This window comes from Zea mays, chromosome 3 (genome assembly GCF_902167145.1).
Source record: "Zea mays cultivar B73 chromosome 3, Zm-B73-REFERENCE-NAM-5.0, whole genome shotgun sequence".
NCBI lineage: Eukaryota > Viridiplantae > Streptophyta > Magnoliopsida > Poales > Poaceae > Zea > Zea mays.
Genome location: NC_050098.1, coordinates 1,554,433 through 1,625,276, shown reverse-complemented (window position 1 = coordinate 1,625,276; position 70,844 = coordinate 1,554,433). Strand labels below are relative to the sequence as shown.

The window sequence follows — 70,844 nt, the reverse complement described above, 5'->3', positions numbered from 1 at the left end:
CTAGCCACTTCATTATTTAACTTTGCAATAGAAGCTATGTGTTCACTACAAACATCAATATCAAAGTCTTTACATCTATTGCAAATAACAACATTTTCTACACAAGTTGTTGATTTACTAGCTATTTCTATCTTAACATTCAACTCATCGTTAATGCTTTTTAATTTAGAAATTGTTTCATGGCATGAAGATAATTCACAAGTAAGCATCTCATTTCTTTTAACTTCTAGAGCATGAGATTTTTGAGCTTCTAAAAATTTATCATGCTCTTCATACAATAAATCCTCTTGTTTCTCTAAGAGTTTATCCTTCTCATTCAATGCATCAATTAATTCATTAATTTTGCCAATTGTAATTCTATCTAGACCTTTAAATAAACTAGAATAGTCTATTTCATCATCGTCACTAGAATCATTATCACTAGAAGAAGCATAAGTAGAGTTTCGAGTACTTACTTTCTTCTCCTTAGCCATGAGACACGTGTGACGCTCGTTGGGGAAGAGGGCCGATTTGTTGAAGGCGGTGGCGGCGAGTCCCTCATTGTCGGAGTCGGAGGAGGAGCAATCCGAATCCCACTCCTTTCCTAGATGCGCCTCGCCCTTGGCTTTCTTGTAGTGCTTCTTCTTCTCCCTTTTGTTCCCCTTTTCCTGGTCACTTTCATTATCAGGACAGTTAGCAATAAAATGACCAAGCTTACCGCATTTGAAGCATGATCGCTTCCCCTTGGTCTTAGTCTTGCTCGGCTGTCCATTGCGACCCTTTAGCACCGTCTTGAATCTCTTGATGATGAGGGCCATTTCTTCATCATTAAGACCGGCTGCCTCAATTTGCGCCACCTTGCTGGGTAGCGTCTCCTTGCTCCTTGTGGCTTTGAGAGCAAAAGGTTGCGGCTTGTTGATCGGTCCATTCAAGGCGTCGTCCACATACCTTGCCTCCTTGATCATCATTCGCCCGCTGACGAATTTTCCTAGGACTTCTTCGGGCGACATTTTGGTGTACCTGGGATTCTCACGAATATTATTCACCAAATGAGGATCAAGAACGGTAAAGGACCTGAGCATTAGTCGGACGACGTCGTGGTCCGTCCATCGCGTGCTTCCGTAGCTCCTTATTTTGTTGATAAGGGTCTTGAGCCGGTTGTATGTCTGAGTTGGCTCCTCGCCCCTTATCATCGCGAATCGTCCAAGCTCGCCTTCCACCAACTCCATTTTGGTGAGCAAGGTAACGTCATTCCCCTCATGAGAAATCTTGAGGGTGTCCCAGATCTGCTTGGCGTTATCCAAGCCGCTCACTTTGTTATATTCATCCCTGCACAATGAAGCTAGAAGAACAGTGGTAGCTTGTGCATTCTTATGTATTTGCTCATTAATGAATGAAGGGCTATCCGAGCTATCAAATTTCATTCCACTTTCCACAATCTCCCAAATGCTTGGATGGAGAGAAAATAGGTGAGTACGCATTTTGTGACTCCAAAATCCGTAGTCCTCTCCATCAAAGTGAGGAGGCTTGCCAAGTGGAATGGGGAGCAAATGAGCATTTGAGCTATATGGAATGCGCGAATAATCAAAAGAAAAGTTTGAGTTAACCGTCTTTTGTTTGTCGTGGTCGTCGTCCTTTTGGGAAGAAGAGGACTCATCGCTGCCGTAGTAGACGATCTCCTTGATGCGTCTTGTCTTCTTCTTCTTCCCATCTTTTCGCTTGTGGCCCGAGCCCGAGTCATTGGACTTGTCATCCCTTGGCTCGTTGACGAAGGACTCCTTCTCCTTGTCGTTGATCACAATTCCCTTCCCCTTAGGATCCATCTCTTCGGGCGGTTAGTCCCTTTCTTGAAGAGAACGGCTCCGATACCAATTGAGAGCACCTAGAGGGGGGGGGGTGAATAGGTGATCCTGTAAAAACTTAACTTATAGCCACAAAAACTTGTTAAGAGTTAGCACAATAATTGCCAAGTGGCTAAGAAGGAGATCTTGCACAATATGACAATCACAGAGAAGACACAGAGATTTATCCCGTGGTTCGGCCAAGTACAAAACTTGCCTACTTCCACGTTGTGGCGTCCCAACGGACGAGAGTTGCACTCAACTCCTCTCAAGTGATCCAATGATCAACTTGAATACCACGGTGTTCTTGCTTTTCTTTTCTCAATCCCGTTTGCGAGGAATCTCCACAACTTGGAGCCTCTCGCCCTTACAAAAGATGTTCACAGAGAATCACGGAGCAAGGGAGGAAATGAGCAACGCACACAAGACTTCAAAAGATCAGAGCAACATGCACACAAGCAGCAATAAGAGCTCGCAACACAAATCAAAGAGTACACAACTCCACAAGAGCTCTATATGCTATCACAATGAATCGAATGCGCTAGATCAATGTCTTGGTGCTTAGAAAGGTTGTAGGAATGCTTGGTGTATTCCTCCATGCGCCTAGGGGTCCCTTTTATAGCCCCAAGGCAGCTAGGAGCCGTTGAGAACAAATCCAGAAGGCTATCCTTGCCTTCTGTCGTCGGGCGCACCGGACAGTCCGGTGCACACCGGACACTGTCCGGTGTCCGATTTCTTTCCTTAACAGGCGCAGCCGACCGTTGCCGACCGTTGCAGATCTGGCGCACCGGACAGTCCGGTGCACACCGGACAGTCCGGTGCTTCCTTCCGACCGTTGGCCCGGCCACGTGTCGCGCGCCGATCGCGCGGCCGACCGTTGGCCCGGCCGACCGTTGGCTCACCGGACAGTCCGGTGCACACCGGACAGTCCGGTGAATTTTAGCCGAAGTCGCTGGAGAAAAACCCGAGAGCAGCCTCTTCGGCCGAGGCAGCCTGGCGCACCGGACACTGTCCGGTGCACCACCGGACACTGTCCGGTGCACCACCGGACAGTCCGGTGCCCCAGACCGAAACAGCCCCTTGGCTGTACACAGCCAAGTCTTCTCTTCTCTTCTTCTTTCTCCTGTTTCTACCACTCAGACAAGATGTTAGTACACAAAACTACTGTACTAAGGCTTAGAAACATACCTTTACTTGTGATTTGCACTTTGTACATCCATAGGCATATTTTCACATTTAAGCACTTGTGTTTGCACTCAATCACCAAAATACTTAGAAATGGCCCAAGGGCACATTTCCCTTTCAGGGCTCAAGTTGGATACTCGATAGCGGGTGCACAAACCACATGACAGGGGAGAAGAAGATGTTCTCCTCCTACGAGAAAAACCAAGATCCCCAACGAGCTATCACATTCGGGGATGGAAATCAAGGTTTGGTTAAAGGTCTTGGTAAAATAGCTATATCTCCTGACCATTCTATTTCCAATGTTTTTCTTGTAGATTCATTAGACTACAATTTGCTTTCTGTATCGCAATTATGCAAAATGGGCTACAACTGTCTTTTCACTGATGTAGGTGTCACTGTCTTTAGAAGAAGTGATGATTCAATAGCATTTAAGGGTGTGTTAGAGGGTCAGCTATACTTAGTAGATTTTGATAGAGCTGAACTCGACACATGCTTAATTGCTAAGACTAACATGGGTTGGCTCTGGCACCGCCGACTAGCCCATGTTGGGATGAAGAATCTTCATAAGCTTCTAAAGGGAGAGCACATTTTAGGATTAACAAATGTTCATTTTGAGAAAGACAGGATTTGTAGCGCATGTCAAGCAGGAAAGCAAGTTGGTGCCCATCATCCACACAAGAACATCATGACGACCGACAGGCCGCTTGAGCTACTCCACATGGATCTATTCGGTCCGATTGCTTACATAAGCATCGGCGGGAGTAAGTATTGTCTTGTAATAGTGGATGATTATTCTCGCTTCACTTAGGTATTTTTTTTAGGAAAAATCTCAAACCCAAGAGACCTTAAAGGGATTCTTGAGATGAGCTCAAAATGAGTTCGGCTTAAGGATCAAGAAAATTAGAAGCGACAACGGGACGGAGTTCAAAAACTCTCAAATTGAAGGCTTCCTTGAGAAGGAGGGCATCAAGCATGAGTTCTCTTCTCCCTACACCCCTCAACAAAATGGTGTAGTGGAGAGGAAGAATCGAACTCTATTGGACATGGCAAGGACCATGCTTGATGAGTACAAGACTTCGGATCGGTTTTGGGCGGAGGCGGTCAACACCGCTTGCTACGCCATCAACCGGTTATATCTTCACCGAATCCTCAAGAAGACATCGTATGAACTCCTAACCGGTAAAAAGCCTAACATTTCATATTTTAGAGTCTTTGGTAGCAAATGCTTTATTCTTGTTAAAAGAGGTAGAAAATCAAAATTTGCTCCTAAGACTGTAGAAGGCTTTTTACTAGAATATGATTCAAACACAAGGGCATATAGAGTCTTTAACAAGTCCTCCGGACAAGTTGAAGTTTCTTGTGACGTTGTGTTTGATGAGACTAACGGCTCTCAAGTAGAGCAAGTTGATCTTGATGAGATAGGTATTGAAGAGGCTCCATGCATCGCACTAAGGAACATGTCCATTGGGGATGTGTGCCCTAAGGAATCCGAAGAGCCTCCAAATGCACAAGATCAACCATCCTCCTCCACGCAAGCATCTCCACCAACTCAAAATGAGGATGAGGCTCAAGTTGATGAAGTAGAAGATCAAGCAAATGAGCCACCTCAAGATGACGACAATGATCAAGGGGGAGATGCAAATGATCAAGACAAGGAGGATGAGGAACAAAGGCCGCCACACCCAAGAGTCCACCAAGCAATCCAACGAGATCACCCCGTCAACACCATCCTCGGCGACATTCGTAAGGGGGTAACTACTAGATCTCGTGTTGCACATTTTTGTGAGCATTACTCTTTTGTTTCCTCTATTGAGCCACACAGGGTAGAGGAAGCACTTCAAGATTCGGATTGGGTGGTGGCGATGCAAGAGGAGCTCAATAACTTCGCTAGAAATGAGGTATGGCATTTAGTTCCACGTCCTAATCAAAATGTTGTAGGAACCAAATGGGTCTTCCGCAACAAGCAAGACGAGCATGGTGTGGTGACAAGGAACAAAGCTCGACTTGTGGCCAAGGGATACTCCCAAGTCGAAGGTTTGGATTTCGGTGAAACCTATGCACCCGTAGCTAGGCTTGAGTCAATTCGAATATTATTGGCCTATGCTACTTACCATGGCTTTAAGCTTTATCAAATGGACGTGAAAAGTGCCTTCCTCAATGGACCAATCAAGGAAGAGGTCTATGTTGAGCAACCTCCCGGCTTTGAAGATAGTGAGTACCCTAACCATGTTTACAAACTCTCTAAGGCGCTTTATGGGCTCAAGCAAGCCCCAAGAGCATGGTATGAATGCCTTAGGGATTTTCTCATCACTAATGAATTCAAAGTCGGAAAGGCCGATCCTACTCTATTCACTAAAACTATTGAAAATGACTTGTTTGTATGCCAAATTTATGTTGATGATATTATATTTGGGTCTACTAACGAGTCTACATGTGAAGAATTTAGTAGGATCATGACACAAAAATTCAAGATGTCTATGATGGGGGAGTTGAAGTATTTCTTAGGATTTCAAGTAAAACAACTCCAAGAAGGCACCTTCCTTAGCCAAACGAAGTACACTCAAGACATTCTCAACAAGTTTGGGATGAAGGATGCCAAGCCCATCAAGACACCCATGGGAACTAATGGGCACCTCGACCTCGACACGGGAGGTAAGTCCGTGGATCAAAAGGTATACCATTCGATGATTGGTTCTTTACTCTATTTATGTGCATCTCGACCAGATATTATGCTTTCCGTTTGCATGTGTGCAAGATTCCAAGCCGACCCTAAGGAAGCTCACCTTACGGCCGTAAAACGAATCTTAAGATATTTGGCTTATACTCCTAAGTTTGGGCTTTGGTATCCTAGGGGATCCACTTTTGATTTGATTGGTTATTCGGATGTCGATTGGGCAGGGTGCAAAATCAATAGGAAGAGCACATCGGGGACTTGCCAGTTCTTGGGAAGATCCTTGGTGTCTTGGGCTTCAAAGAAGCAAAATTCAGTCGCTCTTTCCACCGCCGAAGCCGAGTACATTGCCGCAGGCCATTGTTGCGCGCAATTGCTTTGGATGAGGCAAACCCTGCGGGACTACGGTTACAAATTAACCAAAGTCCCTTTGCTATGTGACAATGAGAGTGCAATCAAGATGGCGGATAATCCCGTCGAGCATAGCCGCACTAAACACATAGCCATTCGGTATCATTTTCTTAGGGATCACCAACAAAAGGGAGATATCGAGATTTCTTACATTAATACTAAAGATCAATTAGTCGATATCTTTACCAAGCCACTTGATGAACAAACCTTTACCAAACTTAGGCATGAGCTCAATATTCTTGATTCTAGAAATTTCTTTTGCTAACTTGCACATATAGCTCATTTATATACCTTTGATCATATCTCTTTCATATGCTATGACTAATGTGTCTTCAAGTCTATTTCAAACCAAGTCATAGGTGCATTGAAAGGGATTTGGAGTCTTCGGCGAAGACAAAGGCTTCCACTCCGTAACTCATCCTTCGCCGTCACTCCGAACCACTCTCCATCTTTGGGGGAGAGAGCAAAAGGACTTCGTCTTTGGTATAATCTTAACTCATTTATTTATGACCAAAGAGGAAGAAAGGACTTAAAGGGCTCTAATGATTCCGTTTTTGGCGATTCATGCCAAAGGGGGAGAAAGTAAGAGCCCAAAGCAAAAGTACAGCACCACCACCAATTTCACAAACTTCGTGTTTCCAAGAATATTATCAATTGGTTTTCCTATTATGTTCAAAAGGGGGAGAAAGTAGTATTTCAAAAATGATATATCAAAACCCTCTTGAACACTAAGAGGAGGATCTCATTTAGGGGGAGTTTTGTTTAGTCAAAGGAGAAGCATTTGAAATAGGGGGAGAAAATTTCAAATCTTGAAAATGCTTTGCAAAATCTTATTCATTTACCTTTGACTATTCGCAAAAGAACTTTGAAAAGGATTTACAAAAGAGTTTGCAAAAACAAAACATGTGGTGCAAGTGTGGTCCAAAATATTAAGAATAAAAGAAACGATCCATGCATATCTCGTAAGAATTTATATTGGCTCAATTCCAAGCAACCTTTGCACTTACATTATGCAAACTAGTTCAATTATGCACTTCTATATTTGCTTTGGTTTGTGTTGGCATCAATCACCAAAAAGGGGGAGATTGAAAGGGAATTAGGCTTACACCTAGTTCCTAAATAGTTTTGGTGGTTGAATTGCCCAACACAAACAAATGGACTAACTAGTTTGCTCTAGTGTATAAGTTATACAGGTGTAAAAGGTTCACACTCAGCCAATAAAAAGACCAAATGTTGGGTTCAACAAAAGAACAAAGGAGCAACCGAAGGCTCCTCTGGTCTGGCACACCGGACTGTCCGGTGTGCCACCGGACAGTGTCCGGTGCACCACCGCCACCGGACAGTGTCCGGTGCACCAGAGGACCCCAACTCGAACTCGCCACCTTCGGGAATCTCCAGAGGCACTCGCGCTATAATTCACCGGACTGTCCGGTGTACACCGAACAGTGTCCGGTGCTCCAAGGGAGAGCCGCCTCCGGAACTCGCCAGCCTCGGGAATTCACTTCAGCCGCTCCGCTAGAATTCACCGGACTGTCCGGTGTACACCGGACTGTCCGGTGTAACAGCGGAGCAACGGCTATTTCGGCGCCAACGGCTACCTGCGATGCATTTAATGCGCGCGCAGCGCGCGCAGAAGTCAGGCGCGCCCATACTGGCGCACCGGACAATGAACAGGAGATGTCCGGTGTGCACCAGACACCCAGGCGGGCCCAGAAGTCAGAAGCTCCAACGGTCAGAATCCAACGGCACTGGTGACGTGGCTGGGGCACCGGACATGTCCGGTGTGCACCGGACTGTCCGGTGCGCCATCGAACAGACAGCCTCCACCAACGGTCAAGTTTGGTGGTTGGGGCTATAAATACCCCAACCACCCCCACATTCATAGTATCCAAGTTTTCCACTTCTCAACCACTTACAAGAGCTAGGCATTCAATTCTAGACACACCAAAGAGATCAAATCCTCTCCAATTCCACTCAAGGCTTTAGTGACTAGAGAGAGAGATTTGCCGTGTTCTTTTGAGCTCTTGCGCTTGGATTGCTTCTTTTCTTTCTCACTTGTTCTTGTGATCAAAACTCCATTGTAATCAAGGCAAGAGGCACCAATTGTGTGGTGGCCCTTGCGGGGAAGTTTTGTTCCCGGCTTTGATTTGAGAAAAGAAGCTCACTCGGTCCGAGGGACCGTTTGAGAGAGGGAAGGGTTGAAAGAGACCCGGCCTTTGTGGCCTCCTCAACGGGGAGTAGGTTTGCAAGAACCGAACCTCGGTAAAACAAATCCACGTGTCACACTCTTCATTTGCTTGCGATTTGTTTTTCACCCTCTCTCGCGGACTCGCTTATATTTCTAACGCTAACCCGGCTTGTAGTTGTGTTTATATTTGTAAATTTCAGTTTCGCCCTATTCACCCCCCCTCTAGGCGACTATCAGTAGACACCCCTCAATTAAGGATGGACTTGGCTTTAAGAGGGAAGCCAAGAACTTAACAAGTCATAAGGCTCCCATCTCCGCCAAGGATAAAGGGAAGGCCCCTATGGCTAATAGCGCTCAAAAGAACCATGCTTTCATGTACCATGATAGGAGATATTCTAGGAATGTTCATAGAAGTTATGATGCTTTTGATTCTCATGCCATGATTGCTTCAAGTTCTTCTATTATGCATGATAGAAGTTTTGCTAGGAAAAATGTTGTTCATCATATGCCTAGAAGAAATGTTGTTCATGTACCTAGGAAAGTTAGTAATGAACATTCTACAATTTACCATGCTTGCAATGCTTCCTTTGCTATTTGTAGAAAGGATAAGAAAGTGGTTGCTAGGAAATTAGGGGCAAAATGCAAGGGAGACAAAACTTGCATTTGGGTTCCTAAGACTATTGTCACTAACCTTGTAGGACCCAACAAGAGTTGGGTACCTAAGACCCAAGCCTAATTTGCCTTGCAGGTTTATGCATCCGGGGGATCAAGCTGGATTATCGACAGCGGATGCACAAACCACATGACGGGGGAGAAGAAGATGTTCACCTCCTATGTCAAGAATAAAGATTCCCAAGATTCAATCATATTCGGTGACGGGAATCAAGGCAAGGTTAAAAGCTTAGGCAAGATTGCCATCTCAAATGAGCACTCTATCTCTAATGTATTTTTAGTAGAGTCGCTAGGTTATAATCTTTTGTCGGTTAGTCAATTATGTAATATGGGATATAATTGCTTATTCACAAATGTAGATGTGTCTGTCTTTAGAAGGAGTGACAGTTCATTAGCTTTTAAGGGTGTAATAGACGACAAACTCTATTTAGTTGATTTTGCAAAGGAGGAGGCCAGTCTAGATGCATGGTTAATTGCTAAGACTAGCATGGGCTGGCTGTGGCATCGCCATCTAGCACATGTAGGGATGAAGAACCTTCACAAACTTCTAAAGGGAGAACATGTGTTAGGTCTAACAAATGTGCATTTCGAAAAAGATAGACCTTGTGCAGCTTGTCAAGCAGGTAAACAAGTGGGAAGTGCGCATCACAGCAAGAATGTGATGACCACATCAAGACCCCTGGAGCTGCTGCATATGGACTTCTTCGGACCCATCGCCTACCTCAGCATCGGGGGAAGTAAGTATGGTTTAGTAATTGTTGATGATTTTTCCCGCTTCACTTGGGTATTCTTTTTGCAGGACAAATCTGAAACCCAAGGGACCCTCAAGCGCTTCCTAAGGAGAACTCAAAATGAGTTTGAGCTCAAGGTGAAGAAGATAAGGAGCGACAACGGGTCCAAGTTCAAGAACCTTCAAGTGGAGGAGTACCTTGAGGAGGAAGGAATCAAGCACGAGTTCTCCGCTCCCTACACACCACAGCAGAATGGTGTGGTAGAGAGGAAGAACAGGACACTCATTGACATGGCAAGGACGATGCTCGGAGAGTTCAAGACCCCCGAGCGATTTTGGTCGGAAGCCGTGAACACGGCTTGTCACGCCATAAACCGGGTCTACCTTCATCGCCTCCTCAAGAAGATGTCATATGAGCTTCTAACCGGTAACAAACCCAACGTTTCGTACTTTCATGTATTTGGGAGTAAATGCTACATTCTAGTGAAGAAAGGTAGGAATTCTAAGTTAGCTCCCAAAGTTGTAGAAGGGTTTTTGTTAGGCTATGACTCAAATACAAAGGCGTATAGTGTCTTCAACAAATCATTGGGTTTGGTTGAAGTCTCTAGCGACGTTGTATTTGATGAGACTAATGGCTCTCCAAGAGAGCAAGTTGTTGATCTTGATGATGCAGATGAAGAAGACGTTCCAACGGCCGCAATACGCACCATGGCGATTGGAGATGTAAGGCCATAGGAACAAAAGGAGCAAGATCAACCTTCTTCCTCAACAACGGTGCATCCCCCAACTCAAGACGATGAACAGGTTCATCAAGAGGAGGCATGTGATCAAGGGGGAGCACAAGATGATCATGTAATGGAGGAAGAAGCATAACCGGCACCTCCAACTCAAGTTCGAGCGACGATTCAAAGGAATCATCCCGTCGATCAGATATTGGGTGATATAAGCAAGGGAGTAACTACTTGCTCTAGATTAGTTAATTTTTGTGAGCATTACTCTTTTGTCTCTTCTAGTGAGCCTTTCAGGGTAGAAGAGGCCTTGCTCGATCCGGACTAGGTGTTGGCCATGCAAGAAGAGCTCAACAACTTCAAGCGTAATGAAGTTTGGACACTGGTGCCACATCCCAAGCAAAATGTTGTGGGAACCAAGTGGGTGTTCCACAACAAACAGTACGATCACGGAGTGGTGACGAGGAACAAGGCTCGACTTGTGGCAAAAGGTTATGCCCAAATCGCAGGTTTGGACTTTGAGGAGACTTTTGCTCCTGTGGCTAGGCTAGAGTCGATTCGTATTTTGTTAGCTTATGCCGCTCACCATTCTTTCAGGTTATACCAAATGGATGTTAAGAGCGCTTTCCTCAACAGGCAAATTAAGGAGGAGGTGTACGTGGAGCAACCCCCTGGCTTTGAGGATGAACGGTACCCCGACCATGTCTGTAAGCTCTCTAAGGCGCTCTATGGACTTAAGCAAGCCCCAAGAGCATGGTATGAATGCCTTAGATACTTTTTAATTGCTAATGCTTTCAAGGTTGGGAAAGTCGATCCAACTCTTTTCACTAAGACATGTGATGGTGACTTATTCGTGTGCCAAATTTATGTCGATGACATAATATTTGGTTCTACTAACCAACAGTCTTGTGAAGAGTTTAGCAGGGTGATGACTCAAAAGTTTGAGATGTCGATGATGGGCGAGTTGAACTACTTCCTTGGGTTCCAAGTGAAGCAACTCAAGGACGACACTTTCATCTCCCAAACGAAGTATACACAAGACTTGCTCAAGCGGTTTGGGATGAAGGACGCCAAGCCCGCAAAGACTCCAATGGGAACTGACGGACACGTCGACCTCAACAAAGGAGGTAAGTCCGTTGATCAAAAAGCATACCGGTCCATGATAGGTTCCTTGCTCTATTTATATGCTTGTCGACCAGATATTATGCTTAGTGTATGCATGTGTGCTAGATTTCAATCCGATCCAAGGGAGTGTCACTTAGTGGCTGTGAAGCGAATTCTTAGATATTTAGTCGCTACGCCTTGCTTTGGGATCTGGTATCCAAAAGGGTCTACCTTTGACTTAATTGGATATTCGGACTCCGATTATGCTGGATGTAAGGTCGATAGGAAGAGTACATCAGGGACGTGCCAATTTCTAGGAAGGTCCCTGGTGTCGTGGAGTTCTAAGAAACAAACCTCCGTTTCCCTATCCACCGCTGAGGCTGAGTACATTGCCGCAGGACAGTGTTGCGCGCAACTACTTTGGATGAGGCAAACCCTCAGGGACTTTGGCTACAATCTGGGCAAAGTCCCACTCCTATGTGACAATGAGAGTGCTATCCGCATGGCGGACAATCCTGTTGAGCACAGCCGCACAAAGCACATAGACATCCGCATCACTTTTTGAGAGATCACCAGCAAAAGGGAGATATCATAGTGTTTTATGTTAGCACTGAGAACTAGCTAGCCGATATCTTTACCAAGCCTCTAGATGAGAAGACCTTTTGCAGGCTGCATAGTGAGCTAAATGTCTTAGATTCGCGGAACTTGGATTGATTTGTAGCATACATGTGTTTATGCCTTTTATCATATTCCTTATGCATTTTGTTGTTTATTTATGGTGCTCAAGTTGTACAAGCACTCCCCGGACCTCACAAGTCCATTTGCAAGTGATGCACATATTTAGGGGGAGATGTGCTACAACTTGACCCTTTGAGACTAACTATGTGCTTGATTTAGTCTCAAAGGTATATTGAAAGGGAAAGGTGAACTTGGACCATGAAAGACTTCCACTGTACTCCGATGAAAGGGTAACTTCAAGTTCATCTTCGTACTCTTATTGCCTTTTTACTCTTAATTGAAGATTTTGGTGAGGCAATGGGGTTAAAGGGCCAAGATTGCTCCCGTTTTGGTGCTTGATGCCAAAGGGGGAGAAAATAAGGCCAAAGCAAGAAATGGATTAGCTACCACTTGAGAATTTTGAAAACAGTAGAGTTTTGTTTTGTCAAAATACTCTTATTGTCTCTTAGTGCTAAAAGTTGGCCTCCTGTGGGGAGAATGGTTGATTATGGGGAAAAGGGGGAGTTTTTATGGGAAAAGGGGGAGTTTTTGAAATCTTTGATCAATTTCTCTTGGAACAACTCTTTTTATGTCTCAACAAGTGTGTTTGACTTAGAGATAGGAAATTGAGGTTGATTTGCAAAAACAAAACCAAGTGGTGGCCAAGAATGATCCAAATATGCCAAATTTGATTCAAAACAAATCTATGTTCTTATTTGCATTGATGTTGCACATCTTTGTATTGCTTTTGTTGTGTTGGCATAAATCACCAAAAAGGGGGAGATTGAAAGAGAAATGTGCCCTTGGGCCATTTCTAAGTATTTTGGTGATTGAGTGCCAACACAAGTGGTCAGGTGTTAATCTATGCCAAATGATGAACAAAGTGAAAATCAACATAAAGGTATGTTTCTAAGACTTAGTACATTGTTTTAAGGACTAATGTATTGTGTCTAAGTACTGGAAACAGGAGAAATCAATTTGGAAAAGAGATGGCTTTGTCCAGCCAAAGACAGTTCAGTCTGGGAGCACCGGACTGTCCGGTGCGCCAGGCTGGCTCTGGCGAACTGGCTGCTCTCGGGTTTCGTCGGTGGCGTACGGCTATAAATCATCGGACTGTCCGGTGAGCCAACGGTCGGCCAAGCCAACGGTCGGCTGCGCAATCCGCGCGTGACGCATGGCCAGCCCAACGGTCTGAAGGGGGCACCAGACAGTGTCCGGTGCGCCAACGGCTCCAAATCGCCAACGGTCGGCTGCGCCAAAACAAGAAAGAAATCCGCACCGGACAGTGTCCGGTGGTGCACCGGACTGTCCGGTGCGCCAGTCGACAGAAGGCAAGAATTGCCTTCCTGGAATGCTCTCAACGGCTCCTAGCTGCCTTGGGACTATAAAAGGTACCCCTAGGCGCATGGAGGAAGACACCAAGCATCCCTTGAGCATTCCTAAGCACCAAGACCTCATTTCCGCATTCGATTCTTTGTGATAGCAACTAGAGCTCCATTTGAGTAGAGAACTCTTTGAGTTGTGTTGAGAGCTCAAGTTGTGACTTGTGTGCGTATTGTTGCTCTGATTTTGTGTCTTGTGTGTGTTGCTCATCCCATCCTTACTTCCGTGATTCTTTGTGTTAATCAAATTGTAAGGGCGAGAGGCTCCAAGTTGTGGAGATTCCTCGCAAGCGGGATATAGTGAAACAAAGCAAAACACCGTGGTATTCAAGTGGGTCTTTGGACCGCTTGAGAGGGGTTGAGTGCAACCCTCGTCCGTTGGAACGCCACAACGTGGAGTAGGCAAGTGTTGGACTTGGCCGAACCACGGGATAAACCACTGTGCCTCTCTGTGTTGATCTCCTTGTGGTTATTGTGTTTTGCAAGAACTCCTCTCTAGCCACTTGGCTTTATTGTGCTAACTCCTAATCAAGTTTTGTGGCATTAAGTTTCAAGTTTTTACAGGATCACCTATTCACCCCCCCTCTAGGTGCTCTCAGGTTTCTCTTTGAAAACCAAGTCCATCCTTAATTGAAGGATGTCTACCAACAGTGTAGGCATCCCTAGCAAATTTTAATTTATTAAAATCATCCTTGCAAGTCTTAAGTTGAGCATTAAGACTTGCCAACTCATTATTTAATTTAGTAATAGAAACACGATGTTCATCACAAGCATCAACATCAAAATCCTTACATCTATTACAAATAACAACATGCTCTACAAATGAACTAGATTTATTAACTTTCTCTAGTTTAGTATTTAATTCATCATTTTAAACTTCTTAAACTAGAGACAGATTCATGGCAAGCAGACAACTCAGAGGATATCATTTCATTTCTTTAATTTCTAGAGCAAGAGATTTTTGAACACTAATAAATTTGTCATGCTCTTCATACAAAATATCTTCTTGCTTCTCTAGCAATCTATCCTTTTCATTTAGAGCATCAATCAATTCATTAATTTTCTCTACTTTGGCTCTATCTAAACCTTTAAATAAACTAGAGTAATCTACTTCATCATCGGAGGATTCTTCATCACTAGATGAAGTGTACTTGGGTGTATCCCGAACACGTACCTTTTTCTCCTTGGCCATAAGACATGTATGGCGTTCGTTGGGGAAGAGTGAGGATTTGTTGAAGGCCGAAGCAGGAAGTCCTTCGTCGTCAGAGTCGAAAGAGGAGCAGTCCGAGTCCCATTCCTTTTTAAGGTGTGCCTCGCCCTTTGCCTTCCTGTAGTTCTTCTTTTTCTCCTTCTTCCCGCTCTTTTCTTGTCCCTGGTCACTATCATTATCGGGACGATTTGCAATAAAGTGACCAGTCTTACCGCATTTGAAGCAGGAGCGTTTCCCCTTTGTTTTATTTCTGTTGGGGTACTCCTTGCGTCCTTTGAGTGCGGTCTTGAAGCGCTTGATGATAAGCGCCATCTCATCTTCATTGAGTCTGGTAGCCTCCACTTGAGCTACCTTGCTTGGTAGCGCTTCCTTGCTGCTTGTTGCTTTGAGAGCAACGAGCAGTGGCTCATAGACGGGTAGTGGACCGTTGAGTGCATCGTCCACGTATCGAGCCTCCTTTACCATCATGCGCCCGCTCACGAATTTTCCGAGGATCTCTTCGAGCGTCATTTTGGTGTACCTAGGATTTTCACGAATAAAATTTACATGATGGGGGTCAATTACAGTAAATGACCTTAGCATGAGTCGGACGACGTCATGGTCCGTCCATCTTGTGCTTCCATAGATTTGAATCTTGTTGACCAGGGTCTTGAGCCTGTTGTAGGTTTGTGTTGGCTCCTCTCCCCTGATCATCGCGAATCTTCCCAGCTCGCCTTCCACCAACTCCATTTTGGTGATCATGGTGGCGTCGTTTCCCTCATGAGATATCTTGAGGGTGTCCCGGATTTGCTTGGCATTGTCCAAGCCACTCACCTTATTATATTCATCCCTGCAAAGTGAAGCTAGCAAGACAGTAGTAGCTTGTGCATTTTTATGAATTTGCTCATTTATGAAAACGGGATTGTCGGTACTATCAAAATGCATTCCGTTTTCAACAATCTCCCAAATACTAGGATGAAGAGAAAATAAATGACTACGCATTTTATGACTCCAGAAAGAGTAGTCTTCTCCATCAAAGTGTGGAGGTTTCCCAAGTGGAATTGATAGCAAATGAGCATTTGAATTAAATGAAATACGGGAATAATCAAATGAATAGTTTTGATTAACTGTTTTCTTCTTTGAAGAGTCGTCGTCGTCGTGTGGTGAAGAAGACGAGGCATCACTGTCGTAGTAGATGATCTTCTTGATGCGCCTCTTCTTCTTCCCATCTCTCTTCTTTTGACTCGAGCCTGAGTCAGTAGGCTTGTCGTCTCTTGGCTCGTTGAAGACGAACTCCTTTTCCTTATCGTTGACCACCATCCCCTTTCCCTTAGGATCCATCTCTTCGGACGGTTAGTCCCTTAGATGAAGAGTACGACTCTGATACCAATTGAGAGCACCTAAAGGGGGGTGAATAGGTGATCCTGTAAAGTCAAACACTAAATAGCCACAAAACTTAGTTATTAAAGTGTTAGCGCGACTAAGTAGTTTCGAAGCGAGTTCTTGTGGATAAAACAATCACAGAGAAGGCAACACAAGATACACGCGATTTTTATCCCGTGGTTCGACCAAGTAACACTTGCTTACTTCCATGTTGTGGCGTCCCAATGGACGAGGGTTGCACTCAACCCCTTTCAAGCGATCCAATGATCAACTTGAATACCATGGTTTTCTTCCTTATAGCCTTTTTCCCGTTTGCGAGGAATCTCCACAATTTGGAGTCTCTCGCCCTTACAATTGAGATCACAAAGAAGGCACAGAGTAAGGTTGGGAAGAGCAACACACACAAGACTCAAATCCGCAGCACAACCACGCACACAAGTCACAACTTGAGCTCGAAACACAACACATGGAGTTCGCAACTCAATTGGAGCTCAAATCACTAACACAGAGAATCAAAATGCATGGAGTTGGAGTATTGGAGTCTTAGGATGCTTAGTGAATGCTTAGGTGACTCCTCCATACGTCTAGGGGTCCCTTTTATAGCCCCAAGGCAGCTAGGAGCCGTTGGAGGCCAACTTGGAAGGCCAAACTTGCCTTCTGTCAGGTGGTGCACCGAACAGTCCGATGCGCCACCAGACAGCCACTGTTGCCTATCCGGTGGACAATTTCCTTCCAAATCGGGCACAGTCGACCATTGCAGCTCCGGACCCGTTGGTGCACCAGACATTGTCCGGTGCACACCGGATAGTCCGGTGCCCCCTTCCGACCGTTGGAGCTGCCACGCGTCGCCCGCAGATTTCGTGGCCGACCGTTGGCTCACCGGACAGTCTAGTGAATTATAGCCACGCCGCCTTTTCCGTTTCCCGAGAGCGATGAGTTCGTCGCGGATGACTCACTGGACAGTCCGGTGCACCACCGGACAGTCCGGTGAATTATAGCCGTACACCGTCATCAACTCCCGAGAGCGACCTTTTCACCGGAGACTAGCCTGGCGCACCGGACACTATCCGGTGCACCACCGGATAGTCCGGTGTGCCAGTCCGAGCTGAAGTTTGGCTGCTCACAGCCAAGTCTTTTGCAATCCGATTCCTCTCTTTTCAGCACTGTTTCTAGCACTTATACAAACAATGTTAGTTCGCAAAAACAATGTACTAAGTCTAGAAACGTACCTTTTACTTTGATTTGCACCTTTCACACATTTAGCACATTAGTACTCAAATAATCTCTAGAAACGTACCTTTTACTTTGATTTGCACCTTTCACACATTTAGCACATTAGTACTCAAATAATGTGTTGGGCATCTAATCACCAAAATACTTATAGAAATTGACCAAAGGCACATTTCTCTTTCAGTAAGGGCGGTATGGGAGTTGTCGGTATAGGGAGGTTCTCGGGTTGATCTTGCTGAGATGGTTTTTCAGATGGTATATTGCTATATCGCTCTCCTCGGAAACCGTAGCGGGTTTTTTGAAGCTAGTGGAACTTTGTAAAGGCCTTGTAGTGTTACCCTGCCTCGCCTCCTCGGTAGAGGTGTATGGGGCCCGTACAATCCCGTGGCAGATGGGTAACATGACTTGTGGGTAAAGATGTGCAACCTCTGCAGAGTGTAAAACTGGTATATCGGACGTGCTCACGGTCATGAGCGGCTGGGACCCTTGCATGAGTAACTTATGCAATTAAACTTAATTGGTCATTTGCATTGCATTGTGGTTTTATATTTAATTATGATCCCTCATTTATTTTGGTTGATATTTACTTATACTTAGTAACTGCTAATAAAACTTGACCAACTTATTAAAAGCATTGATTTGCCTTAACTATTATTTGTTGATCAGCCTCACACTATACATGAGCCCCCCCCGCTTTTGGTGAGCTCATACACATTATTCCCCACACTTTCTGAGCGATGAACTTTTGTGAGCTCATTCTTGCTATAAAACTTTCCCCCCACATAGGTGAAGAGCAGGTAGCCCAGGAGGAGGACTATTACGAGGATTTGACGAGGTCTAGGAGTCGTCTCCCAATCGAGTTAATGGCACCAAGAAAATAATATTAGTTCACTTTATTTGTTATCATTTATTTTTGTAAGACACTTCCGCCTTGTAATAAAGTTTGTGATATTTATCTCTATACACTTGGTCATTATATGTGTTCTTCTTTGGTGCACGTATAAGACGCACCAGGGTTTACCCCTTAAATCCGAGTGTGATATCCTGTCATACAAAGGCACTCGTCAAATAAGTCTTTGTCGTATAACACTTGGTAAAGCCGTTGCCGAGTGTTATTGATTCACCAACGATCGTTCACCGAGTCCTCTTTGTCGAGTGCTATACTCGACAAAGCCATTGCCGAAGGTTAAGAACTCTATTCCGATGGTGAATGTGGATATCTAGATCCTATGAGAAAGAAGTCGAGCATGGCTTTAAAAGCACATACCTTAGGGTCGAGTTAGATCACACTGAGATCTGCAACTCAATGTTAAGTAAGTTGAAGCCAAGCTTTGTGAAGCCCAACACAACTCACCTGCTTGCACCCGTCGTCGTAGATGATGTGGCGGTAGATTAACACGACGTCGAGCTTTATACCTCGGTGTTAAGTCCTTTGACATCGAGCTTCGTGTCAATTCTTAAAAAATTATCGGAGTATTTTTTTTGAAAAAAACAAGTTTTCAAGGCTAAGTGCGTGTTTGGTATAGGCAAAATTTCAAAGAGAAGTTGACTAGAGCCTGCCAAACATCCCAACTTAAAAGTATAAATTTTTAGAATACATGTTTTGCTACTTCGAAAGCTCTAAAAGAACAATCTATATATATAATTTGGTGTTATTTACCCACCACTTGTTACGAGAAAGTAATCTATTATGGAGTAGGGCTGCTAAGTTATAAAATTTCCACTTGAAATGTCAAGGACAGCAGCTGTTGCAAATGCACCTCCTCAAAAAATATAAATTCTATAGATTTCACCATATAAGTATCTCTAGAAAAAATTAGTATGTATCCATTAGACCAATTACACCCTCTTTAATTTTGCTTTAGCTTCACCACTACACATACGTACGTACATATGTATACAAAGTAGCTTTCAGATCCTAATCATGCAGCATGAGAAGAGAGAGAAAAGAAAATCCGAAAGAAACGACGGTGAGGAGTGATGAGTGTAGTGTAGGAAGGCACCAAGGGAAAAGAGCGGTGGCCTGCTTCTTTTGTCGTTTGGGGCGTCGTCATTCCCATCTCACGCTATCACACCCGGCCTTCGTTGGTGCGCAAACGACGACGACGACGACGTGCCCAGTGCGCGGCCGGCCGGGGATTCATATCGAATCGGATCGGAGGGGAAGCAGGAGCCCGCAGGGGGCGGCTAGCGCTGGTGCGTGCTTCCTCCATTATATTATCATTGCGCCTCGTCCTCCCCAATCCTCATTGCCCATCACATTCCATCGACCAGTCTCAATTCAAGGAGCTGAGGACGACCTGTCCGTCCGGAGCTGATCGAGAAACGGAGGGGCGGTTCCAGTTTCAGTCCAGCTAGCTAGCTAGCTAGAAGATCCCATTCGCTGACAGATGGGTTCCTACATCCAAGGTATATTCTGCAGGCAGATAATTTCAGTTCCATTCTTCGATTCTTGTGTGTGTGTTTTTTTCCTTACATCGTCCCTTCTCCTGAATACTGCATGGCGGTATCCTCAACTGATCTTCTTCTTCTTCCGAGCATGCATGCAGGAGATGATGAGGTCCCTGTGTACGAGTCGGGCGCCGAGGTGAGTCGCCGTACTACGTCGCCCGCATCCATGACCCATCTCCTCTGCTCATCAATCTGATCGACATTTTGCAGGTGCTTGCGAAGGTGCAAGAGAAATGGGCGGCGGCGGCGGCATCGCGGCCTCCTCCCTACCCGGCCATGTACTCGAGCGTGTTCGGCGGCATCATCCTGGACCCGGCCATGATGGTTCTCCCCATCGACGACCACATGGTCCACCGGGGCCACGGCGTGTTCGACACGGCCATGATCCTGGACGGCGCCCTGTACGAGCTGGACGCGCACCTGGACCGCTTCCTCCGGTCGGCCGCGGCGGCGCGCGTGGGCACGGCCCCGTTCCCGCGCGAGGCGCTGCGGCGCATCCTGATCCAGATGACCGCCGCCTCGGGCTGCCGCATGGGCTCCATCCGCTACTGGCTCAGCTCCGGGCCCGGCGACTTCCTGCTGTCCTCCAGGGGCTGCCCGTCGCCGGCGTTCTACGGCGTGGTGATCGCGTCGGAGTACGAGCAGTGCGGGGTGGACGGCACCGGGGTGCGCGCGGTCACGGCCACGGTGCCCATGAAGCCGCCGCAGTTCGCGACCGTGAAGAACGTGAACTACCTTCCCAACGTGCTGTCCATCATGGACGCCGAGGACCGCGGCGCCTTCGCGTCCGTGTGGGTGGACGACCAAGGGTACGTGGCCGAGGGCCCCATGGTGAACGTGGCGTTCGTGACGCCCGAGCGGGAGCTCGTGCTCCCGGCCTTCGACAAGATCCTCAGCGGGTGCACGGCCAAGAGGATGCTCGCGCTGGCGCCTCGCCTCGTGGACGCCGGCCTGCTCGCGGGCGTCAGCACCAGGGACATCACAGCCGAGGACGCCAAGCGCAGCGCCGAGATGGCGTTCGTCGGCAGCGGCCTCCCCGTGCTGCCCGTCGTCGAGTGGGACGGCAAACCCATCGGAGACGGTACGTAGGGGTGGTTGATGGATGGAATTGAATTGAATCATATATATGAACAATAATTAATGGTCGTGATCTGATGCAGGGAAGGTTGGGAAGCTGATGCCGGCGCTGTCTGATCTGCTGTGGGAGGACATGAAGTCCGGTCCCGACAGGATCCCCGTTCCATACAAGCAGTAGCCTGAGCGAAGGCGAAGCCATGACATGTCTCTCTCTCTCTCTCTGTGTATGTGTTTGCAGTCGAATGGTGATTGCCTTGCCTGAATAAAAATAAACCTCTCTCTGTATATCTGAGCGAATCGTTTTGGAAATACGAGCAGATTCCATCCAACAGCATGTGACTGTTCAGGTTCAGCACAGCACAGCAGCAGTACTCCAACTGAAATTTCGGAATGAAAACAGGTCATTTCCAAAACGAAAACGAAATTGGCTGGCCCACGACATCGGGGCAATCCAGGCCCGGCCCAACTACTCATCGTCATCTTTATTCCACACTTCCACTCCCCATCCCCACATCCAAATTCCCAATCCCAACCCCAAGTCACACTCCACCTCCGCAACCAAACGCGCTAGGGTTTCCGCACCGCACCTCTAGTCCTCCACCCACCCCACCCCACTACCGGCGATGGCCACCGCGGCGGCACAGGGCGGTAGCGACAAGCCGGCGCTCCGGAAGCCCGTCTTCACCAAGGTCGACCAGCTCAAGCCGGGCACTAACGGGCACACCCTCACCGTCAAGGTCGTCAGCGCCACCCCCGTGCCGGGCCGCGCGCGCCCGGGCGCACCCGCCGCCGCCTCGTCCCGCGCGCCGCGCATCGCCGAGTGCCTCGTCGGAGACGAGACCGGCGTCATCGTATTCACCGCCCGCAACGACCAAGGTGTGTGTATGTTTGTCCTGCTCTCCCCCTCCCTCTATCTATCTCCTCTGCTGTGGATGACTAGATTTCATGATCTGCCACTGCTATCTGACGACGCTACGGAGGAAGATGAGAATATAAACAAGATTTTATTATGTTTACTTGTGATGACTATATATATAGATATATATAAGAAAAGCTGGGGAGATGACCTTGTCTTGTGAATTTATATCACGATTGTGTTTGGTTTGTGGATCCAGCTTATCCTCATCGTGAGTTCATTCCATGAATCTGGTAAAATCATCCCATTCTCATGGTTGTACTAATAATCATTAACTTGTGTGTGAGGAATTAGGGAGTGGGGAATCATTTCATTCTATTCCACACAAAAAAAAAATACTAAGCACTGCTTAGGGGGTCAAGTGACATCAATGCTTTCAAATGTGCCATTGTTACCTTGATTCCAGGTTTGCATATATTAGTAAAAGGACGAAATCATCTATTTGTGAACTGTATGACTGCACCCCAGAGTGTGTACTGTGCACGCTACATACACTATCAGCCTCTCATTCATCATTGGCTTGTTTTCATGGTTGCTATCATGTTCAACTAATTGTTCTGACTGTGATTTTTTCTTTTGGATAACTTTCAGTCCGTGTGATGTGCTATCCTCCTTTGCAGTTGATTTGCTGAAGCCCGATGCCACGGTGATCTTGCGCAATGCCAAAATCGACATGTTCAAAGGATCAATGAGGCTTGCAGTGGACAAATGGGGGCGGATTGAGGCTACAGAGCCAGCCAGCTTCACAGTGAAGGAAGACAACAACTTGTCCCTTGTAGAGTATGAATTGGTTAACGTGGCTGAATAACCGTCGAAGCGTTTCTGCCCCCCTTTCTTCTTTTTCACGCACGCCATAAGATGATAAGAAAACGAACAGCATCTCGAAGCTGAGTTTATTTGTTACGGTGGTCGATAAGGTCAAGGCTTCTGCTGTTACACCTTTGGATCCAATCCATTAAGATGAATTACCCTTGCATCTATTGTAATTGTGTGGTTATCCAAAAAGGGTGCATTTAATCATTACTATTTTTTTGACGGGGTATAACAATAAGCCAGCAAATGTTGCTGGGCCGCTGTGGCGAGCCGTCCTTCCCCATGGCGGCGAGCTTCTTCATGATCAGCTCGTGGAGCCCTTCCACCCGCCAGGCGAACGTGGTGGTGTGCAGACTCCTACCAGCTTCATGTTCGGTGCCATCACCGGCATCCTCGCCGGTCATCGTCATGCGCGACTTCAAGTCGCCCTACCTGTGTCCATATTCGCCATATATATAGACGTGCCTGCCTGGCCTCAGTCATCTTCTGTTCATAAGCAAGCAGCAAACCTGCTCTCAGTTGTGGTGGCGTCTTCAAAGTCGAGCCGCCACAACTACCTGAATGAACAGCATGCGCAAGCACCTCCTAGCGGCTGCAAAGAACTTCATTGTAGCGTTGCTACTCTTGTTTCAATGTAAATTAACATCTGATGAGAATTGTCCAATAATTAGAATGGTTGTATTAGTAATCACACTCCCATGTTTCCAGGATAAATTGGATTGAGATCAAAAGCGAATGCCTGCATGAGTCTCGATCACCAGGCTACGCTGAAGAATCACACCAAACAAAACAAGTGTCACATAGTTATCATTACATAACCGTTTTAGTCAATGAAAAAACATTAAAAAAAGGGGGGGGGGGGGGTCAGAGCATCATTCGAAGATCTAGTTTATTAAGTCGTATCTCAGTTCACATGAACAAAAAGAAAAACACATCCCATTTTTTCTTTTTCCAATCAACTCTTCCTGTTTCCTCCAGGCACAGAAGAACTCGAAGCACAATTGATGTCCTGGTTCCTAAAGGGGAGCACCCACAGGGGGCGTTATACTCCGTCAGTTTCAGCTGTAGTACAAAAAAAAAGATTAATTCATCAAAGCTTCTCTAAGATTCTAGAAAACTTATGCAGTACCACCAACTTTAGCACATTCGATTTTTCAAAGCTAACTGCACTATTCACTAATATTCTAATAAAATAACTGATAAAACATAGAAAACAATTCAAGGACTCTTACATCAAAGGAAAGTGCTACGAAGTATTAAAAACATCTATAGAAAACATTTTTCTTCAAGACTGCTTTAGCATATAGTTCAATCCTTGCAGTATTTCTCACATCAATATTCCTTCATCTTACCAGTTAATTTGGAACATCTATAAAACCATTTTATTCAATTTTGTACTAGACCCAATTTTATAAATGATGTCAATGCATTCTTCAAAATGGATTTAGCCATCTGGGAGTCTTACACACTGTATTTAACAGCACATCTTCTGGTAATGCATACGGATACCATCCTTTCTTGGGGACACAACACTCTGAAAGGTCATTGGTAGATATGTTTGTGGGGCAACGGTTATCCTCCACCTATGCCTACTTTTGAAAACCAGGTATCCCGTTGAACAATTTTATTAATTGGTTGGGCTATTTCATATTCACAAGTCAGAATAGGGTTCGTAGTCATCTAAGGTTATTTGTGGTGTAAGATTCAACTCCATAGCAAATAGCAATTAAACGAAACTGTTGGAGGTATTCTAGTGGTCACCTTTCCCCGGCTGCTCTTCATCTAGTTTCATCAGATCCTACAGAAAGAAATGAAAAAGAAATATAGGAAATGACTCTCTTCCAAATAGACAAACTAGAAACAGGACTGGCGAACGATGCAATCATGGAATTACACACAATAACCGAAATGATGGAAGCACAAACGAAGCGGCATCAGCTATGCCAACCAGGTAATTACACATTTACACTGCGGAGCTTGCCAAAAGCAGAGCAGCCTCTGAGTCTGAATTTAAAGTGTCATTGTAGTAGATCGAAGTAACTGTTTTTTTTTACCTTGGGTGAGCCAGCCGAGGCCTTGGCCAGGAGCGGCGAGCATGGACGTCATGCGTGCACCGGCGGTGGCGGTGTGCAGAGGCAGAAGCGACTCCACGCAGAAGCTCGACTCGACGGGCGACCTGGGAGAGTAACAAGCGTATCACCACCGCGCCAGTCGTCCACAACTCTGTGTCTTGCTTACTACAGTATCAGGAAGCAGGCAGGCAGCAGAGTAGCGGCGGGCGGGGCCGTACCGGAGAAGGCGAGGAGGAGCAGCCAATGCGCGCCGAAGAGACGGACGCGTGGTAGCCGAGGATCTCGCGAGGGCGGGGGCGGCGCGAAGAAGGGAGGCCGACGAGCGGAGCAGCGACCTTACGGCGGCCATCGTGCGTGGTGGGGCGGCGGGGGAGATGGGGTTTTCCGGTCTACTTTGCTGCCGATGGCAACTCTGTAATTCTGAATATGGACTGGAGCGGGGAGTCGTCGGTCTGGGCTTTAGATGGGCCTCAAGGTGGCTGTTCGGCTCGGCCCAGTGTTATTACAGTCTCACGAGCCCACGACCAGATGGCGCTTTGATTTGATTGAGCCGTTGCTCGTTGGTTCCAGTTCCAGGCACAGGCAGTCAGGCCCTTCTTCGGCGGCGGGCGGCGAGGGTTTGGAGGAGGGCGGTGCGCAACGCAACACCCTAGCTCTGCGGCGGCGTATTCTCTTCAAGTGGCTCGCTGCCTTGCCGACCCCGCGAGCGCAATGAGGGTGAAAGTGATTTCGCGCCCCACCGACGAGTTCACGCGCTAGCGCAGTCAGGACCTGCAGGTAGGGGGACCCCCCTGATAAGATGCTCCTAGATTTTTAACCAATTCGGCAATTAGGCTATACCGTCCTGCCACTTCCATTGAGGGTGTAGAACCTCGCATTCTCTACAAATCAAGTTTCTGCATCGAGTGTCAGTTTGCTGTTGCAGCATAATAACCATACGTAAATTTGAAATCTTCAGCATGTACCATCAAATGTACACAGATGTGGTACATGATTGTGATCCTTGTAGTTTGTCGGATGCTACTTCCAGCACATTAGTTGACGCCTTTCAAATATGGCCCCATTGCATGTCAACCATTTAGGCTTCGAACTTTACTTTCCTCCACCACTGAAGTTCCCAGTGGCACTTGCTGGTCTCTACAGAAAGTATTCCGCAATTATGATCCAGCGCTTCGTAGTCAAGAGAAAGCTGTTGAATACACTCGGGCACTTATTGCTGCAAAGTTAGAGAAGGCATGCTACTTCTTCTTTACCTGCATTCATGTTTTGTTTATATTGGGACAATAATTCTTCTGCTCTCCTTGTGCAGATATTTGCTAAGCCATTTGTCAGGGCTATGAATGGCCATATTGATGACATATCATGCATGGCGAAAAACTCCAATCATTTGTTAGCAATATTTTCTGGTTCCACGGTGTTTGACACCAAAATGAGCCGGCGGACTGTCCGGCCCTGAGGCCGGACGGTCCGCGGTCCGGACGGTCCGCGCATGCGCAGAACAGATTAGGGTTCCGAGTTTTGTGCTATGGTTGTTAGCTAAAATCATGGGATAAGCTCGGAAATTAGTTTGTAAAGGGTCCAGCCCCCCTCCTCTATAAATAGAGAGGTATACGGCCGATTTATGATCATCAATCGAATCAATACAACTTCTATTTCGCATTTTATCTTAGGAGTAGTTCTAGTCTAGTTTAGGTTTAGCTATCCAATCCCCAAATTCTCCGCCTCTCCTCGACTCTACGTCGATTAGAGGAGTCTAGGTCGGCCGGCCCGAGCCTAGACACCACCTAGGATCTCTCCTCCCCGACGGGGTCCCTCCCGGGAGCGAGATCCAGGCGCCGCCGGCGATCTTCCGCCGCCCCTGCGCACGCGCGGACCGTCCGGCACCAGGGCGCGGACCGTCCGGACGTCAGGCAGGAAAACCTAGCCTCTGCGCCAGGTCGCGGACCGTCCGGCCCCAGGCCGCGGACCGTCCGCGCCTGACCAGAGAGCACCGCCGCTGGTTCTCTTGAGTAATTGGCGCCTCCAAAAAGGTGTCAACATACTTTTTGGCGACTCCGCTGGGGACAACACATATAGACCTATCAAATCGGCCCTCAATGGCCGGTTCAAAAGATAGCTCTGAGGTTTCCACCAGCAATATCTTCACACCGACTTGGGAAGCCTTGCCGGCTGAAGAACAGCTCCTGTTCGAGGAGCGCCAGGAGCAGCTGATCCAAGAAGCAAAGGCGAAGTTCCTGGCTGACTTCAAAGTGGACAGGAACAACAAAGTCGTTCGGCAACGGGCGACAGATCTGGCTTCGCTCCGACCTACTACGATTACCCCAAATGTAAGTAGCACCAACGAACTCCAATCTCTTAAAGCTTACATAGACGAACAGCGAGAACAGATGCAAAATATCATAGGGGTTATGCAAAACGATTGTAGGAGACTAGTACGTGCATTTGATAAATCTAGTATAGCAAATTTTCCTTCACACGAGGTTGAATTAGGAGATAATACATGTAATACATCGGTTAAAGGTTGTCACGACCAGTCACAACCCCCTTATGGGATGCCGATGGACACGTACCCTGAGCAAACGCAAATCGGCAGTAAACCAGCCGATCTACACATGTCTGGACCGTCCGCTCGCGAGCGCGGACCGTCCGGGTCAGCCACAGTCGGGCCCATTTTTAATGAGTTACCTAGACACGCACCCGAGCCACCACATAGGGCACCGAATTTAAACTATCCAGTCGGACGGTCCGCATACAACGACGGACGGTCCGCATATAATCACGGACGGTCCGGGTACGTATCCGGACAGTCCGCGCATGAGTCTTTTGAGGGGGATTATTACCTGAATCCTCGCCTGTCCCAGCAACACTTCCCATCACATTATGCAATGCACCAGCCCATTAATTCAGGATCCAGAGCCCAGGAAAGCTTTCCGGTCCCACCTAGAAGGCCGGAAAGAAACGATCAAACATATGAGCCATATAGGGCAAATAGAAATGCACCACGTAGCTCAAACCAATGGGGGGAACGACAACATACTAACATGCAACCAACCCCACCTATGTTTGACCAGAGAGCCGGTGGTCTTGCACCGGCTGCCATTGGTATAGTGAGGGAAGAAATAGCCGGGGCGTTCCGAGATAAGCTCAGAGTAAGCATGATCCCTGGGGGGCAATCATATCGGAAGCCTTATGACAGCCGATTTGATCACCACCCATACCCACAGGGAACCAGGATACCCGAGTTTGCAAAGTTTTCGGGTGACCAAGGAAAGAGCACGCGTGAGCACATAGGCCAGTTCCTAGCACAATTAGGAGAATTGGCCGACACCGAAGCATTCCGTGTGCGTTTATTTTCATTATCCTTAACAGGGACTGCATTCACATGGTATGCCACGCTCCCTCCTAATTCCATTTTGTCATGGGGAGACTTAGAGCAAAAATTTCATGAACATTTCTTCTCTGGTGATTATGAGCTAGATTTAGTAGACTTAGTGACCCTACGACAAGAAAAGGATGAATCGGTTAGTGATTATATCCGGAGATTCCAGGATACGAGAAACCGATGCTTTCAAATTCATTTAACAGATAAACAACTGGCGGGAATAGCCTTTGATGGATTGCGTTATTATTTAAAAGAGAGATTAGAAGGCATCCAGTTCTTTACTCTAGCACAATTACATCAGAGAGCTTCGGCTTGTGAAAGCCGAAGCAAAGAACTAGTCAGAACGGTTCATCATAATGTCCCTATAGTAGAACACAATCAAAGTAGTTCAGACGATGAACCAAAGAAAGTTTACACTGCCGAAATAGTTTGGCCCGAGCAGGCCAAATCTTCGGCTTGCTACTCCTTGCAGTCAGTTCAGAAGGAACGACAGGAGGAGGTTAAGTTTACATTTAATGTCGGCAAATGTGATAAGATATTCGATGAATTACTAAAAAATGGTAACATTAAAATTGATTATATCGTTCCACCTGCCGACGAACTAAAGCGTCGCGCATACTGCAAGTGGCACAACTCATTTTCCCATGCCACTAATGATTGTAATGTGTTCCGACGACAAATTCAATCGGCCATTAATGAGGGACGATTGAAATTTCAGGAGGACACGGAGCCCTTCCCAATGAATGTGATCGACTTTAATGGCAAAAAGGTCCTAATTCGGCCCAACACAGCCGATAAGGGCAAAGACAAAGAAGTCATCATCGGCAACGCACGGGAGGCCGATGGAAACAACAAAATTTCTTGCAGGAAAGTGATGGCCGAGAAGACTCCTGATGGAGGGGAGACACTGAAGGTAACTGTTTGACACCAAAATGAGCCGGCGGACTGTCCGGCCCTGAGGCCGGACGGTCCGCGGTCATCACAAACTCCAGCGCTGGGGGCAAGCACAGACAAGGAGATATGCGCGAGAACCCATACTACGCATCGCGGACGGTCCGGTGTCCAGGCGCGGACGGTCCGTAACATCACCGGACGGTCCGGAGCGTTCCAGCGGACGGTCCGGCAACGCCGAAGAGCCGCGGCGACCACGTACCTTCAAACCACGACGACCAAAAATAGGTACGTGAAAAACTAACACGTTCAAGGCAACTGGTCGGTTGGTAAAATCTAGCCCGACCTTTGATCAATTATTGTCTAAATATGTGAAAAAGAAGGCTGGCCCCAGCGACCGGCCACCAAAGGGACCTCGCTTACCCACCCAGGTGCGACGGCAGGTTAGGCCGATTGGACCACCACACCAATCGGAAAGGACGAGAGGTCATAATGTTCAATTAAGACCTAACATACCTGCATGGACACCTCCACCACCATATCCATCTATGCCATATTCATACACATACATACCTCCACCATACGTCCCAAATCAAATGTGGGGCATGCCACCATACCTATTTGGGATGCCACAGTACCCCGCTTGGGGGGCACCCCAAACATCTGTATTCAATAGGTTGACACCTCCAGTACAAGACCGATTGAGAGCCCCTCAATCTGGTCCACGAGCACAGGCCCAGCAAGATTGCCGAACAATTCGGCCCCAAAGGCTGACTAATCCGGCAGGGGGCATACAACTACAACCTCCAACAGTACGAAAAGGGAGACGTCATTAAAATAGGAACGACAGATGTCGTCGTACAACAAAATAACGAAGGGCCGATGATTTTTGGTGAATCGGCCAACACAAACAAAAAAGAAAGTACGACTGTCAATAAAATAGCCGATCCAAAATACTCCATGCCCCGATGGTGCCCATCGGGATTGACACGATCGCAAAAGCGAAAATTACAACGCCTTAGAGCAAAGGAGAATCAGGAGAAGGAGGCGGAAAAAATATTCAATGACACACATCCGCAGTATCCGCCACCACAAAAGAGATGGAGACCAAAGGTCGTTGAGGAAAATCAAACGGCCATAAAGACAGAAAATAAAACAGCAACTGTGCAGCTCTTTGCAGGTATAGCAGACAGTCCGGCTATAAAGACCAGACCAATCATACAGGACGCGGACCATCCGACCCCTGAGGCCGAACCATCCGCACTACACCAAGACACCACCAACGATGTACCGACACCCATGGAGGAAGATGACCTACAAGGGGAAGACCTGGTCGACTACGAAGCTACGCCAGAACACTTGGAAAATTAGAAAAAGTAAGGTGACGGATTGGTCAGGATCGCTATGATGCTCGACGGTGTTGGGACTGACAGTTCGATCAAAGCTAAAAGAGTCACGTCCATTGAGTCAACCATCGGGACTAAGGCCACTACGTATCATCCTAGCAAGTGTCAAGATGCCTAAGAAAACTGATGTGATCACATCGAGTTAGTTGCTTTTGGTTCGCTCAGCTCCACCAAAAGGCAGGGGGGCATATGTTTGACACCAAAATGAGCCGGCGGACTGTCCGGCCCTGAGGCCGGACGGTCCGCGGTCCGGACGGTCCGCGCCTGTGGGCCGGACGGTCCGCGCATGCGCAGAACAGATTAGGGTTCCGAGTTTTGTGCTATGGTTGTTAGCTAAAATCATGGGATAAGCTCGGAAATTAGTTTGTAAAGGGTCCAGCCCCCCTCCTCTATAAATAGAGAGGTATACGGCCGATTTATGATCATCAATCGAATCAATACAACTTCTATTTCGCATTTTATCTTAGGAGTAGTTCTAGTCTAGTTTAGGTTTAGCTATCCAATCCCCAAATTCTCCGCCTCTCCTCGACTCTACGTCGATTAGAGGAGTCTAGGTCGGCCGGCCCGAGCCTAGACACCACCTAGGATCTCTCCTCCCCGACGGGGTCCCTCCCGGGAGCGAGATCCAGGCGCCGCCGGCGATCTTCCGCCGCCCCTGCACACGCGCGGACCGTCCGGCACCAGGGCGCGGACCGTCCGGACGTCAGGCAGGAAAACCTAGCCCCTGCGCCAGGTCGCGGACCGTCCGGCCCCAGGCCGCGGACCGTCCGCGCCTGACCAGAGAGCACCGCCGCTGGTTCTCTTGAGTAATTGGCGCCTCCAAAAAGGTGTCAACACACGGATGGAGGTACTTACCTACTTCTCGAAAATCTTTTATCTTGCTGATTGTGTTTCCACAATACTACTCGCTTCTCGAGTGGATTGAATCAATCAATTACTTTTATCGTACAAGTACACACTAGAGACTATGGTGTTGTCACTTTTAGTAGCAGGGTGCTAAAGAGAGATTGTATTCCTGAGTTCATTCATTTCCGTCTCTGTAACTGGCTATCTGCTTCAAGTGAACTCTTGACATTCTTTTCCTGCATAGACAGCCTTCCAGTCTTCATCTTTCTAATTATGCATTAGTTCAATGACATGTTTAGCATGAACGAAACACTATTTGGATGTGCTTGGAAAATAAATTTTACTTTATTATTACGAGTCTGCACAATGGGGTCTAGGATGCAGTCTATGGTAATTGGCTAATTGCCTTCTGCACCTAACTGCTAGTTAGTGGTCTGGAACTTGTTTAGCATACAGTAGGTAACTTTTCAGTTCAATTCCACACACACAAACAAATATATTATGTTGGTCCGAGTGACCAACAGAGTTACAGAAAAGCAATTCCATATTGGTGGGTTATGTCTCATTATTATATCTAGTTAACAGGTAACCCACCGCTTTTCCTAAATTATAGTTTGGTTGTGAAGGCTGTTGAATACCTCAGGAGTCTTCTGTCATATACTTACAAATAGGACTCCATGTAGTTTCAGTAGTGCTTCTTGTAGCCATTATATGTAAATTTGCAACCTGGTTTTTATTAAACCACTCCTTAAGTTTTAGGGGTGCTGATCACCAGTGGGATGGTAATCTTTTTGCAACTGTTGGTGCTCAAGTTGATATATGGGATCCTGACAGGTATTTATGATTCATTTCTAGCAATTCCAATTTTGTTTCTATGTGTTACCAGCATCCACACTCATTTTATCTGCACAGGTCGGAGCCAGTAAATAGCTTCGAGTGGGGTAAACATACGGTTCTCTCTGTTCTATTTGATCCTGGGGATTGTAATATTTTGATTAAATCAGGTAGGTAAATTTGCTATTTTATCTGCAAATTTTGATATGTTTCTGTTTTGTTATGGTTTTATTAAGCCAGTGCACCACACAATAACTTAAATGAATGGAATGTACATTTTTCTCATTCTTGGTAACCTTGATGTGTTTCATGTTGTCATTGTTATCATAGTTGTGAAGGACCCTGTGAGAAACTGTCAGTTTCTTTCTTACCCCCTCCTCCAGAGGTCAATCACTCTGGTTGACTTGACCTCATTTTACAGTCATGTAGTTGTATCAACAAGAGGATTATATATCTTTGTTTCTTATTTGTTGGGACGACCTTTCAAATTGCTCATTTATGATCAAGCTAGTTTGGCTCCTCCCTCGAATTTGCAGATACTTGATCTTTTGGACACTGATGTGGTCTACCAAAAATAGCTTTGAGCAATGAATATCTCAACAATTTTTGGCTGCTTTGATAGTACTTCTCAAGACAAATCTATGCAAATATGTTCACCAAGTTTCTGAATTAAATACTTTATGATTTATTTGTAATCAAAATTTTTACAGTTTTGACTTTTGACTCAAACCTTGTCCAAAGTGTCAAATCAATTATTTGCAAACCGGAGGAAGTACATGAGTTCTAAACTGTCTTCACTGTGGCAGTCACCTCACTGTTAGGGAGCAAATTGTTGGCTTGGCTGTGGCCACTATAAAATTACTTAACAATATTTTTATGTCAATCCTTGACATCATGTAACATCTCCAATAATTTGTCAATCCTGAAGACCAGGACTGGACATATGTAACATCTCCAATGAGGAGAATGCTCTAAGCATTGCTAACTTTTGTGGTCTCATATTCCCAGTGATCGGAGTCTAACACTCTATGACGACCTGCCCATGTCATCACCAGCTAGAAAGCTAATAATGAAGGTCAGTTGATTCTCATATTTGGAATCCTGATAAATGTACATTTTCTCTAGCTTCTGTTTTTTACCTACTGAATTGACAGTGATGTATGCTTTGACTATGCAGACAAGCTAAGGTGCAATTCAGTATGCTGGAACCCCAGAGAGCCCATGAACTTCACTGCTGTAAGATTCATATATGGGATCCTGACAGGAAAGGAATGCGCAACATGCATGTAGCTAGCTAGCAGCTCACATACTAGGCAGGCATGCATGTGCCTATTATTATTGTTGTTGTTCATATAACTAGTAATACAATACAATCCGATGTGTCGTTTGCACAGGCGTACGTACATTACTTGTCTCAGCAGCAAGCAGCAGCAATAGGTAGCATACAAGAGAAACCCTCAAATAGCTAGCTAGCAGATCTGTGTCAAGCTCCATCTCAATCGCTATTAGCCAGCTTAATAATAAGGGCAAAAAAAGAAGAAGAAAAAAAAGGCATGCATATGCTACTACACTCTAGCGGCTAGCTAGCTAGCAGCAATCTACTATACTACTAGACATCCGTCTATTGTACATGCATGTATTGTCGACGAGATAGTATGTCATCCGGTGGCGCCGGTGGTGGTGGCAGCCGCCGGTGGGATTTTTGGTACGCCTTGCTTGTGCAGCTCCGACATGACGCTGTCGAGCGACGGCGGCTTGAGCCCCAGTGGAAGCGGCAGCCATGGCTTCACTAAAACATCTCCGATGGCTGCGTCGATGCTCTCCTTGGACTGCATTGTTTTGCACATTTGGATTATATATATATTTATATATATATATATATATTCAGTACACACAATAATGCGTGCATTTATATATATAGCTAGATTATTAATTACCGGGTGCGCTTGGAGCTCCAGATGCAGTTGAGCTAGCTTGGTGGTGCTTGGCGGCGGAGGTACCATCGCCGGTCTGCTGTAGATGGGGTGAGGCACCGGAAACCTCGGCAGCGGCACGCATGGCGTCCCTTGCGTCACGGCGGCTGCCTGTGGGCCCCATTTCCTGGCAGCCTGCATGGGGCGGGAGGCGGAAGACAAGTCAATGAATGAATCACAGTAGGTAGTAAGCAATTACAACGACGACACAGTGTAGCTAGCTAGCTAGTAGAGCCAAACGAAGCAAGCTGCCAAAAAAAAATTAGAAAAAAGCGAGAGTGGATGGATCACATGCACGCACTATGCATGCATGCCTGCGAGGTCCAGCAGGGGACGGAGGAGCACTCACGCTGTACTGCTGGTGCCAGAACGCCGGGTCCACCGGCGTCGGGTGCGCCCACGGCGCCAGGTGCCGGGGCGGCGCCAGGTGACGCGGCCACACGGGCAGCATGGGAGTCGCCGCTGCTGCTTCAGCCGCGGCGGCGTGCGGCGGCGGGTGGCCCCACACGTGCAGCGGGCGGCAGAAGCGCGGCGGCGGGAACCCGATGGTCGTCGGCACCACCCACGGCGGCCTGGCGGCGTCCGTCGTCGTCGTCGTCCTTGGAGCTGGCGGCGCGTACATGTGGCGCTTCTGCGCCCAGGTGGCGGCCTCCGCCTCCCGCGCCATCAGGTGCTTTCTGTGCGACCGGTACTTCTGCAAGCAAATGATTTAGCAGTTATTATTGTTGTGCATCATCAATGCATGCCACATGACGAGGTTTCTAGCTAACTAGCTAGCTTGTGGTAATAATTTCCTTTGAATTCATTCATCACAAACTAAAGAAAGTCTCGGCAGCTGGTGATCCACAGGCATGCAGTGCAGTGCAGTGCAGAGGCGCCCCACAAGCAAAGCAAAGCAAGCAAGCAGCTAGTAGTGGCCGTAGTATGTAATGTATGTACCACCTCTCTTTGCAAATTAAAAGGGATCGGAAGGAATATCTGCAGTCCAATCCAGTCCAAGAACAAGAAGCTACATGCAACATCGGGATGCATGCCTGCCTGCCCCCGGCCCCCATTGACAATTTGCTTTGCTTTCTTGCATCGATCTCTAGCTGCCTGCCTGCTGCTGGCCTCCTGCCTCTTTGCTCCTGCGTCTGCGTGCTGCTAACATAATGCATGCATGCATGCCACCACTTGTACAGTTGTACGTTTGTTTTTCAAATTAGTTAATATGCATGCTTTCACTTTTACCACACCTCAGAATCGATCAGATCATGCTGGTGCTTGTACAGTAGTACAGATTTGTCTTTGTCGTTGGCAGCGCGCGGTAAAAGTAAATATGCATGCATGCTTGCTTGGGTTGTACGTTGTTCACATGTCCAATAGTTACATATATATATATACATATATGTTGGCATTCGCAAGAACTAACTAATTAACAAGCTAGGAAGATTCACATGCTATGCATACGTACCTGGAGGTGGCTGGCAATGTTGTGCCTTGTGAGGCAGTCCGTGCCCATGATCTCCAGGATCCTGGACGGCACGGCCTTGTCGATGCCCAGCTGCTCCACCGCCTGCACGAACCGCCGGTGCAGCTCCGGCGTCCAGTCCACCTGGTAATTAACAATAATAATGCATAAATTAATGCACATGTGTCGTCGTCATCATCAGATACATATATAGATGGATGCTTGCATGGAGCTAAATTAAGCTAGCAGATCGACCAATGCATTGCATGTAAATTCTATATATTACTGAAATAAGCAACTTTTAACTAACTAAAATACAGGCAATATGCATGTTAGATTGCTAGCCACAGTGTACAGTACTATACTCAAATAAGGTGGTCTGTGGAGGTTAACAAGAAGAAGACCTTATTACGTAGGTCTACAAAATTTCCAAACCCCTGCCTCACTCATACATAGTGACACCGTAGTCTATGTGAGAATGACCGCGACCAGGTCTTAAACCTGTGCTTTGGCGTGGGACAGACGAGTGGATTTTTTTACCCACCGCCTAAAAATTTACTCACACGAGGAGTAGAACCAAGGACATGAGGAGTGCTACTCACACCAACAAAACCATATATATAGATGAGCAGCAGGCAGGTATGCAGTCCGGCGTGTAAATGTAAACGATAAAAAGTAGATTTTGTCGTCCTGGCTGCATAATGCATGCCGCATGTGGCAGCTAGCTAGCTAGCTGCAGGACAAGATGGACTCTGTGCGACTTGTACCGTGTCTGACTAGCAGGAAATAAAGAGAGGAGAGGGGTGATGAGCTAGAACACTGTCACTGGTGCTTGAGATCCCGTGACACTCTCTTTCTCTCTCTCTCTCTCTCTCTCTCTCTGCTTGTGCGTGTTTCATTTGATGGATGGATGGATGGGGGATGTGATGCTATCGACGATATGATCCTTTCCTCTTCATCCGTGCCCGACCAACCGGAAAAAGGGAGCCTATGTATGTAGTACACGGGGATTCTCATGGCTCTATTCATTGCCCTTCAATTGCCCTCCATGCACGACGACGATGATGGCTCCTCCCCCCGGCCCGGCCGTCAGATCTGATAGATTTATTTGTCTAATCTTTCGAATTAGTTTCAAATAGCTAGCACATATAGATTTTTCTTAATTAATTTCTCTTCAGCATGCAAGAAAGGGAAATTAACTAGTAGCAAAACCACATATATAGATAGATATATAGATGTAGCATCCATCAGGCGATATGATGTGCATGCTAGCTCAACAGCTAGGGCAAGCAAGAGCAAGATAGCTAATTAAATATATAAGCGCTAGCAGCAGCAGTTAGTACCTTCACCTTGCGCTTGCCGCCGTTGGAGTTCTTGCCCGCCGACTTCTTCTTGCTGCTGTGGCCCTCTGCCGACGCCGACGACTTGTTGGCCCCGGACCCGGCAGGAGAAGAATCCTCCTCCTCCGTCGTCGTCGTCGTCGTCGTCGTCTGCAGCTTTCTTCTGGCGGCGGCTACTGCTACACCTTTGTCGTCACCACATGTTTGCTCCAACGACGACGACGGCTTCTCTTGTGCTACTGCCGCCGCCGGCTGGTCGTCGGCGCCGAATACTGCCACTGCCAGCAGGTCGTCCGCAGGAGGGGTGGACGAGAACTCGGCGAGGAGCTCCGTGGTGTCTACCTCCAGGTCGGGGAGGATGTCCCCGTCAGCGTCGAAGAAGGGCACGTCGCAGCTGAAGTCGATGTAGTCCAGGAGGTTGTCGTCCACCATGGCGAAGCAGTCGCCGGACGTCGGGAACACCACATGGTGGTCGCCGACGAAGCCGCCGCCGCCGCCGCAGTGCTGCTCCGCCTTGCTGCCGCTGCTAGTAGGGCCGCGCAGCGTCGACACCTCAAGCATGGATAGGGCCGGGTGTGTATCGGTGGAGATCGAGATATATGTTCGATCGTATATATCAAGATTATTCTAGACTAATAAAGCAATAATAAGCACGTAGCTAGCTTGTATTATATTGTATAGTCTGCGGGCTTGATCTAGCTAGCTAGCTAGAGACTGGATAGACTGCTAGCAGCTTCGATCTAATCTGGGACGACGACGACATAGAATAGAAGAAGAGAAAGATGAGATGGATGAATCGATGATGGAGATGATGCTCGATCTCTGGCCGGCTAGCTGAACGAATTGAACAACGGATAAGAAGAAGAAGAAGGGAGGAACGACGTGAGCTCGCTTAATGAAGAGTGAGCTGAGCGAGAGAGGCCGAAGAGGGGAAAGGGGGGGAGGACTGGGGGAAGAAGAAGAGAAGATGAGAGCAATGGACTAGCTACAATGCAAGACGACTGCTAGCTAGCTAGTTTGGTGCGTGGTGATTGGAGTATTAGGGCCTCCGCTCTCTCGAGACGACAGGAGGACGCATGTCCACCACACATACATAAAAACCTCTCCTTCTCCTTCTCCTCTCTCTCTCTCTTCCCCCACTTGCTTTATAGCTCTAGCCGGGTCTCTCTTTCAGTTCACCCTCCCTCTCGTCTCGTGTCGTGTCGCTGTATACACACAAGCATTATTGCAGGCAGGCAGCATGGCTCCGCAGTGCTTATCTATGCATGTCTACCGTATCTCAGTCAGTGCACCCTCCTCAATTTCACCATTATTATTCCAGTAGTTCACATGCACCAGCCGCCACAAATAATAATTAAATACACGCATATATGTTTTTTGTATATTGTTCCGGAACCCCACTACGATATATAATCTACATGCGTCGTCGTCTCCATGCATGCATGTTATTTACAGTTACGGTGCCATACCACTCGGCCTATATCCACTGCCCCTCCGTTCTAAACTATAATAAGTTTTAGCTTTTTAGAATCTATAGATTTTGTTACGAAATAAAATAGACACAAAGATTTACATGCGAAAATTCCCTCCAATATGGAGGAGCAAACGACCACGAGGAAACAGATCAACTATCAACCGCAGAATACAAGTTACATGAAAGATCTATATTTATAGGCGTACATGAAAGCATATTTCAAGACATATTCCAAATATATAAAATAAATTAGAGTCATATTCCAACAGATTTTACTATTCATCTACTTATAATAAGTTATATAATAAAAACTATACAATAAAAAAAATACTAAAACACATTGTAATTTAGAACATGTAGGGTAGTGTTGGCTCCGATTTGGAGCCAAACATTAGGGATGTATCTCCTGGCGGTGCTCTCTGCGGGAGCGCGGACGGTCCGCGATCTCGCTGCATGAGCGGGTCTTCTCCGTGTCACACCGGACGGTCCGCACGCGGGGCTCAGAACTAATTGCAGATCGCCGAACTCCTGACATATTTCACACCCTTTCTAGTATTTAAAACAATCGATATCATATCAGGCTAATAAACCATAGACCACCTTAAGAGCCACTTCATCTTTAGAGCCGATTGATGAGTACCACAAATTCCTTCATTTACTTTGTCCATAGCTAATAAAGCATCGTTAGGGCCCAAGCAATTAAGCAAGCCATCACTAGAAGTTCAGCGATAAAGTTCATCATCGATTAAAACATACTTGAAATCTATCTGTCAAATGATCATGTCTGTCCTAACACCTGGATTATGCAGGTATACAATCAAAGACATTCTCCAATCAACTGCATCGGCCGCATTGTTAGCCGAATCAACTAAGGCGACATTTCTGATGCCGTCGAACAGTCCGGTGTCTTTGCTTGCACGGTCCGATGCTATCGCGAACGATCCGCGACCTAGACACTTGGACTAACTTTGATCATCGGTTTTTCAGAAATATGGAATTTTCCTCACCTTATCCAATAACCTGAAGCTTCATGTGCCAAGCCATTAGCTCTGTGATTCTTATCCCTAGATATATGTTGAACGTTAAATTCATCAAAAGATCGAATTATGTCCCAACAACAACCTAATCATTCAAAATACCATCTAAACATTGATACTCCCTCCCAAAAAAATCCTTCAGACAACTAGCTGAGAATCACCAAATACCTTTACATGTGTCACTCCCATATAGTTTAAAAGTTCTAAGCCGAACAAGAGAACTTCATGTTCGGTTTAATTGTTGGTGCAATGAGTTTTCAATCGACTAGAGAAGTCAAAGGTGACATTCCTTGGTAAAACAAGCATGATATCAATTTTTTGCCCTTCGTTCCAAACCAATCCATCAAAATACAGTCGAGGGGGATGGCTTGGCCTCATCATCGGGTCGATGAGGTACAGGACCTTGCTATGCACCAAGATCTAGCCGCTATAGTTGTCGCTACCACTCGAGGGGGAGAAGTGTCCTTTGGCGTTGATTGTCTAGGTCTTCGAGTATGAGCCATGGAGGCTAGACATTGCCTCACCCTCGAGGGGGAGGGGAGGAGGCATGATGGGGTTTGGAGAGGAGATGGAGTGGGCGAGGATAGTCATATTACATATAATAAAATTAGAGATGTGTGGTAATAGCATTCTTAGCGGTGAGTGGTAACTCCAGTTATAGAGCCGTGGTTGGAGATAGCTTAACGATGTACGTGAATCCATCTATAGAGCAGTGAGATTTGATCGAGAACACATAAAGTTCAGTGGTAAATAATATAGGTAGCTAATAGCTTGTTATATTGTTGTTGTTGTTGTTGTAAGAAACATAGCACGTGATGGAGTACACGCAGAGCACGTCCCTGCTAGCAGATGACCCACCTATCTAGGTAGCTGTAGCACGCAGCTAGCTCTCTCTTCATCGTGTGTGTAGCAGCTAGCACTTACATAATATATACGACCAGTTAATGCAAGTACACACGTACAAAGAAAGAGCTTAATTGCCTCCATTTCTTCGCTCTAAATTAAACTTGCTTGCTGCCATTCCTTTCGAAGCATCCATCGTGTACCATAACATCAATTACCAAGAAAAAATGAGAATTTTTTTTCATTGAGACCCTAGACGCTGCATGTGTCTTAGGTCAGATGGTGCCATCTGGTTGAGCCGGACCAGCTCCGAGCATGTATAAAAAAAGATCCAGAGTGTTAGGGTTCAGTTTTTCACGCCCCACCCCGATTCATAAGCGACGGCGCCCACACAGGCGCGTGCGACAGCTGCGGTTGCCCGAGAGCACGCGCAGCGGCGGACCCTCGGCCGGTGGTTGCGGTGGCGGCGGTTCCTTGATTCAGAGTAGCGGAGGCGGTTCCCAGATCGGTGGTGCGGCGGCGGCGGCTTCCCAATCCAAAGGGCGAGCGACGGCGCGCGGGGCCCGGTGCGGGCAAGCGACGGCGACCACGAGGCCCCGAGGCAGGCGAGAGGCGGCGACACTCCCAAGGCGAGTGAGCAAGTGGCGCCCCTCGACATGCGAGTAGCGACGGTGCTGGACGAGGCACGAGGTTCGAGTGTCGTCACGGAAGGCGCGAGGTGCGCGGAGTGACGGTCGCACGTGACATCCTTCGATCCGGCGCAGTTCGGGCGACCCGAGTGACAATCTCCATCCGTTCTTTTGTCCTCGACGGCTTCCTTTGGCTGTCGCCTCCTCTGGTTCGTGTTATGCTTTCGATTATTGTGTTTTATGCCTACCACATACACTATTTACGCTAAAAGTTGTAGAATTTTATGCTTGAACACAGAGTTCGTATATCAGTTTACAACAGCATATTTTTGCATGTACATTGGAAAATGCAATTTCTTGATTTATGTTATTTGTAATTACCATAAAAAATCAAATCAAATTATTTATGTTTTTAACTGCCAGATTTTTACGTCTGCCATAAAACTGTCCCTAATTCACGACTGTTCATAATTACCATAAAAATCAAATCAAATCACTTATGTCCGTAACTGCTAGATTTTTACGTCTACCATAAAACTGTCCCTAATTCTCGTCGGACTTCTTAGTTGGATCGATATTAGTTTTTTTTATCAATTATGCTACACAGTGTAAATATTTATCCGACGTTATATAATAATTTATGCTCTGTGTGATTCATGTCATCCAATTTTTTGCGCGCTTGCAGTGGAAACAAAAATATAATCCAAATTTGTGTGCATGCAATGGAGACTCACATGATCTGTTATAATTTTTTAGATCCGCATAAAAATAGAAACTGTATGCATGTGACTCCTATATTTTTTGGATCTGCCATAAAAAATAGGATCTTGAATATCACCCACCAGAGCTATCAACCTCTCACATTGGCTCGTTATTTACGTTATAACTGGGGTTTGCGCTCGAACCTGGAGATGTGTCCACCAGTGAACCACATGTCAGATTTTTATGCAGTGTACCGGATTGCAGAAATACGTCCACCGTGTAACATAATTTGTATAAGTATGTATCATAAACTGGTTCTAAATAGTTTAGTTGCATGAGTGTTGGAGCGATCCTATATTTATATAACAAATAAATCATTTAAATAAGATTTTTTTGTTTTCATGCATGTCAATCCATTTACTTTCATCGCACATTCCTGTCATCCTAAATTTGTGCGCATGCAGCAGGAAACAGATTTTTACACAATGTATCGAATTACATAAATACATACATCATGTAGCATAATTAGTATCAGTATATATTATAAAATGACTCTGACGATCCTAGATGCATGGTTGTTGGAATGATCTTATATTTATGTAGGAAATAAAGCATTAAATATGATATTTTTTTTGTTTCCGTGCATGCCAATCTATTTCCTTTCATTGTACATTTTTGTCATCCTAATTTTGAACGCATGCATAGGTAACAGATTTTTACGTAGTGTACTTGATTGAATAAATATCTACACCGTATAACATAATTAGTATCAATATATCATAAACTGGTTCTGACGAGATTAGCTGCATCATTGTTGCACCGATCCTATATTTATGGATGAAATAAAGCATTTAAAAATAGAAACCACCACACATCTATTTTCTAATTTTACGCACATGCAAGGAAAACGTGTTTGACTTATTCATGTCTTCCTATTTTTGTGTGCACATAGACGTGGGGTGGGGACAGCACCCGACGTCCTGGCTTGGGCTGTGGATGGGCGCGTCGGCCTGAATAAGTTCGCAGGGCTGGTCGGCTAGAGCTTACTCTAACTATTTGAAGCACGGAACTTCATATATATATATATATATATATATATATATATATATATATATATATATATATATATATATATATATATATATATATATATATATATATATATATATATATATATATATATATATATATATATATATATATATATGACGTGGAGCCAACAAATTAAAGATCTTGATGTGACAAGCTGCGCCGATCGAGATTTTTATTCTCGCGACAAGAGTTTTCATTTCAATTCCAAAAATAAAAAAAAAGTTGGTTCGACCAAATGCAAGTAAAAGCGTAGGATCGGAGCTAGCTACTTGGTGGTATTGTGGTCCATGGATTATCCTAAATTTTTTTGTTCAAATTTAAACTATATTTATATAGTATGTATATATCGATCCGCCGGCCGGACCTACCTACCTAGAAAAGTCTGTCGATCTCAATCTCTCTGCTTCATCCCCGCTGATACATACTACTACCTTGATCGATATATCTGTATAAATGATTATTTTTTTAAAAAAAAGTTAGGTGGCATGGCATCTCTTGCTTAGCTTTCCTTTGTCTGTTGGCCTATACAACTGCTAATATTTATTTAGAGATGCAAATATAATGCAAATGCCACGATCGAGCGACGACGGCGTGTTCTTGCTTTAATTTGGCATATATTATTGCACGTGGTCGCCGCTGCATGCCCCGCGCCTTCTACTGAACTGGCATTCTAAAAAAAAGTCTTGCACAAGGCAATCTTTACTTAATTCTCTAAAAAACCAAAACCCACGAAATAAGATGCTCTTAGTTGGATATTATATTAGTGATGACCGACAAACATAGCAGAGCGCTCGAACCAATCAAAACCAAGTACATAAGTAAACTTTTCCAAAATCCAAAAATTAAGCTCTCATTACTGAACTGGCATTCTTTGTTGAGTATCTCAAACACTCAACAAAGGTCTTTTTACACTCGGTAAAACATTTGCTGAGTGTTACTCTTGGTAAATAACACTCGACAAATATTTTATCAGTAAATCGTTCTTTGCCGAGTACTTTTTCGGCACTCGATAAAGGAAAACACTCAGCAAAATAAGAATCGCAAAAAAAACTAAAAAACAACAAAAATGTATTTTAATTAGGGGAACAACCTCCCAACCATCTCCCTTGCCCTACCCATCTGCCTATTATTATTTTCACCATTTTTAATGGAATTCACGTGTCTCTCTCACGCGCAACCTACTCTACCAGTACACTACTATATCACTTGTGTTTATATTACGTTTTCCTTCCCATATATTTTAACAAATCGAGAGTAAATTGATTATTTGAGTCACTAAATAAATTTAAATAAAAATATTACCAACTGTAAAGCTGCATAAATTTTTAGGATCTACAACTTTCATATTGATAGTTTCTCCATCCAAGATTGTTTACAAAATTTGAATTTTAAATTCAAAAACTTCAAACATATTTTTCTATGACAAGATTATTTCAGATCAAAAAAAATGTTAATTCTAAAGTTTCATAACATTTCAAGACCTACAACTTTTATTTTGGTGGTTTTTCCATCCAAGATCGTTTGAAAATTTCGAATTTTAAAATTCAAACAAAGTTTTGTATGATAAGATGATTTCAAACCAAAATGTTGTCAGCTACAAAGTTTCATACCTTTTTAAAAACTACAACTTTTATTTTGGTTGTTTCCAATTGAGGTCGTTTTAAAATTTGAATTATAAAATATTAAAATCGAGACATAGTTTTTGTTGACAATATGACTTTAAATCAAAAAATTGCCAACTATAAAATTCTATAACTTCTTAAGATCTACAATATTTATTTTGGTTGTTTGGTCATTTATTCATCCCACATATTGGTTCTAACATTATTCACAAATCTTATACATATCTCTTGTAGTTTCACAAACTACGAGAGAGGTATAATTTTGACGAACAAATTTACTTTTATTTTATCATATAAAGAAATGAGTAAAATATAAACTGTACATCTTGATGAGTTATACAAATTTGTGGCTGAAAACCTTTTCATTTGAATTAATTTACCGCTTCAAAATGAGATTTTAAAATAGTCTTTGCCTAGTGTTGAAAAAACACTTGGCAAAGAGCTTGGCCGAGTGTAAAAATAAAACAGTCGGAAAAGAATCTCTTTGTCGAGTGACAAAAATAAAACACTTGGCAAAGAAACCCTTTGCCGAATGCCCGAAAACAAACACTCGGTAAATTATTTGGCACTCGGCAAAGAGCCGGATCTTGGTAGTTTCTGTACTACTCCAACGAGAATGAAGAAAAACTCCAAAGTAAAAACACCACGCGAGCAAGCGACGACCGCCCCCATGAGGTGTGGCCGTCTTCGTCGATGGTTGCCATGCTAGGCACGGGTGGCTCCGACGGCGACAGCAGTCGTATGAGACGCGATCTGCAAGGGTCGGAGGTTTGTACGACTGTTTGGGTGTCCTTCGTTTACCAATTCCTCCAATCCAATGGGCTCGACGTCGTCCTCCGACGCCGAGCTCCTCCAATCCTTTGTTTATGCATGTGGCTGTTGGTTGAACCTATACTAGTATTTTCTTCATTAATTACGATATATGATATATGTATTTATGCAACTTTCTATAACGATTTATGTTTTGCGCGATAACAACCAACCAATTTAAATATGATGTATGGTATATGTATTTATGTAACTATCTATAACGATTTATGCTTTGCGCGATACCAACCATCTAGTTTTTGCGTGTATGTTGTGGGAACGAAAATGTCATTCAAAATTTGTGGGCATGCAATGGAAACTCCCACGACCTACTGTAACACCTCAGGTGTTACCATGGCTAGGGCACATCTATGCTCTAATGATTGTGATCACATGTGGAAGAAACTTAAGAAGCAGGGTGTAAGAGCCTTGGAGGTTAGGTTTTGACCAAGAGATGTGAATGACCAAAAGCATTACCCAAATTGTGTGCACTTATCACCTTGTTCAAGAAGAGAGTAAACCCTAGACCTCTCTTGAACCCTATCTCCTAAACACCTTGGTTAAAGGGGAGAGATTAAGCAAAGGTGCAAATCATGACCAAACCTTTGACACAAAGTTAAGTAACTTATTAATCTGCAAATATAGAGAGAAAACATTGCTAAAAGACCCCTTAGGAAACCCCAAATTCATTCCCTAAGTAGAGAAAGAGCTAGAGCTCTCTAATTCTCTCTAAGTCAAAATCTACACCTAATCTAAAGATCCACCGTGTTCACCTTGAAGATGGCACCAAAACCACCTAAGTTCTATACCAAAAATGTGGCATACCACCTAGGGCACCCCCTGGAAAAAGTTGAGACCGAGACCTTGACATTTGACATGTCTTGGCATCACTTTTGTCGCGCAGCGGGCAGGGGGACAAGCCAGATTTGGCGTCCGCATATCTTCTGACCTAGGGCTTATCTTCCCTTGGAACTCACATATAAGAGATAGCCATAGGTGTCAGGAAGAGGTCTGCGCCGGATTTTTGCCAAGATTCGCACATTTGCGATCTTAGCAAGCTTTTGAACATGGGCAGATGAACACCTCCACGTGTTCGACGCGTTCTGCGCGCGCCAGAGCACGCCCGCGCCCGACCTCGCGTGCCCCGCGTCGCGCCAAAGGCCAGCCGACGCCATGGCCCGCGCCCGCGCCTATAAAGCCCCCCAGGGACCTTAACCGTACCCCTCCGCGCATGATCGACCTCACCGGAGCCTAAACTCACCGGCGTTTGCCCGTGCACGGCGTGTCCGCGGCTGCCCGATCTCCCTGCCACCGTAGACCGGCCAACCAAGCCCTTCCCAACCTCGTCCAGCCCTCGGAGAGGACTGAGCACACCTCGGTGAAGCTCCCCGAGCGAGGAATCGAAGTTTGCTTCGCCGGAGAGGCCAGTCCACGGTCGCCGGACTCCACTCGACCGCCGGCGAGCGTAGACTGGGTAATCCTCTGCGCCATTCTTCGATTCCTTGTGCATACGGCCTCTACGTCACCCCGTGAAGCTCACCGTGCCATTGGATTGAACTAGGTCGTCGTGGTTTGGCCGGCACACCCGCCGCCGACGAGAGCACCCGCCTGCGCACGTGGACCGGGCGATTCCGGCCACCCCCGCCGTCAAGCCGTACACCATTGTGACTGCCAGAGCCTCCCGAGCCAACCCCGCCCCTCGCCGGACCTCTCTCGCCGCCGGTAAGCCGCGCCACCCTTTTCTTTCGCGCGGGTACTGTTTAAACCTAGGGAGGGACCGCGGGGGAGAAGAAAAGAAAGCTAGGGGGTTTTGCGCAATGTCAGTGACTCGGATGAATAGTAGCGCGAGGGTATAACTGAGAGAGTTAGTTTAGAAATAACCCAAGGACCTCGGTGCAAAGTGGTTTTCCAGGAAACCTTTTATTAAATCTGATTTAAAATTTGAACAGAACTTGAATAATTCATAACTTTTGTTTTATTCATCCAAATTTAGTCAAACCAATTTTGTCAGATCTTAAATAATATAAACTACTTAGGAAAAATATAAAACCCCTATGTACTACAGAAAACTTTAGGGCTCTGATTTAATTATTGTTTTGGCCAAAAGCTAAATAATAGGAAGAAAAATAGTTGCACTATTTGACTAAGGTTAAGAAAATTTGGAGAAGTTTATGTCCACCTACTGACCTGTTTAAAAATGTTAAACCTCTCTGTCCACCCCATTAAGGTAGCTTTTGCCATTTATTTTACAATATGCTTAAGGTTAAGAAAAATAGAAAAGGTGATTAAAATGATGAACCAGGGGGCACTCCTATTTTTTTTAGGGTACTTATTCAGTATAGTTCACTAGAAAAATCCATTATACTCTGGTTTAGTATAAAATAAATAGGATACCTTTTGGTTTAAGAAAACAAGGAAAACTTAGAAAAATCCTACAAAAACAACCCCAAGGTGAAAACACCCCAACCCTTGGGATAGCTAATGTTTTGTTATTAAGAACTTAGGAAAAATATGAAATCTGCTGTTTGACATTTTTCAAATGGCAAGGCAGTAGAAAGTGCTTTTTTGGCATTAAACTTTGGAAAATCACAACTAAATAACCATCCCTTATCTTCCTGTGATTTTTGGCACAGAAGCTTATTATTACTGTTAGAAGCCAACAAAAATAACCCTTAGGACAGAACCCACCCCTAATTAAGAGTTGTATGCAAAGTGGCCCATTTACACAATTTTTGTTATTTTTGGTCTAAAGCATAGCCTTTTTATTTTGAACCTCAAATTCCTAGAATGGGCTATAGTAACCAAGGGCAACCCACTGTAATTTTTACAGAAGCTTTAGAAAAAGTTAAACCACTGTTGTAGTTCAAACCTACACTAGAAACCATAAATAGAAAATAAAGAAAGGAAAAATGAATAATAGAAATTAGTGTCATCCTAAAACCCTTTGTAAATTGTCCAGTAAATTATAATAAGGGAATACCAATCCTCTATGCTTATCCTTAACAAAAACCTAAACCTAGAGTGATAAGCATAAACCACTAAAAGCCACGTATGACCAAGAAACCCTAAGTTACTCATTAACTTGGTTTTTCTTCCTTTAGCATAATGTTATTAAATCCTGCATAATCATGACATACATATTCCTTGCATTTCGATAGACTGTAACCTCGCTGACGGAGAGTACGTCCTCGTGCCGGAGCAAGGAGCTGCTCAGGAGGTAGCCCCGGATCCAGCACCAGAGCCTGCACCAGAGGATCTGCCTGCCACAGCTTTGGAAGGCAAGCCCCGGTTTATGCATAACCTGTTATTTATGCTATTTTACTATACTTAATGATTGTAGGATTGAATGTGCACTTAGGTGTAGGAGTTGTTTGAAACCCTAGTTGCATGATCTCAGGAATCCTTTTGAGATGGATACTAGTATGCTAGGTCGAGTAGCTGCTTATCTAATTAGGATCTCGGTAGAAGACGAGTGATTTTTCTAGCACTCGCACGAGATCAGGAATTGGTTGTACCCACTTTTCATATCATCACTATACTAGTCTGTGGACAACAATCTATGGGGATTGGTTGTCCACGAGATGGAAAATTTGGAATAAGGATTAACGTGCGGATACCTGTGTCAAGCGTTTGAACGTACTAAACACATACCGAGAAACATGGTAAATCGGTAAGCCTAATACCTGAGTGAACCTGCCCGCAGACTTTGCCCCTCACGCGACTTGAGACGTGGTCTCCCATTCCGGTTATGGTGGGTACAAGTGCGGTCACTGCACGACGGCAGTCGGGGTCAGTGAGGCATTGTACGCCAAGGCGGTGAGCCCTGATCTGTTGCCAGGGAATCGATGGGGACGGTTGATGTATGTGGGGACGGAGTGCCTCGCCACGTCGTGTGTTTAGGTTTACCTTGCAAGGATAAAACTCGATTCGAATCGTCTGCTTCTCGCAGCTAATGAGACTGCTTGATCCATTGTACTGCATTGAGTAACAAGTGGAAATATGATGAGTTGATACAAGATGTTGATTGCTAAAAATGTTTGCTACTATGTATGAGTAGATAGTACACATTTAGCCTTAAGAGAGTCACACTTAAATTGGCAAAGTTAAAACTTGACATAGAAACTCAGCTAGTGCTTTTGGCAACCCAACCCCACAGCCAAACAGCTGCATGTCTAGAGGTAGAGGAGTAGACTCCTCACACCGGGTAAGTCTAGCTGAGTATTAGTATACTCAGCCTTGCTTGCGGCATAATTTTTACAGGTTCTCTGGAGGACATGGTTGCTGGAGTGACTTGGCCGTCCATCTTGCCACCGGGTTGGACAGTCGAGTGGGATCCCTCCTCGGCTGAGGAGGAGCATGAGGAGTGATGGGACAGGCTTCCCCATCTCTCTATTTAATTATCGTTAGTTTTATTCCGCTGCACTAGAATAATGATGGTTACTTTTGCAAAAACTCCGATGATGATGTAATAACTTAATACTCCTTAATGTATGGTTTTGTGCTTTATTGTATTTGCTCTGTGACTCACCATCGAGTGAGATTGTGGTACTCGATCCTGTCAGTGGCCTTATTGGACTAGATCCGAGGGATTGACGGGTTATTCCCATTTAAGTGTGGTCTATCCTCTAAGGTGGGACTTAGGCACTTAAGTCGGAATAATTCGGACAGTTCCGCCACAGCTGGTATCGGAGCTTGTACCACCACAGAGGAATCAATAAAATATAAATACCATCCTTTTCCGAAGTAAAACTTGATAGAAACAATGTTGGATAGATCGTAGGACGATCAGGATAGACCTAGGACGTGAAGCCTTAGGATGATAGAAGGGTAGCTAGGTGGCTAAGTGTTTAAGCCCTACATGCTGCTATAAGGGATGGGAGTTCTTCCCTATTCCCTTTATGTTGATGTGAGGTCATTCAGGACGAGCATGCATGCATTCTTAAATAAACAAATAGATAATTGAGTAAAGACTTGAAAGTGCATTCATCCCTTTTGTGAGTTTTGGTGATTTGGATAACAACACATTTAAAGGTCTAACAAGTTTGCTAAGTGTTGAACAGGAAATTCAGTATGATGAACATACTTGAATAGTGTATAATGATTAGTGAACAAGGTTCAACACAAGGTCAAATAACCAGTGAGACAATGCAAATGGATATAATATGGTCTCTATATTGGTTTGAATATATGGACAAGTCCTGAGAAATCACTATGCATAAATATGATCATAATAGAGGTTGAAGTGATTAAGAGGATTGGTCAAGCCAAAGTGAATAAGATATGAGGAATCGTGAATTGGCTTGACCATATTACTATTAGTCCATATATGAATATATGAGAATCAAACTAGAGCTTGATTGATCTTAGCAGTTATATCTAGATGACATTCAAGCAAGGTTCACAATATTGAAGAAATGATTCTCTCAATGAATGCTCAATAGGATGTGACTCAAGAATGGCTTGATAGGGTGAAGATAGCAAGGAAAGGGCTTCGAAGAACTAAGCGAAGGTGAAGGCCAAGCGACGGCTTGTAGACCGAGGTACCATGGCTAAGGTGAAGAAGAGAGTACTTGCACTAAGTCGATGAACTAATCAGCTATGAAGAGTTACAACATGTTGATGCATCAGTAAGGTGACTTGAAGCCATGATTTGAACTCATATAAGGTGATATGGTACAAGTCACAGGGTTTGATTTGAGTTTGCTTCAAAAGGTGAGACAAAGATGTTTGTGATCCTTATGAAGCAATGCCATGGAGAAATCACACATGAGACACCAATTTCTCAAGGAGTTTACTTCATTATATTTTATTTAACTTGAGTATAGGAATCGTCGTACTATAAAGGGGGATCCAAAAAGAAGGATGGTGTTTGCCAAAGCTCAAACCTCTCTATTCAAAAGCTATTTTTGAAAAGCAAAAATCTCTTTAACATTCTTTGGTTGACCATGGTTAGGTTTGAGAAACCTAGAGTGTTCTTGTTGAAAAGCAGCTGAACTTCTTCAACTGCAGCTGAGCTTCTCAGCTGAACTTGACTTCAGCTGAGTTGAGCTTTTTCAGCTGCAGCTGAGCTTTTCAGCTGAGCTGAACTTCAGCTGAGTTGAGCTTTCTTAACTTCAGCTGAACTCAACTTCAGCTGTGAACCTCTTTGACCATACACCAGCTGAACTTGCCTCTGGGAAGTTGAGCTGGGGTTTTCTCTCCTAAACTCACTGGTCAAGACCGGTTGAACTGGTCCTGAGGGGCAGTTCAGCTGGTCTCTGACCCCTCTAACCTCTGACCAACAGTCTGCCAGTCAGACTGGCAAACAGGTCGCCAGAAGTGTCAGGGGCGGTTCAACCGCCCCCCCTGGGCGGTTCAACCGGTGTTGGTCAACTTTGACCAGTCTGCGGTCAGTCTGCGCGTCAGTCTGCCAGTCAGACTGGCAGACAGGCTGCCAGGCCTGCCAGGGGCGGTTCAACCGCCCTAGGGGGCGGTTCAACCGGTCTCAGGCAGAAAAATCTGCCCAAACGGCTAGTTTTGAACTCCACCTATATATACTCCCTCCTACCTCTCACCCCACAGCAGTGAGCACGATTTGAACTCCATTTCTAACCCAAGAAACACCTCCCTCTCTCTCTCACACATCTCTTGCCTCTCCCATTTCAAATCTTTGGAGAGAAATCTTTGAGTGAGCTTGAGAGTTGCGGTTTTGTGCTTCATCTCTAAATCTCTCTTGCTCTTCTTCTTGATTCGAGCTTTGGTACTACATTGAGTTCTTTGTGGATTCATTACTCTTGGAGCTTCTAGCTCCTAGACGACTAGGTGTCTCTTGTGAGTCTCCAAATCTTGTGGAAGACCACAAGAAAGTTTGTATTACCCGCTCGTTTGAGCAAAGATTAGTGTGTGAGCTTGACCTTTGTGGTCGGCAAAGGGAGGATTAGGGTTGAAAGAGACCCGGCTCTTTGTGGGCGCCTCAACGAGGAAGTAGGGCACCTTGGTGGTGTGACCGAACCTCGGGATAAATCTTGTGTCTCTTGTGTTCTTGTTCATTGTGCTTATTCATGTTCTTCGTTCTCTCACCATCCCGCGAAAGAATTGTTTATATCTTTTTGGTGTGTGGATTTTGAGAAGTGCCCTTCTCAGATCTACTACTTTGAACCCTGTGGATCATTTAGAACATCTCATTTCCAAATTTAACTGGGTGAATTTCGAGATCAATTCAGTTTTACCCAGTTTGCTTCTAGTTTTTGTTGAAAAAGTTTTAACTTGCCTATTCACCCCCCCTCTAGGCAACTTTCAATTGGTATCAGAGCCTAATCCTCGTTCTAACGCTTAACCGCGTGAGGAAAGATCATGTCGAGGGGACTAAGAAACGAAAGTGCTTCTAAGCTTGAAAAAGTTGAGGTTGCCTCGACTTCATCTTTTGGTGCAGATGTTGATACTAGGGCAATAGACCTTGCCATGAGAATCGCCGAAAGGATGTTCCTCAAAATGAAGGAAGATGAGGCGAAGAACAAAATTGAAGAAGAAAATGATCGATGGAGACCAAACGACAAATCCACCTCTTCACAAGGTTCGTCTTTCAAATCCACTTCTCATATGTGCTTTATTGCTAATGGGAGTGACAGTGAAAGCGAAAGTGAGGATGAGGAGGAGCAAGAAAGTGATAGTGAAGATGAGGATGATCTTCAACAATTCTTCGCTCAGCTAAGCAAGAAACATCAGATGAGCTTGCTCAAACTCATGAAAAGAGCGGAAGAACAAAAAGAAATGCTTCATAAGCAAGAAGACTTCCTCATCAGAAAAATCGAAGACTTAGAGAAGTTGACCAAAGAGCATGAGAAGCTAAAGTGCTCACATGATGATTTGGTCCAAAGGTATGAAGACATTTCAATTGAGCAAATTAAAGTTGTTAATCATTCATCATATATTGCTCAATTAGAAAATAAAAATGCTATGTTCAAGAACACGATAGAAAGGCTAAATATTGAAAATCTAGCTTTGCAAGAAAAACATGATATGCTTGTGTGCTCTCATAATAAATTTATGGATTCACATATCATGTTAGAAATGGCTCATGAGGTTGTGTTAACTAATTTGAAATCATACCAACCTCACATATGCACATGTACTCAAGTAGAAACTATATTATCATGTGCTAACAAATGTTGCTCTCAAGAAAGCCAATCTTCCATTGAGCTAGAAATTTCAGGAACTAGTGATATTTCTATCACACAAGAAAATAAAGAGCTCAAGGAAGAAGTTGGAAGGCAAAGAAGGAGCTTAACTCTTTTGAAGGGAAAGTGTCATGCTCAACCTTCTCAAGATAACCATGATAATATGGTGAAAAAGCTTGAGAAGGGGACAACCGTAGCATGCACAAAACCCCTTCAAAAGAATACCAAGCTTTCCAAGAAAGTCATGAGCAAACATCAAGATAAGAAATCCAAAGCTCATGACAAGTGCCTCAACCACGTCTCCACATGCTCCACACAAGGTAACAAACAAGCCACTCTTCCAAATAAGAGAAGATGCACTAGAAAGTGTTATCAATGTCATGAGAAGGGACATGAGATTAAGTCATGTCCCTACATAAAAGATAGTGGCTTAACTTTAGAAAGAAAGAGGCTCACTAACCATGTAGCAAACAAGAAGCAAGGCAAGAAGGAGTCTTGCAAAATTAAAAATCAGATTTGCTACACTTGCCGAAGAAAGGGACACCTATGCAAGGATTGTCCCATGAGTAAGTATCCTAAGCCTACCATGTCAATTCATTCATATTCGCTTAGGAGACCCAAAAATGACATTTGTGCTAGAAAGGTAATTAGTTCACCTAAAACTAGCACAAAGGCCATTTGGGTGCCTAAGTACTTGCTAGCTAACCTTGGTGGACCCATCCAAAAATGGGTACCAAAATGTACTTAATAAGTTTTGCAGGTACCCACAGATGATATGAAGTTTTGGGGTGCTTGAGCGGTTTAACTCAATTTTTATCTCAAGCTATCAATCTTACATTGTATATCCTTTAAGATTGACCCAAAGATGAATTGAGTTGTTATATCACTAACTTCATATTCATCTCTAGCAAGAACTTGTGTTGTAGGGAATAAGGATTAACCTTTGTGGGAATCAAGCAAAAGGCCTACAACCAAGTGATATCCAAAGGATGGTAACAATTAATTCTTAAGTGCACATTGCTTTTAATTGGTATATTCCTTTGTGTCTTTTGTAGCCACATAGGAAAAATGAAGCACTTGAGAATGAACTTAAAAGATTTTACCTTGCTTTGGAAAGGATCTAATTATATGGTAGATTGCAAGTTCATATTTTTATATTGTGACAATCTACATGCTTTAAATTGATTGTATGTATCTTGTGGCATATTTCAAATTAATCATCGTATTATTGCCATGACCTAGATATAAAGAGGATTATCTCATGTTCTTAAATGAATAGAGTGCTAAGTAAGAAATTCAAATTCTTAAAGCACTTACCAAAAGGGGAATTCTCTATATGACTAGAGTTGTGAGACTAATGTTTTTATCTAAGTGAATTATGTAGTTTCACAACATGAGAATGTGTTTCTAAAATAGAGTGTGTCATTCAATCTATGTGTACATTTTAAAATTTGAAATGAGGTTTATTGTGGAAAATTATTTTAAAATTTTCATTCTAAGCTCAACTGGTCTGACCAACTGAACTTTCTAGCTCAGCTGGGGAGACCAGCTGAACTTCTGAGTTGAACTTCAGTTCGGCTGGTATTCACCAGGAAACCCCCTGGCTGAAACCGGTTGAACCGGTGTCCAGGACCGGTTGAACCGGTCTGACACAGTTTGACCGGCCAGTCTGACCATTTTTTCAGACTGCGTCAGCCCTTTTTCAGACGCCTTTTTCAGTCTGCAACAGCACCTTTTTCAGGCGTCAGATCAACTTTTGCAGCACCTTTTCAGCAACTTTTGCAGCACCTTTTCAGTAACTTTTGCAGCACTTTTTCATTCAACTTTTGCAGCACTTTTTCAGTCATTTTTTGTCGCGTCAGGTCACCTTTTCAGAACGCGTCAATTGCTTTTTCACTTTTTCTGCAGTACCTTTTCAGCTTTATTTTTGCAGACTTTTACTGTTTCATTTGGTATGTGACCAATAATAGTTCCTTTCAAGTGGCATTCTTTCAATTGGTAATAATCTATTTTATGAAGAAAAAAATATCAATATGAAAGTTAAATTCTTTTTGGCTTAAATTTGTAAATTGGTGCATATTATTAATTCACTCATCCATGTGCATTAATTTAAAAGGAATTTAATTTATGCCTTTATGCCTCATAAATGATGATTTGTTTGCCATTCATATATAAATATCATCATTCATTAAATACTTCCTTGTACTACTAATACCTCTTTTCAAAGTGCTTTTCGACTAGTTTGAAAAGGAAAAGAGATAACAAGCTAAAGAAGGAAGTCTCCACGAATGAAGACAAGAAGAATACTTAGATCACACCATCTCATATAGCAAGACCTTTCAATTGGTATAACAAATGGTACATTCTATATGGTGGTAAGTATTCTTAGGCATAAGTTAATTCATTGCAAATTTGTCATGCCTTGACCATGATATGTAATATACTCCTCATGAGATTCTTAACTGAATTGAAAGTGCATGTGGCAAGTCATTCAAATACTTGATGCACATATCTAGTGGGAGAACATTATATATCGTGTGTCATAGAGAATAAGTTTCACTTGAGTAAGCTATAATAAGACAATCCAAAATGGTAAATTTGTATCTCATTCATATGGATTGTAATCTTTGTTTTCTAAATAGCTACTCTTGATGCAGTTTAAAATTCCCTTATCGTTAATTCTAAAAGTGCATAAGAATCTTTTTGTTGATATTCATCACATACATATGCACTAACATGGATATAATTTTTAAACTGTAAAAGGTACAATTAGTGATCCATACTCTCTAAATTTTGGAAACCCATATTTTGATATCTTAGAAATCTACTTCAATCGATATCCATATGCTTCACATTGAATTGGATCACTAAGTTGTAAATTCCATGCATAACTTGTCTTTATGATATGAATGCTTGTGCGACTAACCTTGATAAGCTAGGTGCACCCAAAGTCAAGGTAGGTTCATCATCAAGAAGGCAACACAATGATGTATTAATAAAAGGAGAAAAGGCTCATATTCTTAACTCTAGTTTTATCTATGTGATTAAATATTGACTTGAAACCATGTAAGATGGTTGTCAAGTATATGTTGGTGCCTACACAAAGAGAAAGGCCACAATAAGAAATGTGTGGGTACCCAAGGCTCTTACTACTAATCTCAAAGGACCCAATTCAAATTGGGTACCAAGATACGAAGCTTAAACTTGTTTTGCAGGATCACTCCTTCAATGGATCAAGTTGGGTGCTCGATAATGAATGTATAAATCATATTTAGAGATAGTAGCAAGGGTGGTAACAACTGAATCTCAAGTGCATATTATTTTTAAATCTTATCTCTTTTGTGACTTGTGTAGCCACTAAGGAAAAAGAAGCACTTGAGGATATACATCAATTGTTGATTATGAAATAAAGGTCTAATTGGAAGATGAATGAATATTATCATATGGTGCACAATCCAAAATTATGTGACGTATTCTCTATCTAGTTAATTTGGATTTGATTCTTCTTTATTAGACACTCACCATAATATGGATTAAGTCAGCCCTTTAGACTTCATTGAACAACCATGCATATTATTCATGTCATTTAAAATATATTGTGCATGAGGGCTCAAGGGAAATTTAGTCCATATTATGAGGTTTCTCTATTTTAGCAACATGCTTGTCTTCCACATATAAAAGGGTTGCTAAATAAGAAACTAGTGCTTGTGCTACTAATTCCATCTCTTGTGTTGAGTTTATCCATAGAAAATCTATGTTAAGAGATGGTGCTTGTTTTAAATTGGATAAATCACAAGCTTAAAGGATATTATTCAACTAAAGTAAGAAGAAGTTGATCAGAGGCCAAGGTATGAAAACTTCTTCTCCTTCGGTTGTTTTAGTATTCTATCCTTAGTGGGATGTACCATAGTATAGGTTAAATTCCTTGCAATATAAAATGTTCAATAGTGCATATAACTTTGACATCAACTATATGTGTGCACTAATTTTAAAGGAATTTAGTCTATCCTTTTGGGTTTCAAGAATGATGGTTCATTTTCATCCACATATAAGGATCATCATTTGTAAAATCTTCCCATGTGTTTTTAATGCTCTCTTTTCTAAGTGTTTGAACAAGGTCCTTCCAAGTGCCTTCAAGATGGATTCAAAATCTACGGATATAAGAGTCTTGGTTATTTCAATCATTGAGTTTCAATGGGTCTCATATCATGTATGATTGAACCATGCCAAGATGAATGAAGTTCAAGATTGCCTTGGATGAAATCATAAAGAGAAAAGAAATCACAGTGATTCAAAAAGGGAGTTACATTTTTGTCAACCAAATAATGAAGATGTAGTGACATATTTATATGATATCCTTCATTATGAGGTTTGAGGTTCATATTAGCATGCTTTACCCTTCAGAATTTCAATTGATATACTTTCAGTTCTTAAACTTTCAATTGGTTTAATTTTCATCATCTATGTAAAGCATGTTATGTTAAACCAAGATATAGTGCAAACATCTCCTTTAACCTCGTATTGTTGATGTGCATAAGTGTACTTTGTGTACTATTGCATGCACAAATTGAGGGAGAGTTTAGCCTATATCTTGTGAGACTAATGAATTCTTTCAAGTTCATGTTGTGTAGTCTCACACCTTGGAGAACATCAAATGAGGATGAATGGTTCCATAGAAATGAAGAATTTCTCTTAATTGTTTGAAGAGGATAAGTTTCTCTTTGAAATGTCAAGCCCATCAAAAGCTAAGATGGAAATTCATGATTATAATGGAGACCATGTGGCGTAGAACAAAGGTGTGTCACTCCATGAACTATTGTATTACAATTGTGTATCTAGGCTCTTACATGCTAGTGTGTGCATGTATATGCAATATCTTAAGTCACGCCATAAGGTTGCACTTGTGGTGATGATTAAAGAATCTCTAGATATTTGATTAATACCTCTTGTGGTGATGTCATAAGTTTGTCTTAAGTCATCTTAGTGAGGTATGAGTCAAACATGCTAACTTCTTAAGAATCTTGGCTTAAAATATTGCATATCATGTCTATTAGTATACCTTTTGATTATGAGTAATTCCTTAAATTGGTGCAATTTCATATTTTCATACTTTATTTATACCAAGGTTTAAATTGTAGAACTTAATCCCCTGGCCTCATAAGTCCAAGTGCATAAGCTAAACAAGTATTCATCACTTGTATGCACACATTTAGGGGGAGAATGGTTTATAATTTGAATCTTTGAGACTAACTTCATTTTCAAGTCTATTATGTGTGTAGTCTCAAATTAGAAAGGAACCTTCGGGCAAAGACAATCGCTTCCACTGCAAATTTTTGATGGGTATTAAAGATTCTTTGCTCTAATAAATGTATCTTCTATACATTTCATAGGAGAATGAGTTTCTCTTGTATATGCTACTCCAACTTCATCTAAAATTGGTAAACATGTATCATATTCTTTTGGTTTGCAAATGTCTAAAGTAGCATAGCTTATGAATTCTCCTTTCTAGAACTTAATTGATTAAATAGTGCACATGTTTCTTATGTTGCATGATTTTGTTCAATTGATACTCCTTTTATGCCAATGGTACTTTAAGTTGCAAATAAGTACTATCAACAGATATCAATTGAATTCATATATGTGTGCACTAAAACTTGAGGAGAACTTTAGTGTAATATGCTATTAGTGATCTATTTATCTATCAAATTGTATCAATTGGTGTTTTTCAATTGATATTTTTCATACATGATCACTAGTTGCATAATCCATACTTGTGCAATTTTCATGTTACCTCTTGTTGTGATAAGAAAATGCTAGGTGACATCTAGACTCCAGGTATCAAGATTTATCTTTCAGTTAGTATGACAATCTTCATTTGATATCTTGGACCTATGTCACAATTATGCCAACAAGAGCTTGCAAATGAATTCTAAATCCAACACAAGTCTGGAAACCCCTTGAAAAGGTAAAACGCAAAGGTACATCACTTATGACACTTATCCATTACCTTTGTGCCATATAAGGACCCCTTTCATGATAGTGTGTTCACATCTCGCTTAATCATAATTTCTATCCTTTATATTCTTTGTATCCTTTTTGGAGATTTATGACAAAGGGGGAGAAATTGTGCATTAAAGCTTACCTTTAGTCTTATGTAACTAAGTGTTAGAAGACTTTTAAAAAGGGGAGAAATAATTAACAAAAAGGGAAGTCATAAGAAAAACATAAGATGAAGAAAGTTGATAAGTGTGCATTAAAGCTTACCTTTAGTCTTATGTAACTAAGTGTTAGAAGACTTTTAAAAAGGGGAGAAATAATTAACAAAAAGGGAAGTCATAAGAAAAACATAAGATGAAGAAAGTTGATAAGTGCATTCCATGTCATGAGCATCACAGTTATTTTATGACACACTGCACCTTTAGTCTTATGTAACTAAGTGTTAGAAGACTTTTAAAAAGGGGAGAAATAATTAACAAAAAGGGAAGTCATAAGAAAAACATAAGATGAAGAAAGTTGATAAGTGCATTCCATGTCATGAGCATCACGGTTATTTTATGACACACTGCACCCTATGAATAGTATGATATAAGTTGTCTATACTTTGACCTAAATATGTGCTTTTGGCATTTGAGTACAAAAGTGTTATTTTCTGAAATGCACATGTTTAGGGGGAGGAAACTATATCATAGGATTCAAAATCTTATTTATCAAATCTTATGTAAGCTTTAAATGTGTTGTCATCAATCACTAAAAAGGGGGAGATTGAAAGTGCATTCATCCCTTTTGTGAGTTTTGATGATTTGGATAACAACACATTTAAAGGTCTAACAAGTTTGCTAAGTGTTGAACAGGAAATTCAGTATGATGAACATACTTGAATAGTGTATAATGATCAGTGAACAAGGTTCAACACAAGGTCAAATAACCAGTGAGACAATGCAAATGGATATAATATGGTCTCTATATTGGTTTGAATATATGGACAAGTCCTGAGAAATCACTATGCATAAATATGATCATAATAGAGGTTGAAGTGATTAAGAGGATTGGTCAAGCCAAAGTGAATAAGATATGAGGAATCGTGGATTGGCTTGACCATATTACTATTAGTCCATATATGAATATATGAGAATCAAACTAGAGCTTGATTGATCTTAGCAGTTATATCTAGATGACATTCAAGCAAGGTTCACAATATTGAAGAAATGATTCTCTCAATGAATGCTCAATAGGATGTGACTCAAGAATGGCTTGATAGGGTGAAGATAGCAAGGAAAGGGCTTCGAAGAACTAAGCGAAGGTGAAGGCCAAGCGACGGCTTGTAGACCGAGGTACCATGGCTAAGGTGAAGAAGAGAGTACTTGCACTAAGTCGATGAACTAATCAGCTATGAAGAGTTACAACATGTTGATGCATCAGTAAGGTGACTTGAAGCCATGATTTGAACTCATATAAGGTGATATGGTACAAGTCACAGGGTTTGATTTGAGTTTGCTTCAAAAGGTGAGACAAAGATGTTTGTGATCCTTATGAAGCAATGCCATGGAGAAATCACACATGAGACACCAATTTCTCAAGGAGTGTACTTCATTATATTTTATTTAACTTGAGTATAGGAATCGTCGTACTATAAAGGGGGATCCAAAAAGAAGGATGGTGTTTGCCAAAGCTCAAACCTCTCTATTCAAAAGCTATTTTTGAAAAGCAAAAATCTCTTTAACATTCTTTGGTTGACCATGGTTAGGTTTGAGAAACCTAGAGTGTTCTTGTTGAAAAGCAGCTGAACTTCTTCAACTGCAGCTGAGCTTCTCAGCTGAACTTGACTTCAGCTGAGTTGAGCTTTTTCAGCTGCAGCTGAGCTTTTCAGCTGAGCTAAACTTCAGCTGAGTTGAGCTTTCTTAACTTCAGCTGAACTCAACTTCAGCTGTGAACCTCTTTGACCATACACCAGCTGAACTTGCCTCCGAGAAGTTGAGCTGGGGTTTTCTCTCCTAAACTCACTGGTCAAGACCGGTTGAACTGGTCCTGAGGGGCAGTTCAGCTGGTCTCTGACCCCTCTGACCTCTGACCAACAGTCTGCCAGTCAGACTGGCAAACAGGTCGCCAGAAGTGTCAGGGGCGGTTCAACCGCCCCCCCTGGGCGGTTCAACCGGTGTTGGTCAACTTTGACCAGTCTGCGGTCAGTCTGCGCGTCAGTCTGCCAGTCAGACTGGCAGACAGGCTGCCAGGCCTGCCAGGGGCGGTTCAACCGCCCTAGGGGGCGGTTCAACCGGTCTCAGGCAGAAAAATCTGCCCAAACGGCTAGTTTTGAACTCCACCTATATATACTCCCTCCTACCTCTCACCCCACAGCAGTGAGCACGATTTGAACTCCATTTCTAACCCAAGAAACACCTCCCTCTCTCTCTCACACATCTCTTGCCTCTCCCATTTCAAATCTTTGGAGAGAAATCTTTGAGTGAGCTTGAGAGTTGCGGTTTTGTGCTTCATCTCTAAATTTCTCTTGCTCTTCTTCTTGATTCGAGCTTTGGTACTACATTGAGTTCTTTGTGGATTCATTACTCTTGGAGCTTCTAGCTCCTAGACGACTAGGTGTCTCTTGTGAGTCTCCAAATCTTGTGGAAGACCACAAGAAAGTTTGTATTACCCGCTCGTTTGAGCAAAGATTAGTGTGTGAGCTTGACCTTTGTGGTCGGCAAAGGGAGGATTAGGGTTGAAAGAGACCCGGCTCTTTGTGGGCGCCTCAACGAGGAAGTAGGGCACCTTGGTGGTGTGACCGAACCTCGGGATAAATCTTGTGTCTCTTGTGTTCTTGTTCATTGTGCTTATTCATGTTCTTCGTTCTCTCACCATCCCGCGAAAGAATTGTTTATATCTTTTTGGTGTGTGGATTTTGAGAAGTGCCCTTCTCAGATCTACTACTTTGAACCCTGTGGATCATTTAGAACATCTCATTTCCAAAGTTAACTGGGTGAATTTCGATATCAATTCAGTTTTACCCAGTTTGCTTCTAGTTTTTGTTGAAAAAGTTTTAACTTGCCTATTCACCCCCCCCCTCTAGGCAACTTTCAAGACTTAAATACAAAATGATGACCAACTAAGTACCCCAGTACCATTTTTATAATTAGAAAGAGGCTGAGTCGTATTTCCTTTTTCTTTTTATAATTCTTTTTCTTTTACTTACGCTTAACCGTACACAGATGACTTCCCACGGATCCTCAGACGACGGGAATGCACTGTCCCACACTGACGGGCTTGCACGAGAGGGCTTTCCCCGCATTTTGTGGGAGGTACTTCAGGGGGCCGGATACACGACACCTCCTCAGTACGCGGTACAGCAGTTCGAGAAGCACCGAGTGCCCCGCTGTAGGGTGAGGATGACCTTGGAGCCTCATCCCCTGCAGCCAGGCTGGTGTTCACTGGACTCTGAGTCCTTTGGATACCGGGCTGAGGACACGATCGAGGCGATTGCTCTACACGGGTTGACCACTTTCTACGGATTCCATCCCTTGGAGCTGTCTACCCACCCCATTGGCTTGTTCCCCGTAGAAAGGGAGGACGACCCAATGTGGAAGGATCGGGTGGAGCACGCCAAGGACATCTGGGCTATCTACCCAGGTCAGACTGCTCACTTGACCGTGCGGTGCATGAATGCCCTGTACCGTCTGCAAGTGATGCGTGGTGAAGCAATGTCCCATCTGATGGCACTGTTGGAGGCAACAAAGATCACCCTGGACAACAGAGAGAAGCTTGTGGTTGATTTGTCCACTGAGATGGTGGAAAAGGATTAGCAGGTGGAGCAGCTGTCCAATGAGATCCAAGAGCTGGAGGAATTAGTGGGGACCAGGGAGAACACCATCGAGGTTCTCGAGGATCAGCTTATTAACAGCCAGCAGCAGCTTGCCGAGGCTAATGAGCACCTGGATATGCATCACCAGGAGATCCAGGATATGGAGGCCAACGAGGATGTCGACATTGAGGGAGGAGAGGAGCCTGCCTCCAGCTTGGACACTGCTGGCTCAGGGAGACCACCTTCCCCCGAGTCGAGTGTTGCCTCGTTCGCCCACTAGGTATCAGGAGTGGGGTTAGAAGTCGGTGATGGTAGGACTCCTCACAGCTAGCTTTGCTTTTGCACCCTTGGGGTACTAGGCTAGATAGAGTTGAGTCTTTTGGGCCGTTGATGTAATCATGATGAGCTCTTTTGGAAGCATGGTTGATGGATGATGTTAGTCTTAATTTGGGAAGAAAAGTTTATGCCCTGTGAAATCCTTTATGTTTATGCAAGAATCTATCACTTCGCCTTTTGACTCTTCTTCGCGATTGAACCTTGAATCTTAAAAATGTGTTATTGAGAATATATGTGATTTTTCAGATGGCCGGGAGAGCGCATCGCGGTCAGAATGAGCGCGTTCCTCCACCGCCGCCACCGCCTCCCACTCTGCAGGAGCTAATGGCTCAGCAGAATGAGATCTTGAGGCAGCTAGCTCAGCGCCAGCCACCACCACAGCACTATGGAGGTGGAGATCATCAGCGTCACCCCGCGGCAGCTACCTACCAGGAGTTCCTCAGTACCCAGCCTCCATTGTTCACCAGGGCAGAGGATCCACTTAATGCAGATGTGTGGTTGAGAGTAGTGGAATCCAAATTCCCGCTACTCCATGGAGTTTGCTCAGAGGTCACTAAGGTCAGGTTCGCCACCCAGCAGCTTCGCGGACCCGCAAGGACTTGGTGGGACCATTTTATTGCTATGCAGCCAGATGACCGAGAGGTGGAATGGAGAGAGTTCAAGGCCGCTTTCAGGGGGCACCATATACCAGCCGGAATTATGGACCGAAAGCTCAACGAGTTTCTGGCACTCACTCAGGGCAACAGGACAGTGTGAAAGGGAAATGTGCCCTTGGGCCATTTCTATGTATTTTGGTGATTGAGTGCCAACACAAGTGCTTAAATGTGAATTCATGCTCATGGATGGACAAAGTACAAATTAAGAGTAAAGGTATGTTTCTAAGCCTTAGTACATTGGTTTTATGTACTAATATACTTGTCTAAGTGTTAGAAACAGAAAGAAGAAGAAAAGAAAAGAGATGAAAAAAGGCTTGGCTGGGTACAGCCAAGACTCAGCTCGGTCTGGCACACCGGACTGTCCGGTGGTGCACCGGACAGTGTCCGGTGCGCCAGGCTGACTCGGCGCGAAGTGGCCGCTCTCGGGAATTCGCCGACGGCGTACGGCTAAAATTTACCGGACTGTCCGGTGTACACCGGACTGTCCGGTGAGCCAACGGTCGGCCGGGCCAACGGTCGGCCGCGCGATCTGCGCGGGACACGTGGCCGAGCCAACGACTAGAAGGGGGCACCGGACTGTCCAATGTGCACCGGACATGTCCGGTGCGCCAACGGCTCTCTGGCGGCCAACGGTCGGCTGCGCCATTTTAGGAAGGAAATCGGGCACAGAACAGTGTCCGGTGTGCACCGGACTGTCCGGTGCACCCGACGACAGAAGGCAAGATTGGCCTTCCAGATTTGCTCTCAACGGCTCCTAGCTGCCTTGGGACTATAAAAGGGACCCCTAGGCGCATGGAGGAGGACACCAAGCAACCTTAGAGCATTCTTGATCATCCACACTCAGTCTGCGCATTCGTTTGTCATTCTCAGTGATTCGAGCTCCGTTCTAGTGAGAACTTTGAGATAGTCTTTTGAGCTCGATTCTTGGCCGTGTGTGTGCGCATTTTGCTGTGGATTTGTGTGTGTTGCTTCTCTCCCTTACTCCGTGCTTCTTTGTGAACTTCAAGTGTAAGGGCGAGAGACTCCAAGTTGTGGAGATTCCTCGCGAACGCGATAAGAAAAGAAAAGCATAACACTGTGGTATTCAAGTTGATCATTGGATCACTTGAGAGGAGTTGAGTGCAACTCTCGTCCGTTGGGACGCCACAACGTGGAGTAGGCAAGTTTTGTACTTAGCCGAACCACGGGATAAACCACTGTGTCTTCTCTGTGTTGAACTTCTTGTGGTTATCGTATTGTGCAAGATCTTCTCTCTAGCCACTTGGCATTAACTGTGCTAACGCTTAATCAAAGTTTTGCTGGCTTAAGTTTTTAAGTTTTACAGGATCACCTATTCACCCCCCCCCCTCTAGGTGCTCTCAATTGGTATCGAAGTCGTTCTCTTCAAGAAAGGGACTAACCGCCCTAAGAGATGGATCCTAAGGGCAAGGGGATGGTGATCAACGACAAGGAGAAGGAGACCTTCGTCAACGAGCTCAATGATGACAAGCCCACCGACTCAGGCTCGGGCCACAAAAGAAAAGACGGGAGGAAGAAGAAGACAAGGCGCATCAAGGAAATTGTCTACTACGACAGCGACGAATCTTCCTCCTCCCAAAAGGACGACGACGACCACGATAGACGAAAGACGGTTAACTCAAACTTTTCTTTCGATTATTCGCGCATCCCGCATAGTTCAAATGCTCAATTGCTTCCCATTCCACTTGGCAAGCCCCCTCACTTTGATGGAGAGGACTACGGATTTTGGAGCCACAAAATGCGTACTCACCTGTTTTCTCTCCATCCAAGCATTTGGGAGATTGTGGAAAGTGGAATGAAATTTGATAGCTCGGATAGCCCTGTGTTTATTAATGAACAGATTCATAAAAATGCACAAGCTACTACTGTGTTGCTAGCCTCTTTGTGCAGGGACGAGTATCACAAGGTGAGCGGCTTGGACAATGCCAAGCAGATCTGGGACACCCTCAAGATCTCTCATGAGGGAAACGACGTCACCTTGCTCACCAAAATGGAGTTGGTGGAAGGCGAGCTTGGACGGTTCGCGATGATAAGGGGCGAGGAGCCGACACAAACATACAACCGGCTCAAGACCCTTATCAACAAAATAAGGAGCTACGGGAGCACGCGATGGACGGACCACGACGTCATCCGCCTAATGCTAAGATCATTTATCGTTCTTGATCCTCATTTGGTGAACAATATTCGTGAAAATCCCAGGTACACCAAGATGTCGCCCGAAGAAGTTCTTGGGAAATTCGTTAGCGGGCGAATGATGATCAAGGAGGCGAGGTACGTGGACGACGCCTTGAATGGTCCGATCAACGAGCCGCAACCCCTTGCTCTCAAGGCAACACGAAGCAAGGAGGCGCTACCTAGCAAGGTGGCACAAATTGAGGCCGCCGGACTTAATGATGAAGAGATGGCTCTCATCATCAAAAGATTCAAGACGATGCTTAAAGATCGCAAGGGACAGCCAAGCAAGACCAAAGCCAAGGGGAAGCGCTCATGCTTCAAATGCGGTAAGCTTGGTCATTTTATTGCTAACTGTCCCGACAATAATAGTGATCAGGATCAAGGGAACAAGAGGGAGAAAAAGAAGAACTATAAGAAGGCAAAGGGCGAGGCTCATCTTGGCAAGGAGTGGGATTCGGACTGCTCCTCGTCCGACTCCGACAATGAAGGACTCGCCGCCACTGCCTTCAACAAGTCATCCCTCTTCCCCAACGAGCGTCACACTTGCCTCATGGCAAGGGAGAAGAAAGTAAGCACTCCTAATACTAGTACTTATGCTTCTTCAAGTGAGGATGAGTCTAGTGATGATGATGAGATAGATTACTCATGCTTATTCAAGGGATTAGATAGAACTAAGGTAGACAAAATTAATGAATTGATTGATGCCTTGAATGATAGGAATATACTGTTAGAAAAGCAAGAGGATTTGTTGTATGAAGAACATGATAAATTTGTAGAAGCTCAGAAATCTCTTGCTCTAGAAATTAAGAGGAATGAAATGCTCTCTAGTGAATTATCTTCTTGTCATGAAACTATTGCTAAGTTAAAGAGTTTTAATGATGATTTAAATGCTAAACTAGAAGTAGCTAGTAAATCTAATTCTTGTGTAGAAATTGTTGAAACTTGTAATAGGTGTAAAGATTTTGACATTGATGCTTGTAGTGATCATTTAGTTTCAATTTCTAAATTAAATGAGGAATTAGCTAGTCTTAATGCCCAACTTAAGACTAGCAAAAATGAATTTGACAAGCTAAAATTTGCAAGGGATGCCTACACGATTGGTAGACACCCCTCAATTAAGGATGGACTTGGCTACAAGAGGGAAGCCAAGAACTTGACAAGCCATAAGGCCCCCATCTCCGCCAAGGAGAAAGGAAAGGCCCCTATGGCTAGTAGTGTGCAAAAGAACCATGCTTTTATGTACCATGATAGGAGACAATCTAGAAATGCTTATAGGAGTTGTAATGCATATAATGCCTTTGATTCTCATGCCATGTTTGCTTCTAGTTCTTCTTATGTGCATGATAGAAATGTTGGTAGGAGAAATGCTGTTCATAATTTGCCTAGGAGAAATGTTGTTAATGTTCCTAGGAAAGTAAATGAACCTTCTACAATATATCATGCTTTAAATGCTTCTTTTGCTATTTGTATAAAGAATAGGAAGATAGTTGCTAGAAAATTAGGGGCAAGATGCAAGGGAGACAAAACTTGCATTTGGGTCCCTAAGGATATTTGTGCTAACCTTGCAGGACCCAACATGAGTTGGGTACCTAAGACCCAAGCCTAAATTTGCCTTGCAGGTTTATGCATCCGGGGGTTCAAGCTGGATTATTGACAGCGGATGCACAAACCATATGACGGGGGAGAAGAAGATGTTCACCTCCTACGTCAAAAACAAAGATTCCCAAGATTCAATAATATTCGGTGATGGGAATCAAGGCAAAGTAAAAGGGTTAGGTAAAATTGCAATCTCAAATGAGCACTCTATCTCTAATGTGTTTTTAGTAGAGTCTCTTGGATATAATTTGCTATCTGTTAGTCAATTATGCAATATGGGATATAACTGTTTGTTTACAAATGTAGATGTGTCTGTCTTTAGAAGATGTGATGGTTCACTAGCCTTTAAGGGTGTACTAGACGACAAGCTTTACCTAGTTGATTTTGCAAAAGAAGAGGCCGGTCTAGATGCATGCTTAATGGCTAAGACTTGCATGGGCTGGTTGTGGCATTGCCGCTTAGCACATGTGGGGATGAAGAACCTCCACAAGCTTTTAAAGGGAGAACATGTGATAGGTTTAACCAATGTTCATTTCGAAAAAGATAGACCTTGTGCAGCTTGTCAAGCAGGGAAACAAGTGGGAGGCTCTCATCACACCAAAAATGTGATGACAACATCAAGACCCCTGGAGCTGCTACATATGGACCTCTTCGGACCCGTCGCCTATCTGAGCATAGGAGGAAGTAAGTATGGTCTAGTTATTGTTGATGACTTTTCCCGCTTCACTTGGGTGTTCTTTTTGCAGGATAAGTCTGAAACCCAAGGGACCCTCAAGCGCTTCCTAAGGAGAGCTCAAAATGAGTTTGAGCTCAAGGTGAAGAAGATAAGGAGCGACAACGGGTCCGAATTCAAGAACCTTCAAGTGGAAGAGTTCCTTGAAGAGGAGGGGATCAAGCACGAGTTCTCCGCTCCCTACACACCTCAGCAAAATGGTGTGGTAGAGAGGAAGAACAGGACGCTCATAGATATGGCGAGGACTATGCTTAGAGAATTCAAGACCCCCGAGTGCTTTTGGTCGGAAGCCGTGAACACGGCTTGCCACGCCATCAACAGGGTCTACCTTCACCGCCTCCTCAAGAAAACTTCGTATGAGCTACTAACCGGTAACAAACCCAATGTATCTTACTTTCGTGTATTTGGGAGCAAGTGCTACATTCTAGTAAAGAAGGGTAGAAATTCTAAATTTGCTCCCAAAGCTGTAGAAGGATTTTTGTTAGGTTATGACTCAAATACAAAGGCGTATAGAGTCTTCAACAAATCATCGGGTTTGGTTGAAGTCTCTAGCGACGTTGTATTTGATGAGACTAATGGCTCTCCAAGAGAGCGAGTTGTTGATTGTGATGATGTAGATGAAGAAGATGTTCCGACGGCCGCTATACGAACCATGGCGATTGGAGAAGTGCGGCCACAGGAACAAGATGAACGAGATCAACCTTCTTCCTCAACAACGGTGCATCCCCCACCTCAAGATGATGAACAGGTTCATCAAAAGGAGACGTGTGATCAAGGGGGAGCACAAGATGTTCACGTGATGGAGGAAGAAGCGCAACCGGCACCTCCAACCCAAGTTCGAGCAATGATTCAAAGGGATCATCCCGTCGACCAAATTATGGGTGATATTAGCAAGGGAGTAACTACTCGATCTCGATTAGTTAATTTTTGTGAGCATTACTCTTTTGTCTCTTCTATTGAGCCTTTCAGGGTAGAAGAGGCCTTGCTAGATCCAGACTGGGTGTTGGCCATGCAGGAGGAGCTCAACAACTTCAAAAGGAATGAAGTTTGGACACTGGTGCCTCGTCCTAAGCAAAATGTTGTGGGAACCAAGTGGGTGTTTCGCAACAAACAAGACGAGCACGGAGTGGTGACGAGGAACAAGGCTCGACTTGTGGCAAAAGGTTATGCCCAAGTCGCAGGTTTGGACTTTGAGGAGACTTTTGCTCCTGTGGCTAGGCTAGAGTCCATTCGTATCTTGCTAGCATATGCCGCTCACCATTCTTTCAGGTTGTACCAAATGGATGTGAAGAGCGCTTTCCTAAATGGGCCGATCAAGGAGGAGTGTACGTAGAGCAACCCCCTGGCTTTGAGGATGAACGGTACCCCGACCACGTGTGTAAGCTCTCTAAGGCGCTCTATGGACTTAAGCAAGCCCCAAGAGCATAGTATGAATGCCTTAGAGACTTTTTAATTGTTAATGCTTTCAAGGTTGGGAAAGCTGATCCAACTCTTTTTACAAAGACATGTGATGGTGATTTGTTTGTGTGCCAAATTTATGTCGATGACATAATATTTGGTTCTACTAACCAAAAGTCTTGTGAAGAGTTTAGCAGGGTGATGACGCAGAAATTCGAGATGTCGATGATGGGCGAGTTGACCTACTTTGTTGGGTTCCAAGTGAAGCAACTCAAGGACGGCACCTTCATCTCCCAAGCGAAGTACACACAAGATTTGCTAAAGAGGTTTGGGATGAAGGACGCCAAGCCCGCAAAGACTCCGATGGGGACCGACGGACACACCGACCTCAACAAAGGAGGTAAGTCCGTTGATCAAAAGGCATATCGGTCAATGATAGGGTCTTTACTTTATTTATGTGCTAGTAGACCGGATATTATGCTTAGCGTATGCATGTGTGCTAGATTTCAATCCGATCCTAAGGAGTGTCACTTAGTGGCAGTGAAGCGAATTCTTAGATATTTAGTCGCTACGCCTTGCTTCGGGATCTGGTATCCTAAGGGGTCTAACTTTGACTTAATTGGATACTCAGATTCCGACTATGCTGGATGTAAGGTCGATAGGAAGAGTACATCGGGGACGTGCCAATTCTTAGGAAGGTCCCTGGTGTCGTGGAACTCTAAGAAACAAACTTCCGTTGCCCTATCCACCACTGAGGCCGAGTATGTTGCCGCAGGACAGTGTTGCGCGCAACTACTTTGGATGAGGCAAACCCTCCGGGACTTTGGCTACAATCTGAGCAAAGTCCCACTCCTATGTGATAATGAGAGTGCTATCCGCATGGCGGAAAATCCTGTTGAGCACAGCCGCACAAAGCACA

At 44.4% G+C, this 70,844-nt stretch overlaps 4 protein-coding genes and 1 long non-coding RNA gene across 10 annotated transcripts; 3 read left to right on the top strand and 2 right to left on the bottom strand.

Moving 5' to 3' along the window:
- Positions 1-19,594: 19,594 nt before the first annotated feature.
- Positions 19,595-21,222, top strand: LOC100192017 (uncharacterized). Its single transcript, NM_001137441.2, has 4 exons — positions 19,595-19,819; positions 19,960-19,997; positions 20,072-20,942; positions 21,022-21,222. The coding sequence occupies exons 1-4, from the start codon at positions 19,801-19,803 to the stop codon at positions 21,114-21,116; spliced, it is 1,023 nt and encodes a 340-aa protein (NP_001130913.2). The 5' UTR covers positions 19,595-19,800; the 3' UTR covers positions 21,117-21,222.
- Positions 21,223-21,454: 232 nt separating this feature from the next.
- On the top strand, positions 21,455-22,859 carry LOC100280528 (OB-fold nucleic acid binding domain containing protein). The gene is made up of 2 exons (NM_001153447.1): positions 21,455-21,814; positions 22,475-22,859. The coding sequence occupies exons 1-2, from the start codon at positions 21,562-21,564 to the stop codon at positions 22,660-22,662; spliced, it is 441 nt and encodes a 146-aa protein (NP_001146919.1). The 5' UTR covers positions 21,455-21,561; the 3' UTR covers positions 22,663-22,859.
- Positions 22,860-23,386: 527 nt separating this feature from the next.
- LOC107198085 (Protein NUCLEAR FUSION DEFECTIVE 6 chloroplastic/mitochondrial) lies at positions 23,387-25,162 on the bottom strand. 2 transcript variants are annotated; one of them, XM_035966080.1, is made up of 3 exons: positions 24,958-25,162; positions 24,722-24,843; positions 23,387-23,683 (listed from the first exon to the last, which is right to left on the bottom strand). In XM_035966080.1, exons 1-3 carry the CDS (start codon positions 25,086-25,088, stop codon positions 23,577-23,579), a joined length of 360 nt encoding a protein of 119 aa, XP_035821973.1. In that variant the 5' UTR covers positions 25,089-25,162; the 3' UTR covers positions 23,387-23,576. The 2 variants fall into 2 exon arrangements, with proteins under 2 accessions (XP_035821973.1, NP_001307220.1); NM_001320291.1 differs by having other exon boundaries at positions 23,623-23,729; positions 24,958-25,130.
- Positions 25,163-25,237: 75 nt separating this feature from the next.
- Positions 25,238-33,666, top strand: LOC103649532 (uncharacterized). Of its 4 annotated transcripts, none has more exons than XR_002268517.2 (5): positions 25,238-25,516; positions 32,024-32,098; positions 32,177-32,268; positions 33,107-33,173; positions 33,276-33,666. It is a non-coding gene; the product is annotated as an uncharacterized lncRNA (long non-coding RNA). The 4 variants fall into 4 exon arrangements; XR_002268516.2 differs by having other exon boundaries at positions 32,018-32,098; XR_004857039.1 differs by having other exon boundaries at positions 26,049-32,098; positions 33,276-33,643.
- On the bottom strand, positions 33,362-38,090 carry LOC542493 (golden plant 2). 2 transcript variants are annotated; one of them, XM_008675216.3, is made up of 5 exons: positions 36,871-38,090; positions 35,525-35,665; positions 34,421-34,765; positions 34,036-34,206; positions 33,362-33,927 (listed from the first exon to the last, which is right to left on the bottom strand). In XM_008675216.3, the coding sequence occupies exons 1-5, from the start codon at positions 37,420-37,422 to the stop codon at positions 33,757-33,759; spliced, it is 1,380 nt and encodes a 459-aa protein (XP_008673438.1). In that variant the 5' UTR covers positions 37,423-38,090; the 3' UTR covers positions 33,362-33,756. The 2 variants fall into 2 exon arrangements, with proteins under 2 accessions (XP_008673438.1, NP_001105513.1); NM_001112043.1 differs by having other exon boundaries at positions 36,865-37,833.
- Between the last annotated feature and the right edge of the window lie 32,754 nt (positions 38,091-70,844).

What these genes read in the sequence shown, in the direction of transcription:
- LOC100280528 (NM_001153447.1), top strand. Translation starts at nt 21,562, where the DNA reads ATGGCCACCGCGGCGGCACAGGGCGGTAGCGACAAGCCGGCGCTCCGG. An exon ending in CACCGCCCGCAACGACCAAG is followed by an intron (nt 21,815 to 22,474) that starts GTGTGTGTATGT and finishes CCTCCTTTGCAG; the next exon opens with TTGATTTGCTGAAGCCCGAT.
- LOC100192017 (NM_001137441.2), top strand. An exon ending in TGTACGAGTCGGGCGCCGAG is followed by an intron (nt 19,998 to 20,071) that starts GTGAGTCGCCGT and finishes GACATTTTGCAG; the next exon opens with GTGCTTGCGAAGGTGCAAGA. An exon ending in CGGCAAACCCATCGGAGACG is followed by an intron (nt 20,943 to 21,021) that starts GTACGTAGGGGT and finishes GATCTGATGCAG; the next exon opens with GGAAGGTTGGGAAGCTGATG.
- LOC107198085 (XM_035966080.1), bottom strand. Translation starts at nt 25,088, where the DNA reads ATGGCCGCCGTAAGGTCGCTGCTCCGCTCGTCGGCCTCCCTTCTTCGC. An exon ending in GCTCCTCCTCGCCTTCTCCG is followed by an intron (nt 24,844 to 24,957) that starts GTACGGCCCCGC and finishes TTACTCTCCCAG; the next exon opens with GTCGCCCGTCGAGTCGAGCT. An exon ending in CCTCGGCTGGCTCACCCAAG is followed by an intron (nt 23,684 to 24,721) that starts GTAAAAAAAAAC and finishes GCTCCCCTTTAG; the next exon opens with GAACCAGGACATCAATTGTG.
- LOC542493 (NM_001112043.1), bottom strand. Translation starts at nt 37,422, where the DNA reads ATGCTTGAGGTGTCGACGCTGCGCGGCCCTACTAGCAGCGGCAGCAAG. An exon ending in GCGGCAAGCGCAAGGTGAAG is followed by an intron (nt 35,666 to 36,864) that starts GTACTAACTGCT and finishes GTTAATTACCAG; the next exon opens with GTGGACTGGACGCCGGAGCT. An exon ending in TCTGGCACCAGCAGTACAGC is followed by an intron (nt 34,207 to 34,420) that starts GTGAGTGCTCCT and finishes CGCCCCATGCAG; the next exon opens with GCTGCCAGGAAATGGGGCCC.